General features: G+C 35.5%; 2 protein-coding genes across 2 annotated transcripts; one reads left to right on the top strand and one right to left on the bottom strand.

Annotated features, from left to right (window-relative positions):
• Positions 1-17,212: 17,212 nt before the first annotated feature.
• On the bottom strand, positions 17,213-31,213 carry LOC145676498 (protein lethal(2)essential for life-like). The gene is made up of 3 exons (XM_081747309.1): positions 30,963-31,213; positions 21,700-22,125; positions 17,213-17,564 (listed from the first exon to the last, which is right to left on the bottom strand). The coding sequence occupies exons 2-3, from the start codon at positions 22,123-22,125 to the stop codon at positions 17,427-17,429; spliced, it is 564 nt and encodes a 187-aa protein (XP_081603435.1). The 5' UTR covers positions 30,963-31,213; the 3' UTR covers positions 17,213-17,426.
• Positions 31,214-42,541: 11,328 nt separating this feature from the next.
• Positions 42,542-50,975, top strand: LOC145676492 (protein lethal(2)essential for life-like). Its single transcript, XM_081747299.1, has 3 exons — positions 42,542-42,784; positions 46,935-47,366; positions 50,712-50,975. Exons 2-3 carry the CDS (start codon positions 46,935-46,937, stop codon positions 50,811-50,813), a joined length of 534 nt encoding a protein of 177 aa, XP_081603425.1. The 5' UTR covers positions 42,542-42,784; the 3' UTR covers positions 50,814-50,975.
• Positions 50,976-55,847: the final 4,872 nt, after the last annotated feature.

Genomic DNA, 55,847 nt, shown 5'->3' with positions numbered 1-55,847 from the left:
ACCAGTTCTTGTAACTTATTTTCGTTGTGGATTTTCTTTTTGAAAGTTGTTTATCTTATGACGTCTAACGTTATTTTCTTCCGTATAACACTGATGAAATGTTTTTTAATTGTACACTCATATACAGAAGTTTCGTTTTTAATATTTCAATAAATTAATTAAACATGACATAGCCTCTTCTGCTATGATTGTTCTCTTATTTGTATGCAGAGGCATCAAATTTAAAAAGAGAGCAATAAATTTTTAATATTTCAGTAAATAGTACGAAATAGCGAGTGTTCACTGTATATAGTTAATGTAACTTAAAACAGAGACACTGAAATTGGTTGGATCTAGTATCACTTTCACTTTTGTGAATCACTACACAAGTGTTTGTAAACATAGTAGCGTGGTGGTTTACTGTGTCATGAAACCAAGTTCATTGTCATAGAGAAAGTTAACCTTGACAGTGTAGATACAGCAAGTGGGTCAGAGGAGAAGGAAAGTCTTCCTTGGATGATGAACTGCGATGAGCGATGACTTGAGAAGATGGATCATCTAATGAGTCGAAACCATGGGCAGGAGTGTACTGATTCATATGGGTGCGCATTCCACAGAATCACACTGAGTAGGATCAGGCAGGGGCGACGTAACATGGTACATCCTTGAAGCTGGTCTTCTGGGGTGATCAGTCCCAAAAGCTCGGCGAGGGATGACATGGCGTTGACTGAAGACGACTGGTGACTAGTGCTCTCAACGGGTCGGGTCGGGTCGGGTTGAAGACTGGCCCGACCCGACCCGTGACCCGAATTGACTGACCCGACCCGATGACCCGACCCGACCCGACTGACCCGAACCGTGATCCGATCTGATTGACCTGACCCGATAACCCGACCCGAGCTGACCCGGTTGACCCGACCCGACAACCCGACCCGAATAACCCGACCCGACAACCCGACCCGAGCTGACCCGATTGACCCGACCCGACAACCCGACCCGAATAACCCGACCCGACAACCCGACCCGAGCTGACCCGACTGACCCGACCCGACAACCCGACCCGAGTAGCCTGACCCGACAACCCGACCCGAACTGACCCGACTGACCCGACCCGACAACCCGACCCGAGTTGACCCGACCCGTTTGAGAGCACTATGGTCACGACACTGGGTGAACGCCAAAATGCACTCACATTGGGAAACTAGTTTTAAAAGCATAATTTTAGAAAATAAAGCATAATTTAAAATATATAGCACAATTCTAATAAAATTCTCTTTAACTGAAAGTTTAACATACTGTGTTAATATTTTTTAAAGCCAATATTTACAATGCAAAATCATTGAGAACATAACAATGCAACAATGAAAAGCTTATTTTCATTTCTGTAAACTTTTCGGTGTAATCCTTTGATGTGGAGAAAAGAAAGTAAAAGAAGAAATTTTTCCGCCAACAATGAATAGTATGCAAGAACTCCATACTATATTGTTACAGTGACAACGCCAGCTTTAAGTTGTTAGGGGGACAAAGGGGGGGGCAGATACATTTTCGGGGGCGGCTATTTGCCATACCAAAAATAACATATTTATTACGTTTGACTTATTTTACATTACATTGTGTATTTCGTTGCTGTTTTATGTTAGATCTATATGATTATAAATTAAACTTATTTCAAATAAAATTTGTAACTAACAAATAAGTAACGTCTGCACATGAAATATTTTTCAATGAAACTTTTGAAGCCTAAACATAAATTGAATTACTTTCGCGTATGCTACAAGTAACACATTCGTCTATATGCTACGTATCACTCGCTCTCTCCCTCTCTCTCTCTCTCTCTCTCTCTCTCTCTCTATATATATATATATATATATATATATATATATATATATATATATATATATATATATATATATATAGAGAGAGAGAGAGAGAGAGAGAGAGAGAGAGAGAGAGAGAGAGAGAGAGAGACAGAGAGACAGAGAGAAAATTTACGAGGAGCTGCTGAAAATGTCGTAGTCCAATCCAGAAGGAGTGTAGGTACTAGGTAGAAAAATGAAATCGTAGTTTAGAAAAACATATCTCTGTATGTACAAATATAAAGTTTCATATTAATAATGAAATTCTTATTGTTTCTCAGGCCTCTGAAGTGATTATGTGTGCCCAAACAGATAATTTCACGAACATCCAGATCCTTACTGTTATAACATTTTTGTTCCACCAAGGAAAGTCACCGAAGTAAATTAATTAGGAAATCAGTGAAACACCACGGGACTCTCCTCCGTTATATATAGTGGTGAAGAAGTAAGTGGCTTAGTATAAACGTAGCAATTTCTCAACAAAGTATGCTTTACATCCAGGATGATTAAAAGCAATGACTCTTCCTGGAATCATGGATGCAATTTGTGACATTATTCTTGAAAATTGCAGCATTTCAGCCAGTGGTGGATATAGCCCGGGGCCGGAGGGCCTAGGCCACCCCAGTTTTTGTGTGACAAAAATAATTTAAGCTATTTATATTTATTATAGTCTGTCTGCACCCCGCTTTCTCAGTTTTTATCTTCTCAGCAAAACTTGTGTCAGGGATTCTGGGCATTTCTTTGGAACTCGTCGGTAGCATAATTCAGAATGGCTTGGGTATGCGCAAGTTCTCGGCATAATGGGTTCCCAAAATATATGTCAGGAGAATAAAAGGGTAACGGCATTAAGAGAAGTATTCTTCCAATTTGACCGTAATGCTGATCAATTTCGCTGACGAATAGTAACCATAGATGAAATATGGTTGTACCACTATGATCCTGAATCGGAACAACAGTCAATGGAGTAGTAGCACTCATTTCTCCATCGCCCCAAGAAGTTCAAGACACAGAAGTAGGTTGAGAAACTGTTTGGAACATTCTTCTGGTATAAGTATGGAGTGGTAGACTACCTCCTCAATGGTCAGATATTTAATCCAGAATCTCTACATTACTTACAAAACTGAAAGAAAAATTCAAAGTTCAACGCTGCAGAAAATGAAAAGAAAGGAATTATGTTCCTTCAGGAGAATACACCTGTCCATCAAGCTCCTGCGAACATAACTGACATTGCATAATCTAGGATTGCAATGTCTAGATCATCATTCATATTCCGCAGATTTAGCTCCGTCTAACTATTACGTGTACTTATTTCCCAAACTTAAATAACACTTGAAAGACGCCATTTTAGATCAGATAGGGGTAGTGCTACGAACAGTGGTGCGAGGAAATCTAGATTTTTTTTTAACTTTTCTGCAAAAGCTGGAGCACTGTACAAGGTAGTATATTGACTCTCGGGAGAAGAGAAGAAGAAGTAAAACTTCACCAATCCACGTGCACTCCTTCTGGGTTGGGCTACGAATTTTTCAGCAGTTCCTAGTCAATATGGTAGACGTCACGTCAGTACTTTGAAACAAAATAAGTAAAGGAGCACTAGTATAAACCAATTACTAACTAAAGATCAGCACTCTGACAATACATTTTATTGGGAATCAATTCCATTCCATAATTTTATTATTATCATTTGCAGGAAGGGAAAACACAACTCTTTTTATCTCCTTCAAAAAATTAAGCCCTGGTAGTTGCAAACTAAGCTGTTATAAGCACATCCTCTGAATATTGGAAGCCGAGAATAATGTTTCAGAAAAAAGAAGTTTTAAATAAAACAAAATATGAAACTGAAAACTTCAAACCTGGACAAATACAAACAAGTTACGTAACTGGTTTTACCTTTCTTTTGTTTCCAATCGAAGTTGATCCAATGAGAAGAAAACAAGTCGACCAAATCTACTATTGTTCGCTAGGCACAATTATTAAAAATCATAAGAAAGAAGTATAACTAAAATTTACCTCAAAAGGGGCTAAATTAGAAAACAGAAATATGCGTGCATACCCAGACGCTCAAAGAAGAAAGCTTGAGGATTAATCTGCCACATAGTAAATTCATGGAAAGTAGACTACAATTTGTCAATGAGATTGGTTATGATACTGATATATAATACTACATGAAGAATGTTTAAAGATTGTACGAGTCGGGGGGGGCAGTCTAGGTGGCAGTCAGGGGGGCAGAAGTAGCTACTAGGGGGGGGGCGCTCGCCCCCTTGCCCCCCTCTGGCGTCATCACTGTATTGTTATGTTTTCTTTTTGAACTTAAGCACTTTCTGTACTTTTTGGTGGCATCTTTTACTTTCCCTTTCTGTATATATGTACCTGTAAGGCGCACACAAATGATAGAAAAAATTTATTCGAGCAAAGCACATCTCTTTACAATGAATTAAGTAGAAAGTTCATTAAATATGAGAGAAACTAGTTGCAAAAAAATATCAATAAATAGATCAAGATATTTAGAATATTTGATGTATGATAAATATACATTATACACGATTAATGTAAAATAATCATTGAAATTAATAATAAAGCATAATTTTAAAAAAAAGCATAATTAAACAAGAAATAAAGCATAATGTGGGTTGCTCTAACAATTAAGTTGTATGAAGACATTCATTGTGTAGTTCATTGTGCCGACAGCTCTTCAGTCTGTACTTTAGAGTTTTTACATTGCGTATAGTTGCTTTTGTTCATTATGCAATACGTGGTAATGGCATTTCTTGTGCAATTTGTATCAGTTTACGTAGAGATGTGGTCCCTGTAGGAAAAGGTTTCTTAGATGTTACTTCGGGATGTTACTTTACTCCTTTTTTTTTTCCTTTCCGTATTAATCCTTTTTACCTTGCCACTGAGGAAGGAACCAGCTGAGAGTTCCGAAACGTCAAAACCTTTAAATTTTTCAAGGGAGGATTCATTGGTAAGTAGCCAATTTTTTGTTAATGTTTAAAATATAGTTCATTCTTAGGACTAACAATTAACTGTCATAAAAACATATAAATAACCGTTTTTCTAAATTAAATCGACTCTGCTATGCAATAAGAACTATCAGGGAAAGAATAAATCTACCAACAGCAAAAACCTTATTACACTGTCTATCGTGCGGTATTAAAATAGGGTACCATATTTAGGGGTAATAGTGGTAATAGTGATGTTGTTTCTAAATTTAAAAAAAAAAAAAAAGTTTCAGAATTTCGCGAAGAAAAAATAAAAGAACTTCCTGCCGGCAGAGACAAGCTTGATCATTTTATTACAAGATGCAAATAATTTACAATGTCTAGAAGAAAGATCATTGAAATTGTTGTATTTTCACGAATATTCACTTTTTTATCCGTTATCAGCACAGAAACTGAAAATATGTCAGAAAAAACTATCATGATACGGATATCCGCATTCGCGCAAACCTCTAAAGATAGGAAACTTGATCATATCTAATCGGCTTTAAATTCTGATTTTTATTCATTTATTTCTATTTTATTTTATTTTATTTATTTTTTGTGGTGGTGGTGGGGTAAAAAGTCAGGATGGATAGGAATTGAAAAATATGCAAAATAAAAGCGGTTATACATTCGGTGGAGCTACCATATTGAATGTAATAGGCAGTGGCGGATGTATAAGGTAAAAACTTGGGGAGGGGAGGGAGGCAGCCAGAACCCAAACTGTGATAGGTATATCATAAGTTTACTATAAACTTTCAAAAATATATAAATAATAGCTTCAATTATTTTTGACACACAAAAAACTGGGAGGGCCTAGGCCGCTCCCGGCCTCGGGCTAAATTCGCCGCTGGCAATGGGTCTTCTTCGGCTTACAAGTTTGTGGATTTAGATAAAAGGTAAAATTGAAAGAGTTTTGGGTGTTTTACGAGTAAGCTGTAGGAAAGTGGTTGGACATAGACCCTTAAGTGTGTAATGGACCCGTCTGGTCTCCATTACAGTATAAGATTATTTTTCTTTATATGCGCCCTTATTGTTTACCTTTACCATTTACAAGGGCATATTAGTTATGGTAATAGTATACATAAGAACGTCGTGATCTGCGTTTCTTCTGTGTTCTATTACCACTTCTACATGAAATGCCATAATTTTTCTACGTAGTGCAATAGTAAGAAGTATCCATGTTCACAAGACATGCGATATGCGTTAAATTCCCCCCCCCTTACACACACATAGTCATAGATAAAGTACAAGGGCACTACTCATGCAGATATGAAGTACAGGTACGTTCTGTTTTATTTTCGTATCAGTCGATAAGTAAATCAAAGTCGCTTTGTTACCCCCTTGGTAAGTTCGTAGATACTCAATGAATAATCCCTGAAAGTATGAGCGTCCAGCTCCTTCGGGAACTGACGCGGCTTTACGTATACTATATCCTTAGTTATTGTTAATATTGCATTCATGACATTATTTCTGTTATTTTGTTATATAAGTTAATGTTGGGTTATATTTAATCTGCGCCACCGGTGTATTGGCGTTAATGGCCGAGAAATTATAGCCAATTATCTTCTTTTTCCTCTGTTAAATTGATATTTTCTGCTGTTTATATATTATTAGTGATTGAAATAGAAATAACTGTGTGTTTATAATGATGTCGTTCAGAAGGAAAGAACACATAAATATGCTGTACTAGATCTAACAGACTGGAATCCATGAGGATTCCGTAACTGGATTATCTTCTCTCTCCTGTCTATAAATAACGTCTTTTTTGCATCAGGAAAAATAAGGTATACGTATTGTTAAGTTCATTACAAAGGAGCCAACAGATGCCTATACACATTCATACTTGTTTAATCGGTTATTATATATGTATGCTTTATCCATCTCAAATGATTCAGTTTGCTGCCTGTAATTAAATGATCTTCCTTTTGCTGTTAGTATAAATATAATATAAATGTTTATTGATATATACAGTATATATGATGAAAACGCGATAATTTGAAGAATTAATTGATGATGTAAATATTAATTATGTGCATTGGGATGAGTCAGATCTAGAACAGGAATGCTATTAAGTAACCTAGATGTTAATGGGGATAAATTTGGAGACATATGAATGTTTATATATAATTGTATTGGCGTAACGTCTTGACTATACCGAGGTGATGACTATGTGCTGTAACGGTGATTAAATCAGGGGATATAGTATACGTAAGACCGTCTGAGTTCCAGAAGAAGCTGGACGCTCATACTTTTAGGGATTATTCATTGAGTATCTACGAACTTAGAAAAGGGTAACAAACCCACTTTCATTTACTTATCCACTGATACGAAAATAAGAAAGAACGTACCTATTTGCCCTTGTACTTTATATGCTATAGCGCATTACATTATATGCAACAAGGATTTTGGTCTGCATCATGATATAAATTTAAAAATATTTAACATTTTTCGAATCGAAATCAACAAAATTTATTCTAGAAAGTAAAAATAGAATGTTAAGCACATATAATGAAGACAACGCAGTGATTTAATTTGGTAACGTATAAATATATAATATGAAGTATCCTCGCGCACGGAAGACGGGGGGTTCTCATGTATACTATTACCAAATCAGGTCAACATTCTACAGTTGTATTTAATTCCATTGTTATATTATGAAATGTATTATGTAGCCTATTTGTTCCTGATGTGCCTATGTCCTGTTTCCTTCCTTGTTAGCCTGTCCTACGTTGGCAACGAACCAGCTCTCGGAAGTCCGATGCTCTAATGGTAACCGAGCGATATTTCTAGCTGATCGTACAATAAGCAAAACATATTGTGGGATTGCCTGCGCCGCACCAGAACGGCGGAAGAAAGGGCATTACAAGTGGACCGTGATTGGCTGGTAGTAAGGAAATCACAGTTGAGAGCCCTTTTCAGAGGTATCGTTGATCTAGGGTTTTGGAGGGACTCAAACCGTACAACTGATCTTAACTGTTTCTAATATCCCACTTTGCTACATCTATTGTTTCTCATCCATCTATTCTACTATCCATCCATCTATTAATTTTTCTACATACTTTTCATTTTGCATTATTTTTCATTACTGTCATTAGTATAAAATGTTTGTTTCTCAATTTCTGTTTTAGCTTTTCCTTTCTTCTTCTTGTTCTTTTTGTTGATTCTGATTTCATACTTTTCAATTTTTGTTGTTTTATTTTTTTTTTTCTATTATTTTACATATTATTAGAGACCGGATGTTAGGCGAAATGCCTATTCTTTAATATTAAAGATATGATGAAAAATAACGTTTTAAAGTTTATATGGGGGATTATAATTTCAATTTAAACCAATTTTATTCTTCCTATTTTGCCTATTTCGCCCCTTCCTGCCTAAATAATTATTTTAGTGCTTAATGTTGCCTATTCTATGCATTTTCTTCAAAATAAGACTTTATTGGGAAAAATATATAATTTAGTATTTCAAGAAAGGATTCTGCCTCTTTCTAGAAATGTAAGTGCTGTTCATAGTGATAAGATGCCGTAAAACTTTGGATTGCTATGTGCACTGATAAAGTGCTGTAAAACTTTAAACTGTTGTGTGTACTGATAAAGTGTATAAAATTTGGACTATTATGTGTAGTGATAAAGTGCTGTATAGAATGTATTTACGAAATATATATGGAATAAATGTCAAGCTTCGTTTTTATATATACAGTAAAAGAAGATATTATCAAACAGATATGTTTCTATATTCTTTGAACATTATCTATGACTTGAATTTATTTTTTAATAGACTGAAATAGTGATGTCGCCATTTTCTCTTTGTTACTATGGTGATCGCCATGTTGTTTTCTAAACAAATGCATGAAGCGAAAGGAATACTGTTAAGTCAGCTGTTAATAAGCTAATTGTAGAATATTTTGAATTCAAAGTTAGTGGGAAAAGGTACAGATTAAGAATATGGAGCCAATATTTAGAAACTTTACGAGCGAAATATAATAATTCCCGAAGTAACATCTAAGAAACCTTTTCCTACAGGGACCACATCTCTACGTAAACTGATACAAATTGCACAAGAAATGCCATTACCACGTATTGCATAATGAACAAAAGCAACTATACGCAATGTAAAAACTCTAAAGTACAGACTGAAGAGCTGTCGGCACAATGAAAATAGAAAGAAATACGATTTGTCAACAAGGAAAAATCACTGTCTACTTTGAGAATCATGTTAATGATATTGACGCATTCAGATTTCTTACACTTACCCTTTAAAATATGAGTGCATGGTTAAAGTGGCTATAAAATAAAGAAACAAACAATCAAAACAAAAAGAACACTAAGCTTGTAGCCATACGCGTGCTGAGAATTTTCAATCTGGACCAATTTCTGATCGGTTAACATGCATCGTATTTTCCGTATATTTCCTATGTACTTTAAAAATATACACTGACAGTACAACAAGAAAACATCCAACAAGTGTTCAGCATAAGTTTTAAACTAATTCTGTAGGCCTACACATTTGCAATATAATGTATAATACTGATGTACTAATGTATGGTACTAAGTAATAATAGTAATAAAAAACATCCAGAGTTATTTAAATTCAATATCCGATAATAAACAAGCTAAGTATATTTTTACACTTAATGCAATTCCAAATGTATAAAATACACAAAATCTGCGTTATTAGGAAAAACATTTCACTTACAACGCTTGTCATATTTTAACATATTATTTACCTAATTGCTTGTTTTTTCTATCTTTTCGTAGTTTCATTCATTGGATTTTTTTTTTTTTTTTTTACGTATACGCGTTTTTCTTTTTCTTTTACTCTAATGTTAGCAATCAAGAAGAATCAAGAATTTAGCTTTGTGTCTAGATTCTTAGACCATGCTGTTTAGAAAATAAAATTGCGATCACCATGGCAACGAGAAGGTTGTGACGTCACACTATTTTAGTCTATTGTATTGAGTATTTATCTTCATTACTTTGAGTTACATTTTAGTGCCTATTTTACCTCCTATATTTAAATTTTGAGTGCGTGTTTGCCTGCCTATTTTCAAGATTTTTAATGCCTAAACATTTATTTCTAATGATTATTCTCATAAAAATATCTCTCTTTATTAAATAGTTCTTTTTACTCTTGTATATTTACCGTCCATTCCCGTACAATAGTTTTATCTTCCTCAATTAACCTTTATCAACTCTTAATCTGGTACCAGTCGCAACTGGTGGTATAGTCTTATAATCCAACTCTTTAGGAGGCGAGATAGCGTGGTGGGAAATGGCATATACTATGGGAGTTGATCTTGTATAAGGGTTTGTCCTCTCGCTAGCTACTCCGGATTCAAGCTCCGTCATCGTTTGGAACCCACGTTAATAGTAGGTTCTGTTCTTCATAACCTTGGGGTTACATAAGGACATAAAATGTCAAGACTCAAAGCTCAATCTGGAAGCGCTATCACATGAATTTGTATTCTAATATAGTGCCCAACATACGTTTCATAATTTCAATTCGGTCTCTTAGGGATTATTATTATTATTATTATTATTATTTCTTCCTCTCATTATCTGATGAAGTATTTAGCGAAAGTACTCAAAAATTGACAGAATGCCTTTATTATGTTGTGATAATATTTTCATTATATATATAGTATTTTATTTCTGGCGGTACGGAACGGTACAGAGTACCGATACCTTTTTAATGAGAACGGAATATTTACTCTTCTGTCCTGAAAAAAGGGTTGACGAGAAACTTCGAAAATATCAAATAGTAGTTTTATTGAAAATCAGTTTTTATTGTTTCCCTTTTCCTTGTAGAGAAAGAGTTGTGAATCTTTGTTGTTTCTAGAAATATTTGAACCCTTCTATCTCTTTCTCGCTGGCATGTCCTCTGTCTGTCGCTGTAGTTCGACTAAACTGAAAGCCAGTACAAAAATTTTGTTGGAACATACGTTCGCAGAGGAGCCTTTTCTCCGCAGAGGAGCCTTTGCTCAGTTCCTGTTTTAATGTATCCAATTAATTGTTTTTATTCATTATTAGGAAGGAGATTAACTGAAAACGTTCCCTAGGTTTTTAAGCAAAGTTTATCAATTAATTCAGTAGAGGTTTGTAGAACATTTTGATAGCATGATTAGTATTCTGAAGAACATTATGTGAACAATGTATTGTATGTGTTTTGTTATTGAAATTTGTCTTTTGGAAATTTGGCCTCTTGAAATTTGGCTTTTTCATGATTTCGGACAGCCCTAGTTCTGAAATTATGCACTTTTCGCCATAGGTCTATATGAACTTTTTTTCTTATTTTGATGTGAGGAATCACGTCTTGCAGTTTGTCGGTATAGTTCATTAACACCCTGTATATATATATATATAGATAGATAGATAGATAGATATAGATATAGATATATAGTCACAATATAAGAACTTGTTCTTTGATGGAGATTGTAAACTTGTAGGAGAAGTTTCTTCTGAACATCCATTAAATTGTTCAACCATTTCCCTCAAACTCTTGAACTGATTAAAGATCTCAGTAACTTCAAGGCAGCAGTAAGAAAATTTCTATTAAATGGTGAGTTTTATTCTACCAATGAGTTCCTAAATAACATAAATAATAATTCTAGAATACTATAACAATTATCAGTATTTTACTTAATGTCATTCATATAAATGGTACTTTCGTATGTTTTGATCAATTAATTATAGACATAATATGTATTAATCATGTTAATGTTTTCTGACATGTTCTACGTACGATGTGATTTGCACATGTATTTGGTACACGGAAGCATAAATACAATATAATACGATCATGAATATGATTGATTTTGGATATTGTATTATATAATATGCCTTAATTTACCTGGAAATTGTGTTCGATAGACACTTACTAAAAAGAGCTCCATCGTGGCTATATGGTTAACGTACGCGCCTTTGATAGGGAAAAATCTTATTCGATTACGGTTAAATCTTATGTGGTGCAAATCACACGTTAAACTGTATATCTACGTTTCTTACAGCGTCGGTGCTGAAAGGAATGCTCAAGTCAACTAACTAACATTTATTTAAGCATTTACGCGCTATATAAATGTTTAAGAACGACTATTCGTATTTCATCTAACCGTAACTATTATTATTACTAGGACTTCATTTGCAGAGATTGATCGAAGTATATTTTACTGTTCTCATTTTATTGCCTGACTAGTTAAAATGCCCATTCTTTGCAGGGGAAAAAAGGCTTATTGAAAATATTTAAACCGCTTTCTTCCCTTCGGATACACATTTCAATGAAAGTTTAACTATAAAACCTATAGAGTATTATATTTTATGGATAAATTTTGAACCTCTATTCCGTCAGAGGTTCAAATATAAAAAACAGATTAAATGTTTCAAAAATTCATTTCGAACGGTTCAGCCATTTTCCTGTGATCACAAAAACAGATGTCGCGAAATAAAAACAGATGACCCCAATGAAACGGAAATTTTCGAAACTAAACAAACAAAAAAAAAAAAAAAAAAAACTAATTTTGAATGTAAATATCAAAATAACATAAGAAACCAGTTTAATGCAGTTGATAACTATTAGTAGTTCCAAAAGTTCATTTCAAACTGTTTAGTAGTTTTCCCGTGATTCGAACAAGATCTTTAAATAGATTTCTTCAAATGAATAAGTTTTCTGCAATTTCTGTAAGAACTGCGAAAAAGTTGGCATTTTTTTTTTTAGATTTCTTTTCAATCCATTTAATTCAATATTTTCGATTTCATTACAGAAATGTTACTGAATCCGTTTCACTATTGTGAGCATTTTCTCAATTTATGCGGGTTGCGCAACTCCCACATTGAGAACTTTTTTTTTTCTTTAAGTAATCTACGATTGGCGTTACTTACCCTTTTATTTGCCCAATTTAGATACCTCGCCTTTTACCAGTAAGAATATATATATGACATATTAGTTGATTTTTTTAAGACTTGGAATAAATTCGTATATTTTGAAAAAGTTTTCAAGCCTCGTTAACTTACTGCCGGCATAAAAGTTTTTGATTCTCCGAGGCTATGGGCAATATAGTATGTATAAGTTGATGCTCAATATGTATTACGCTTGTGACCAAAATATTGTGTATACTTTCCTCATAAATACATTTATTATACCAGCAGGCCGGGCTTGTGACCAAAATATTGTATATACTTTCCTGATAAATACATACCAGCAGGCTGGCTGAACGAAGCTACTGTAAGAAACCAGTGCCAGTTGTGCACATAGTGTGGGCAGCTCAGCCTGTGCAGCAAGATCTGTAGTGCGAACACGATGGGCTATACGGCGCCCTGGTATAACAAATGAGTAGTCCACGATGTGCGCAACACGGCAGTCTGTGTAAACTGATAATCATAAAATACCAGTCCTTCTGAACTTCATCACTTAATTAGTAAGACTATTCATGGCTTTGGATTGATTGTTTTAACAAAAGAGACACTAACCAAAGCTTAAAACCCACCTTATTTTAAATTATAAATTTGTAACTGTTTCGGATATCTAGCGTATTCTTCTTCAGACACTATCGAAAATAAATGATAATACAGACATATATATAAATATTGTTATGATAAAGTTTAAATTCTTTTAACAGACATATATATATATATATATATATATATATATATATATAGTCATTATAGAAAGAGTGGAGAAACTTTATTAAGATCAATAAAGAAGAAGAATAGAAAAGGAACTAAAAAGATTAATGAAGAGGAAGAAGGAGTCATCTACAGGGTGTGGTGTGAGGACTGCGATATGTCATATATAGGAGAAACAGGAAAGAGAATGAAAGAAAGGATAAAACAACATGAAGATGATGTTAGGAGGAAGAAAGATACCAATGCCATATACAAACATGTTAAGGAGACGAATCACGGAATTAATTGGGATAAGACGGAAGTATTGGAGATGGAGAAAAGAATAATAAGGAAGTGGAAAGAAGCGGATTGGATAAAGAAGGTAGGAAGAGAGAAACTGATGAACTGGGCAGGGAGCTTACCAATTAATGAATTATGGCAAGGAAGTTTGAATAGCATAGAGAAAAAGAAAATTAAAAAAAAGGCCCTTATAAGAACCAAAAATGAAGGAACGTGATTAATTGGAAAGTGAACACGAAGACTTATGGGATTGGCTGAAGGCCTCAGTAGAGAAGAAAAAATAAATAAATAAATAAAATAAATAAATTTTAAAAAAATAAAAAAAAGTACAACAATGACTATATATATGTCTGTTAAAAGAATTTAAACTTTTTCATAACAATGACTATATATATGACGGTTAAAGAATTTAAACTTTGTCATAATATTTATATATATGTCTGTATTTTCATTTATTTTCGATAGTGTCTGAAGAAGGATATGCTAGATATCCGAAACAGTTACAAATTATAATTTAAAATAAAGTGGGTTTTAAGCTTTGGTTAGTCTCTCTTTTGTTAAAAAAAAATCATCACTTAATAAAATACTTAATCTTCTGATATCAAGGTTCATAAATTTCTTTTAAAAAATGTATAACTTTTTTCTTTGTACGAAAGTAAAACTTTTACCCTTAAGCAATGGTGACGACTTCGTGTGGATTATACCAAATAAGTAGTATTTTCGTCTTTCCTATATGCTTTGCGTTATGATATTAGCAAATGCCCTACGTGTTATTGTGGACAATATTTTTCGTTTCTCTTCCTGCGTTATCTATATATAATTCGTTTGAACGGGCATCTTAGTGAATTATTTCTCTTCTGATTTTTTTTTTTTTTTTATGTAAAGTTAATTAAATTTCAATAAACAAAATTTATTCCGAGATCTTAGTGAACTCTCCCTCCCCCTTTTTCTTCCCTTCTAGGTCAGAAATAAACTTCACGGGATTATTTTCAATGAAAAGACTACATTTGATGTTTCTAACGATAAGGGGTTCAGAGTAATGGATATCTTATAATAATTCCAACCTCCCTTCCACGAATAACTTTTAAAATCCTTTAGTGGTATCTTTCGACACAAGTATGCTATCCAAATTTCAAGTTTGTAGTTCAAGCAGTTTGGTCTAGGCGCTGGTACATCTAGACGGTGTGTGCTGTTGAATTTCCAGTTCCTCTATAATTTTGTTCTTTTATATACCTGTATACCTGATAATCCACCTATCTTGTAGGCGAGATAATGTGGAAAACGGATCTGAGTTTATCTTACATGATTGCCTATGCATCCACCAACTCCATTTTAATTCGTTGTTCGGAATCTACGTTAATAATAGGTCCCGTTCTTCATAGTGTCGACGTTACGTTAAGAACGCACACACATAAACTCAAACCCTTAATTACCTGGATTTGGGACTATATAACTCGCAGTTTTGTTCAATTTTGGAGCAGTCACATAATCAAATCAGCTTCAGGCAGTTTGCAACCAAACTATCGTTCAGATTGTGGATAGTGATACACTAGTCTGTGTGTGCAACTTAGTAATGTTGGACTGTCATTTTAAACATGTGGCATTTCTATGAGTCCATAGCACAAAGAAAATTGATGCAATATTAAGACAGAACTACAAGTACACATTTGTGGAAAATTTGTTAATTCTAGAAGTTACAGCCGCGTTCAGATCTGTTCCTTAGAGTAGTGTTCTTTGAGAATTCCGGATGAATGGACAGACACTAAAATTACGAGAAAGTTAACGAAAATTTCACTTTTAAGACTGCAAAAGCTGTACTTTCTTAGGCTAATTAATTTTGTAATGGAAGAAATTTTATTACAAACACAGCACTGTTGAACGTGATTGGATATATCATTTCCCACTAGTCTTAATTTAGAAATATGTTAATATTTAACATTATTATTATTATTATTATTATTATTATTATTATTATTATTATTATTATTATTAAGTATTCTGCCTTTCGGCAAGTCCTGAGACTAATGAGGATTTTTTTTTTTTTTTTCCAATTTTAGATTTTGACCTGGAAATGTTTCCTCCACTTTTGTTGATCTTCAGCTTCCTCTTTTCACTCCCAATATTTTCTCCTATCTTTCAAATCATCGATCAGCTGTGTTCTTCTTCCTATTCCTCGCTTCCCTTCCATCTTTCCTTCTATGGCGGTGTGAAGAAGACAATTTCTTCGCAAGATGTGTCCAATCCAATTGGCCTTTCTACGAAGGATGGTGGCTAGAAGTGTCCTCTTCTCTCCTCCGTTTTAAAACATCTCCGTTTGTTGCTCTCTCTGTTCATTTTATCTTCACCATCTTCCTCCAACACCACATTTCGAAGCTCTCCAAATATTTCCTCTCTAACTTCCGTAATGTCCAAGTCTCTGAACCATACAGTCCAATGCTTCATATATAGCACTTGACCAACTTCTTTGAGCCTGCTAGTTAAGAGTGATCTTTTCTCGTTGAATGCTTCTTTAGCTATGGCAATTCTTGACCTGATCTCTTTGCTGCAGTAAGTCTCTCGTCAAAATACTTCTCAGATATTTGGAATTATCGACCTCTTTAAGTTCTCTTTGTTCTACTCTGATCCGTAAGGGCATGTTTCCACGGAATATTCTCATGACTTTCGACTTTTCGATGTTAATTTCCATTAAGATCAATTAAATATACATTGAATTGTATCTACCCCCTATTAAAAAAATAAATAAATAAAAAATTCCGAGACAATCCTAATAAACTTCTTAAAGTTCCTTGGATGCAACTGCGCTCGCAAGAGAAGCATGAATTTTCGAAAGGAACCAACACTTATTTTTCCAAATATACTTCAAGCAAAGCAAGGCTGTTTTTCTAATTACAAACATTAAAAACCTGAACAGTGCTAATAAAGTTCAGAAAGTCTTTCATTAAATACGCTGTTATTAGTTTCACAAGACGAACATTTAATACTTTAAAGCAGCAACCGAAGACAGACAAGAGCCCACTTTAAAATTACAATGTTCTGGCATACCATGAACACAACATAATTGAAACTCTTTAGTCAAGCAAAATTATACTATTTTATGGACTTTCATTTTCTCTCCCACTTTTTTTTAAATTTAATTAACAGTTTATGCAGCCTTAAGAAAAAACTACCCACCCACCTCTTCATGAAAGTTATACATTTACAAATAATTAAAATAAATGTAAATAATACTTGAGTAATTGAAATTATTATAAGCTGAACCATGAAAAAATCTAAGGTATGTATGACAGTAAGAGGAGGACAAAATATTATTAGTAGTAGTAAGTAGATTATATATATATATATATATATATATATATATATATATATATTTCGGATTGAATAAGTAACAAGGACTGTTTTGATTTTTCACGTATGTATGTATGTATGTAATAGGAGTTCTAGTAAGGAATGTATACCAAATATATGTATAGTACACCTGTAAACTAGAAAGTAAACAAAAATGTAATGAACACGAACATTTTATTTAAATACATCAAGGAACATAATTGGGTCAAGCCCAAACATTTTAAACAATGTAAGAAATGTGTTATGATAATTATATTGAAAATATGTAAAATTATGTGATATCAGTTTTCTACAAAATAAACAATACTTTGGGAATATATCAGTCTTATTAAATAATGCCTGAGAACGAAAAATACACGGAATGCACCAAGTTATTGCTCAGGTGACTGTGCTTTTTCACTCTGTGGCTGCTGGGCCTCTTTCTGTACTTGCTGTGTCTGTTGAACTGCTGGAGTTCCAGTACGTGTAATAGGAATGATCCTCTCTTTCGCGGTGGATTCTGGTAAAACCTGTAAAGAAATAAAAATATACTTTAGATTCTTCATTTACAAACAAACTAACATTTACATGTACTTACTAAATCAACTTGACTACACCCAGATTGAACCGTTCACGATAAGCGAAGTTTGTGTACTTCGTTAAAATCAAGTTAATGTCAGTATTATCAATTTCCAATGGATTACACATGTCAATCTGTCTATAGTTTTATTTTGAAGTAACAATTTATAAAATGCTTTCGACGAACGTAGCTACAACGTTAAGACTGCTTCCCCAGATAGAAATTTGATTTTAGGTCTTTGTTCTCAATTTCGTTCCGATGCCTGCCTACTAGTTATCACAGATCGAAATATCAACTATGAATTATAAATACTTTACATACTTCCATTGAGCAATTGCGAATACTGAATAATTAACAAGGTATATATATATATATATAAACTTTGAAAAAAAAAAAAGTGAAATGAAATTCATTTAACATCACTAATATTACCCTTAGACTGAAGGAGATCAGATGAATAATGAAAGTAAATGTTGATTAAAGATACATTAATTGAAAGGGTGTGGCTGGGCGCGTCGAAAGCCATTTTTTGTACCCTTCTGTGACACATTAAAAAACAAAGAAAAAGAATAAAAGCACAATATCTCAGAACAATAAATTCGGAACGCGGTCTGTCATTCCATTTAGGGGATAAAATATAGCTTTCAAGAAATGTGCAAATTCTCACAAACAAGCAGTGGATAAGATGAGAAAATGGTAAAAAGCTCCCACAAGGCAGTCAAGGCTTGAGAATATTGAAGGAAAGAACTTCTAGAATCAACTGAGCACCATCAAGCAAAGTAGGCAGATCTGTAGGCAGTGCACGGCGGGCCGGCGCGCTTAGGAGCAAGATGCATATATTCCACAGGAAGATTGCTACTAGTTAGCAATTCACCAGAAAGGGCACAGGAAAACAGATTCTGGCCACGCAACAGATAGCCATGGGCGAGGTGATTACTTCTGTACGCCCAATACGCAAGCGTGCTAATCTCCTCTCTTCTATTTGTGAAGTACGGGAACTCGTGGTCCAAACATCAAGCTGAAGCTTAATAGTATACAGTTTGGTATGCAGGTGCTGGTCCCGGCCGGTCTACCAGCATTGAAAAAATGGTCGACAACAGGACGAAGATCAAAGCTGAGGAGTGGTGACTGGTAGGCAGGTTCTGTAGGAGCAGCTTCTTGACAGCACGGTCAACAGTCTCATTGCCCGGGACATCATTGATAGGCACTCAACAGAAATGTACATCAGCCCACAGCACGTAAGGAATGGCAACACGGACATGAATGTAATAGCGCAGGAGCAGGCAATTCCTATGATGTGATAGAGATGGTTCATGAGCCTCAACATAAAGACTAGGAATAGAGCTGTTGCTGTAGGCCCCAAGGGCCAAACAAGTTTAAAATGAACAGTATCCAGGTGACATAAGATGGAAGGTCGAGCAGAACCATATGCAACACAGCCATAATCCACTTTCGATCAAGTGAGTCTATGAACCAGATCAGTTACTGAACGAAAGCGACATCAGAGATTGGAAGCAAGTCCGACGTATTTAAGAAACCAGACTAAGCAAGTATTGTGCACCTTCTCCAGGGCGATCGAGCGGTAGCTTCCACTGGACGTGGCAGGTTTGACAAGTCTTCAAGCCAAATACGATCAAACGGTTCCAAGCTGTTGCTTGTTATCTTAGGAAAATGCTGAAGCATGGCATAACAAATGCGGTAGGCACAAGCACCGTGTCCTTCACAAAGCGCAAAACAGTATCAACTTCAGCAGCGATAAAAGGCAGATTGTAAGGTTCAGTATTCCAAGAGCGAATTGATGTGCACGCTCGAAACGTTGTTTCTTAGTAGGAAACTCCACCGAGTAGTGAGTAGAACTTGAAACATCGGCAAAATTACGTTCTGATTCAGCGACAATCCTGTCCTGATCACTAAATACCTAATATTCACACCGTTGATGACAAGGACAGGAACTGCAAAGTAATAGGCCCCTGGAAACGCCGAAGCTGCAATCAAAACGCGGACATGGAACTCCGAGCAGTTAGAGATGAAACGTAAGTGCGCCAGCTTGTTTAGTCAGATAGCGAGCGCGAACACGAAGGAGACAACAGCCAAATTGTCATCTATAGGAGCACGAAGAAAAATACAGAGACTCGACGTCTGGCCATTATAGCGTGGCGAATCTCAGACCACCAGGGAACTTTGTTTATGTCCAGAACCATCATGCGCTGCTGCCAGTATACTCTGCAGGAATGCCGGATAATGCTCTTATCAACAGAAGAACGGGGTTCTAGAGTAAATTTTAAAAAATCGCAGAAAATTTACCCCAATCAGTTTGACGGAAATAAGTGGTGAAAGGAGTTGAAGGGATGAGCGGAAGTCAGTGACAGACAGGAAAATGGTCACAGAGATTGCCATGTACTCGCAGCGTAACGTGGGTTCCAAGTTATGGACTACGAAATGAGTGGTTCAAATGAGTTAGGTACCCGTAGCGGTAGTAAAGAGTAGGACTGCCATCGTTTAGGAGCAATAAATTAGTGTTGCTAAAGAAAGTGGTAATCTCGTGACCTTTAGGCTCTGTACAAGACGAGCTCCACAATGTATAAGAACTGAAATCAGCCACAATTAGAGATGGGGGGGGGGGAGTTTACGCGCAGGCGGTTCAAGATCTGCAGCAGTAAAGACATGACTAGCAATGTAGACGCAACAGATAGTAAAAGGTTACCTCGAAAAGACATTGACAGATAAAAGCTGCAAAGCTCTGTTCATATGTAAGAGCAGAATAATAGGCGTCAGATACATCAACAGCCACACCACCTGCTGCACGACCAGCAGTGAACTGATCATGACGATAAGAAGTGTAGTCAGAGAGCTGAATTGCTAGTAGCAGTAAAGTGCATTTCCTGAAGACAGAAGATTACACGTTGAAACCATGTCAGATTTATTTCACAAGACATCTACAAGAATGTCTCGAGAAAAACGGACACGTAACTGATGTGATTTTTCGCAGCTTTTTTTTTTCTTCCTTATGTTTATATAGCCTATGTAACAAACGGCAATGTAACATTAATGGATAGTAGTAATACATTTTGAAATTTGTTCAAAAATAGCCGGACCCATTAAAACTATCACTACTTTATTTTCTAACTTAAAATTATTTTCTGAAAAACTAAGATGGTAATCCCAGATAAGCAAATAAGTAGACACTATATCTAATAAAAGACTTAAGTAAACTATCCTTTTCCTATCATCACACAGGAGGGGTTAGGAGAAACTACGCGCAACACTGTACCAACTTTAAAAGCTTAATATGAAAAGCAGTCCCCGCTAGTCTAGTGAAAAGGTGTATGCGGTCCCGGGTTCGATTCCCCATGATAACATTAAAATGTAAACTGACTACAGTGGATCAGATTCCACCTTAAACTGCAGGTCCAAATTTCAAATAACCTAGGCGCTGAAAAGACTAACCTTGAAGTCAACAATATGAAAAATTTTAAAGGAAAACCGGAATCCTATCAACCTATTAGTCCTGCAGCAGTGATACTTTGAAAAATTGGATTTCCTTTCGAAATTCGAATTTAATCTATGCATCAAACGGCTCGAAAGTTGAACGATTTCCCACTCCTAGAATACACTAGGGGACGACTGAGGATTCAGATATTAAACCAATAAGTCTGGACGCTATTCAAGCCTATGCGTAACGCTTAGATTACATACAACAAACGCGGTTACGTTCTCTCAGATAAACCCTGAAATCGTAACGATTAAAAACGTTACCGGTATAAAAATTATGACTTTTGGGGGAGGGGAGGGGGGTTAAATATGAAACTATAAAATTGACAGGATCTTTAATAATTAGCGTAAAACAGGAATTAGAAAATTTGTAACTGTAACTCGAGAAACCCTCAAATCCTACCATAACAAAAGACAGAATGTAATGAAATGTAATCGTAATTTTTACGAACGTTTTAGTCATTTCGAGTCAGCATGATCGAACAATCAGAGACAAAAGAAAAATCTACCTACAATCTGCATGTTGAATATATTATTTTCTTTAGTTGTTTACTGTACATGAGAATGACAATGAACTTCTAGATTGTACTCACCCTTGGAGCATGAACTGTAAGAACACCATCTGATGAGAGGCTGGATGTGACTGTTTCTGGTTTCACGTCTTCTGGAAGTCTGTAGCGGCGAACGAAGTGTCGAGAAACAAACCCATGCTCATCCTGCCTTTCTTCATGTTTTCCTTCTACAACAAGGAAGTTGTCCACTGTCTTCACGGAGATTTCATTGGGCTTGAATTGCTGCACATCAATGTTTACCTGGAAATTATTTTTCTTGTCATCACCACCAGCGCTGGGTACAGATTGGCGTGACCGCTGCCGGGGTAGTGTGTGCAAGTGCAGGAGAGTCAATGGCTCGGGTCGAAACAAATCATCCGAATACAACCCCAACCCGAAGTTCTGGTCAAATAAGTCAAGAGGGCTGTCAAGAAGGCTCCTGCGAAGCAAATAGGGTCCAAGTGCCATCTGCAACGAAACATATTACATTAATACATATATATACCATATTATATATTAATGTATGTACTATATATATCACACATTTTAAGGAAATATATTTAGATAAATTTAAAAAGCCAACAAACACCAAATATTAGCTCCTCAATCATTACAGAAAATTATGTGTAACTCAATAGACATCACTTGAATATTGCAACCCATGGTTTTTCATTGATGTGTGGGCAGCACATTAAGTGAAGGATCAAATGCCACTATCGGAAATCACAGGTGAGAAAGTTAATTTCTTATACAAAGAAGTTTGTTACAAAGTATCAACATATTCAGCTCCTACTGATACAAAGAAACATTATGAAGTAGTACTTAGTTGACGAGATTGAAAGCAATGAAAGGTCAACTAGATAACTTTCATTACAGTTATTTCCTGTTTCCTAGACCAGAGTGTCTTCAACTAGTTATCCAACTGTCTTACGATCCTGGGGCAACATTGGGAATGCTGAACCCGTACCGAGAATCTACCCCAGACAACAGGTATTGATCAGGGAAGGCTAGAGTTTTAATCTATTAGAATTCACGTTCCAAAAACTTTCCGCGAGTATAATTTTGCAAGGAATTACATATACTATTGTGGATCATATACCCTTTCTCCTACATAAAAAACTTGAAATACTTCTAACCATTCAACAGCGAGCAAACTGTGTACCATTTACATGCGACGACATTGTAAATTTGAAGGTGACCCGCGACTGTGTGCTAAATAGCTTCGGCACACAATAGGTAATAACTCATTCGTCAGACAAAGTTTCAAGCGTACAGACTTATTTGGGTCACCGTCTATGACTTCTCAGTGATATCCATTATTTGAACCTTGAAACTGTCCATAGGGTTCCCTCTTTAAATCGAATTCACGGCTTCTTTACGGTCCAAAATTTCAGTTTCACGGTCAGAAAGTTGTACAAAAATAACAACCTTTATTGCCCACATAACGACAATAAGAAAACCCCTCGCTGCGGCGATTGGTGCGTTGCAGTGGAAAAATATACAAACTCGTTGAGCTGAGGAACTTTTGTAAGACTTCCTTCATGTAGTAAAATATCATCGATGAATTATGTACGTGAAGTTGTCTTTGTAGGATAACGTTCATAGCGTTTTGAAGTTTGTTAGGATTTTTAATTGTCAAGAGTATACTATGTACAAAATTTAGAAAAACTATTTACAAATTCTCAATAGAAATTATTCTTAAAGGCTCTATTTCATCGAAGCAACCTTTTGGCAACAAAGTATGCGATAGTGATGCATGCGGCATTGTATATTCAACAGAAGAAACCCTTATGTAGAATGTGACGGTATGCCATAGTATATGTGGTAACATAGAGCGCTCACCAACTTGCAGCATGACCAATAAAAAAAATAAATTAAAAAAAAAAAAAACTGCTTGTTCAACAGTATGGGCCCCGATCCAGCAAGGCTGGATCGGTGCGGCAATCTTTGTTTGACAAAATAAGAGTGACCCTCTGAAAAACAGTATAGTTTGAAGATAACCACAAAGCTCCAGAATTGTGTTACTGTGATTGATTGTAAAAATAGAGTGAAGGCATATACATACAAACGGCTCATCAGTAAATGACTGTAATGTTGCGAATCTGAAGAAAAAAATGTTCAGCTTTCCACTGAGAAAAAAAAATATCAGATAATTAGTGGTGCTTCTTCAACGAAAGGAAAAGTGAGGTTTGGTTTGATCTATTGACCTACCGACGTTCGAAGGAAAACAACTTCGATAACAGATAACAGTTAAGAACTAGAAGTTGTTAAATTAAGTATTAAATTAAATATTTAGTATCATTTTTATTTAATACCTTTACTGTACCTTTGTCAAGGTAACTTTTTAACTTGCAATGTTTTCGTACTAGTACTAAAAGAGCACAAACTCGAAAGCATATAAATACGTGGATTTTAAATGGAGAATCTCTATAAATTAGTTACCTTCTTTACTTTCCCATCATTGGAAGATTAACTTAATGATGCACATCTGATTAAGGTATTTATAATTCTTTGGACTCTCCCCTCTTTTTTCTCACAACAGAAAGGTTAAAAAAAAACTCAAAGTGGCAGCCCTGATCAAAGTTTAGCAGAACAAGGACTTAGAAACTATATTATAAAACTGAAAGTGACTATGTTTGTCTCAATCTCTTGAACCGCCCGACCGATCTCGATCAAATTTTCAACGTAGATGCGGTTCTAGTCTGGGAGCTATCTACTTCGACGGTACAACTTAGGGAAGGGGGACAGAAAAACAAACTAAAACTTAATAACTCTTGAACCACCCGACCGATCTTGATCAAATTTTCAATATAGATAAGGTTTGGGACTCGGATGATTTCCTGTCATTTCACTTTAACGGAGCAACGTAGGGGAGGGGTAGATAAACAAAAATCAATCAATATAAAAATAAAAGTGACTATGTTCGTGAACTAATTACTTTTGAACCACCCGACCGATCTTGATCAAATTTTCAACATAGATGAGGTTCAGATATGAGTTGGTTTTTATCATATCACCTTAACTGTAGAACTTAGGGGAGGGGGATGGGAAGGGAGAAATCTATAAAAATAAATAAAACTCTTAACTACCCGACCGATCTCGATTAAACTCTCAACACACATAAGGTTTGGGCCTGAGATGTTTTCTTCATTTCACTTTTGCAGTGCAACGAAGGGGAGGGAGAGAGATGTAAAAAAAAAAAAAAAAAAAAAAAAAAGTAAAAATAAAAGTAACTGTCTTTGTGACCATCACGCTTAAACCACCCGACCGATCTTTTAAAAAAAATTCAACATACATGAGGTTCGGACCTGAGGTGGTTTTTATCATATCACTTTAACGGTAGAACTTAGAAGAGGGGAAGGGGTAGGGAGAAATCCATAAAAATAAATGAAACTTAATAACTCTTGAGCCACCAGACCTATCTTGACCAAACTTTCAACGTAGATAAGGTTCGGGCCTGGGATGTTTACGTTATTCTACTATACGGTAGAACCTAGGGGAGAGGGAGGGGTGATAAATGTAAAAAGAATAAGAACAAAAAGTGACCGTCTTTCTGACTTCATCACGCTTTAACCATAGGACCGATCTTAATTAAATTTTCAATATGGATGAAGTTCGGACCTGGGGTGGTTTTTATCATATCTCTTTGACGATAACTTCAGGGGAAGAGGAGGGAACAAATATATATAAATAAATAAAACTTTACTCTTGAACCACCGGACCGATCTCGATCAAATTTTCAACGTAAAGTTCGAACATGACGTGATTTTTGTCATATCACTTTGACGAAAAGGAAGGGGAAGGAATTTACAAATGATCGAAAATGACCGATATTAGTATCGAATCTATAGTTTTTGAGGTCGCCGAGATGAAAAGTGACACTTCTGATGCCATTTAAATCCGAATTGAGCCCCGCAAAAATTGTGGGAGGGGATATATATATATATATATATATATATATATATATATATATATATATATATATATATATATATATATATATATATATATATATATATATATATATATATATATATATATATAGATAGATAGATAGATAGATATATCAAAATGGCCAATATCAAGGAGCGCTTTAGTAATAGTAAAAAGTGACTGACTAACTAAATATATTACTATTTTTTTTCCTTAATTTAACCCAGCGAAGAGGGTAATTGATGCTAGTACCTTATAAAGTAATAGGCCTATTTTAGTTACATAAGAATATAAGGAACGCTTATTTAATAAAATTATTTTACCATAGGTTAAGTGTTCTGTTCCTCTTTGGAATCAATCATCCCTTTCTTCTGTTCAAAAAGAAACCATTTAGTGTTTGAAAGTAAGTACTACGAACAGGTTTGACAATTGCCAGAGATTTTTAGAAAGATCGGAAAACATTAGATTTTAAAAGTTGTTAACGGGAAGTACATTCAGGAATTTACTAGGGATGTACTGATATATCGGTATCGGCGATATCTGCCACGTTTTGGGAGTATCGGTATCGGCAAATGGACACCGATACATTTTCTGAACTTTTTCAATTTGTTTATTATTAACAGTGACACATATTTCATTGATTTCTTTTAGGCTTAAAGTTGATCTAAATTTTAGCTCGTGGGTTAAAAAAGCTACATGAATTGTGCTTTAATTGCCACGGAGAATGACCCAGAAATTAACCTTTTGGATCGCAATAATTCCAGCGTACCTTCATTTCTTCTTACAAGGGCTCCACATGTTAGTCAGCCGCTCTGAAACTAATTGAAAGAACATTTCTTAAAATAAGGAAAGTCTTTCACAAGATATTCTTTAATTGCACAAATATCGACAGTTCCTAAAATGTCTGTTCTTTCTAATAGTAAGGAATATTCATTAAAAAGAGTAATAAGAATCAACTTTTACCTTTTTCATTGTTTTGCCTACAGCATTTATGATATTCCGCAGTTACAGATTGGTGGTGAAAGATTTTATTTTTTCTTTGAACAGAAAACAAGAAAGGAACAATTGAGAATGCTCGAAGAGCATTGCCACAACGAACTTAAAAAGAAATTATTTTTTTCGAAATTTATATGAAATTGTATATTAAACGCATTTTATTAAATTCAGTAGATAATACATTTACATATTTGGAACCTGCATATTACGGAATCTGTTGAATTAGCTATATTAAGCTGTCGCTTTTTATCACCGTATTTATATTGAAAATTAAGATATAACCAACGGTCACCGGTTACTATTTAACAAAATGTTCAGCATCCTCTTAGGTATTAATCAACACCAATATCATATATCTATGACTTACTGTTCCCGAGATATGGCTTCTTAAATCTCCCGAAATCGGAACTTTTTGGGCCAATATCTTGAGAACAGTAAATCATAGAAAGAGGATATTGATGTTGATCAATGCCTAAGAGGATGGTGAACATTTTGGCACCAAATAGTGACCGGTGGCAACTGAATAACTGGCCACTCGCCAAATCACACAATTTTCCAGACAGAATTTTAAGATGTTCATGAGCAAGGAATCAAATCTCTTCTTAGATTTTCGTTGTTTAAGAGTACAAATGGCTAGTATCTACTTACGTTGCTCTTGTCAATTTACTTAAAACATGAAATACTATATACATTATTTTAACTAAAAAAATAGTATTCTATTAACTATACAACCTCTCGGCAAACAAAGTGTTAGAAACAATAAGGAAAATAAACACTGATATACAAATATTCAGATCATATCTTGCTCCCCCACTTTTAATTTCCGATCGCCGCCACTATGTATGTAATAGAGACTAGTAAATGCAGTATAGCTATCAAAGTACATTATCACTCTAAATATCAATCACTGAGTCTTAGAATTAAGTTTACACTATGTAAGTATTTGCTGCTTTTTGGTTTATGTAAGCTGGATTAAATTTAGAGGAAATATATTTTTTTGTGCGGAATCTAATATGAAATTCTGATTTTTGTATGTCAAATTTTGGCCTTATATCTAACATACCCTATTACAATGTTGATCATTTCTTATTCTTAAAAATCCTGACAATTCTATAAGAAATGTCCCAAAAGTATTGGTATCGGCCTCTTCAGTATCGGTATCGGGTATCTGTGAAAAAGTGGTATCGGTACATCCCTAGAATTTACTAAGTAACATGTGAATGCCTCCAGTCATGAAGTATGACAAAATGGAATACTGACAAGAATTAGGGAATATATGAGGAAAGAAGACCGCAGTTCTTGGTTAATCCAAGCAATTCATGTTTCCAAACACTATTATGAAAGTAAACAAGTAAACATAAAAAGCATTCACAGACAAGCTTTCAGTCTTTTTTCAAAGAGCTAAAGAGCTTAAATTCGGATTAGTACAGTCTTGCTCAAGAATAGGTATGGGAATTTTTTTTTTTTAAAAAGTCAACCAACAAATTTTGGACGATGTTTTAACAATCGAATTTTCTTTACAGATTAATTGGAAATTAATTCAAAGAAAGAAACAGTCACTTTGAAGATATTTGGTACAACACCAAGATTTCAAAGCATCAGCGATAAAAAGGTAATCTGGCAACAGTAAAATACATTACTGATAATTACTAACATTTTGGTATTGCAGTACAAACAAATCTTTGCTGCCACTATGTGGGTTTGAAGGTTTTTAATAAGAGGAGTCATCAAGTCAAAAATTTCAAGCACGTCTACTATTTGAAAGCGCCATTCTGTCTACCAAGAGAACAGAACATGCAACCTAAACTAAAATAGTTTCATTTAAGATAAACTTAAATCCTAAACGATTATTTAAATTTATCACACTCACTTCCGCGTTCCCTGAAGTCGATGTGCATAAACATCTGCGATATTTAGAAAAATCAGTTTTTCCTCTTCCAGCAGTTTATAAGTTCTTTGTGCAATATAATATGTTTAAGGTTAGCGTACGTAACTTGCGTAATAGTCACTTCAAAAATATATCATGAAGTTCGATCGTTCGATGTCAAGTCTAATTTCACATAAGGAAAATTATGTATGATATGTAAAACAGTACATTACAAATAGGAACATAAAAATCCAGTATGTGAGATATGGTCCATTTCTAGAGGGACCTGATTGTTTACAACTCACGAACTGTAAATCCGAGAATCATTTAGGTAATTAGCGTTGAAAAGGGAGAACAAACGACTGAACCTGTTATATGCAAGCAATTTTTCGTAAAACGAACGATATCAAATCTATTACAACAATCACATCAGTAAAGAAAAAATACTGCTACGACATGCTTTCAGTACTATCTTACAATAAGCTTTTTTTAACACTTTCGCTCCTGGACTTACACAGCATATTCCAACCACCTGTTCGAGCTTACGATCGAAAGTGTTAACACGTACTTGAATCGATAAATAGAAGAAGGGATTAAATGCCGGAAAATGAAATGAAACGCCAGAAAGTACGGCCACATATGAAAAATATGTGAAATATACAGAAAAGAAATGGTGAATTGACTGAGTGCAGGCACGATGTCGTCAGGCATTTAATTGAGTTGATTTTAGTTTAGCATCCCTTTCAGCAGCGAGGCTATATGAGAAGTGGACCTACTGATTAACGTGGAGTCCGAACCACATGAGCTCCCGCCGGGAATCGAACCCGGGTCTCTTACGCCAAAGGCGCGTACGCTAACCGCTTAGCCACGGAGGAGCTCCGTCAGGCATTAAGGTATGAGGAAATTTTAGTAGTTCACAGTATTCAAAGACAGAAGTTCAATGTGACTGATATGACATTACGATTTTAAGTCTAAGAAAGGTATGTTGGCGAAGAAGAGTTACCCCTATTTTGTTTTGAGGAGCGGCACGGATTATTGAAACTGAGCAGAAAATGTGGCAAATGTAAAAAGGCATTGGAATTAAAGAAAAAGGCATACTGTAGTTACATACTCAACTGCGAACAGTGTTCATGGTGTGAAAGAAAAGAGAACATGGAACGTTATTTATCACAGCACTTATTCGTTACAACAAACAAGTCAGTTGTTCATAGTTTGAAGACGGTGTCAAAATTTCAACAACTGTAAAGATAAGTAAACGTACTTAACATTTTAAGGACTAACTTAACGTAACGTTTTGTTTTAGCGACATCCTCGTTTACACGCATACCCACCGTCGCTGACCAGCCTTCCCTACGGACGCGCCCCCTCGCTAATCGCTCGCCCCTGCCCAGACTGTTAGATATTCTTGCTTTTCAGTGGCCACTTAACACAGGTCGGTTTGTGGTTTTTACTTACACTCGTTTTTATGAAATAAGCAAGATTGTCATCGTTGACTCCAAAAAGCAATCCCCTTCATGCTAAGAATAGCTGGTAAAATCTATGGTGACGATTACAATAGAATGTTGTTAAAGGGAAAGTTTTGGAACTGGGGGACCAATACAAAGTTAATCTAACTTGAACTAACTAAAAAAAATACAGAAAATATACTGAGAAAGTAAGAAATAATAACAAAAAAAAAAAAATCCAAACCCCACCAAAATCCAAAAGTATCTGGATTTAAAGCCATCCAAAGTTACGATTTTGCCCTTGAGTCTATATACCTGGATGATTGGCTTATTTGGAGCCAAGATTCAATACTACTACTTTTTCGCGAATAAATATTTTAAATATAAATATCCTTCCGCGTATCCTGAAATTTTGTTGCAATCCGAGCAACTGCTGTAGGGTAGACCCAGAAGCCAAATTGTAGAATTTTGCAGATATTACAATAATAGTTATATATACCGATGCATTGTCATGTGCACAGTTAATGGCTGTAACAATATTAAAAAATGTAATAAAATAGCCTACGATGTTTCAAGACCCCCCCTCCCCGTGTTTCAAGTATAATCAACTGGGTATTCTGACCAAAAAAAAATTATAGCAAAACCACCTTGCAATACAAAAGCAGTTCTCACGTGCGTTGCAAAATCATGTACGTGCGTTTTTTTGTTTTTTTTTTTTTGTTTTTTTTTTTTAATTTTAATTTTAATCTAGACCGACGACATATGCACAGTCATTTTACCAAAAACAAGGAAATTCCAATTTGGAATTAAACTCCTGGCGCAGATTCAAAAATAGTCCAAAATGAAAATTATAATTGGGAACGTAAATTTTTAACGCCTAAATTCTACTACGCTGTTTCCAATAATTCTATCGAAAGCAGATCATAAACTCAAGTTGGATTGCCACCCACTTCAAAATCGGCTACAAAATTCACAAAAATAAACAATTCCCAAAATATGAATTTTGACAAGTAAAATGTAAAGTAATATCATACACAAACTGTGCTAAAATTGTTATACTGTACCTTGATTTCGTGTGACTTTCAAATACGAAACCGCTCAAGAAACACTCAAAACTCTTTTAATTCACAACTGTCAGCTAGTAACACTAGGCCAGTCGTACTACAACTATTGTTTTCTCGTACTTTAACAGCCTTTTAATATTATCCCTAGTTTATCTAGAGGCTTCCAGTGCAATCTTTTCCGGTAAATTCCACTTCTAGCGCTCTCTTTCGTTCTATGCGTCTGCTCAGTTGAACTAACGAATAACATGATGAATGAAGTAGCCAATCGCGTGTAGCGAAATATCTAGAACACAGTGGAATGACAACGTCACTTCCCTAGTGTTGCCACCCATAGAAGTGACAAGTATCTGAATGCAGTAAAACGTAAGATTAGTGTAGTATAGGCATAGAGGAATAGCACATCAGCAAAGGAAATGTGTTACATAACTAGATGAGTTGATAAGTAGAACATTAAACACGCAAACCGAGGAAACACAACGTTGGTATTTAGATAAATGTGTATAGTTGCTGTGACCATATGTAAACAGCGTAGAAAAACGTTTTCGTATTTTTGCTTTCTTTACTTCCTCTCATAGCCCTATTCAATTCCACATCCTTAGTTCAAATTATTTTAAAGCAATACATCACCCATACAGCAATACAATAATAAAGCAATAAATTAAGGTTTGGATTTAAGGTAAGAAATTATATTTCTGGACATTCGGCATCTATGGCCTTTTGAGCCCGTCACATGAAGACAATAATACCTGGAGCAGCAAGGAAGGAAAAAGAAATAATCGGAAACGAAGGAAGCGACCTAAGACTTTTATGTTATGTACCATAACCGTATTTGCCTGATGTAAATGACGAGAACCCAGGAAAAACATCGCGTGCTCAGGATGGCTAGTTTGAAAAGGTTCTTTCCGACCAAGTATCCCTATCAAGAATTGAATCGGGACGCTCGCACCGAAGGTAAGTGTTAGCGACTACGCTACGCGTGGTCATGAATTGTTTGGAACAATTGAAGGTAAATATACCTTAGTCACGATGTAAATGCAATGATCTAAATGATTGATGATAAATGCAAATGAATGATGATTTTTGAAAGAAAAATTTATTATGAAGTAGGAGGAAACAGAAGAACCCAGGAATGATGTCTACCATAACTTTACCACGTTCGTGGCCTGGATCTTTTTAAACACATGTCCCATGCCAGGGGCGAATCCACTGGGGAGATCGCCCCCCCCCAAAGGGAAAACTTTCTTATTTTTTATATATAAATAAAACCCATCCAAGAATTTGGAGCTCTTAAAATTAGCTCAAAGTAACAGTATTACAACCCATCGCACCCCCCAGAAGTTCGTCCTGGATCCACCCCTGTCCCATGCTTATACTCTTTAAGCTAAATGAGACAGACGATTAGTGAAAGTGGATAATCACGAAAGAGTTGGTGGAATGAACATGTAGCAAGAAATAGGAGAACATCGAGAAAACCCATGGATATGATGCTGACCACCACAAACTGACATGGTCTGGGATCGAACTGTTGGCCGTTCGTTGGTAGGTTTTAGTGGCGGCTCTTGAGGAAAGTCAAATCGATACAAATTGAACTTCATCGTTTCATACTAAACAGGAAAACTTACCCAATGTTCAGTGCTGGTACCTAATTCAAATGAATGTATTTCAGATACCTATTTAAAATACAAAATACAATATTGTATTTCATATTTTAAATACCTTTTCAGAAACTATTTTGTATTTTATATTTGAAATAGGTTTTGTAGTGTATTTTGGTATTTTGCATAAGATGCAAAATGCAAAATAGATCTGATCTTGGCAACAAAATATTGTGCAGTTTACGAGCCTGGACACAGTTTACTATCTAAAGTGGCAGAAAATGTTATTGATGAATCTGATGATTATGAGGTGGAATCTTCGGACTCTGATGTTGTGGATGTAGGAAAAACTTTTGGACGTAGTACTTCATTTACATTGCCAGTCATCAGCGTTGTTGTGCTCATAGTGTTAACCTTGTTGCATCCGTTGATAGTAAAGTTGCTTCCAAGAAAGTAGGAAGTAGGGAACTAGAACAGACATCAACACTGTCTTCGCCAAGTGTAGTCCTCTCTGGAATTTGCTGGCGAAATCTCCGAAATCATGCGGTTTTCAAAAGATATTTTGATGTGTCTCCCACAATACCTTGTCGTACAAGGTGGAATTCTTATTTTGATAGTTTAGTGAACCTTCAAAACGTAAAAAGTAAATTAAATGAAACATGCCTTGTACGGGGGATTCCCACTTTTAAAGATAACGAGTTAGAATTTCTTGAGGAGTACTTGAATTGTATAAAGTCAATCGCACAGGGACTTGATTGACACCAATCATCTCCTTCTGTTTATAGCGAGCTCCTCCCAGAACTTATTCGCATGAAGAAAGCTCTGGAAAAACTGGAACTCCGTTCATTAAAGTACTGTAATCCGTTAGTAAAGGCATTGTTAAAGGACATGGACAAAATATTTCATGAAAGATTTAACCTTGGATTCATCAGTAAATGATGCTATCCTTACTTCTGTCACTCATCCGTTTTTAAAACTTAGATGGGTTCCAGTGGTCGAAGTGAGACGGTATGCGGTGGTATGCCATACCGCCTCTGGGTTTCAGTGATCAAGACATACCGTCACTGGAGAGTAGATGCTAAGTAACTTTAATAAATCCATATTTATACACAGTAATTGACGAATAGCTTTAAAAATAAAAATATAGTAAAAAATATTTAATTTTTTATGTAGAAATAATTTATAAGTTGACAACACAGACATTTGTATCTTTTCCTACTTTTTTTTTTTGTTGTTTGTTTGTAAAATGAGGTCTCTTCAAAGAATTCATGTAGTTTATATTTTGATGTGCCATATTGAATTTTCTTTCTTATGTATGTGTGTCCTCTCGCTTTAATGCATATAAATGTGTTTTGAGCATGGGGAATTTAGGGGTTATCTGCTGTGCAGGTCGGCTCTTCGGGGGTTTGGATTACCCCTCAGTCGAGTGAGGGGTCCAGGAGTTTTCCCTCAAGAAATTGTTATATAAAAACTCCGTTTTTGAGCATTTTCGAAGGGGACATTTTTTGCAGAAAGTTGGTGGGAGATCAAAGTCTCCATGCCCCCCCCCCAGTCGTAACTACAGAGAAGCTCTCCAATAATTTCCTGTCATTATGCAAATAGAAGTGCAATCTTTTAGGCAACATACCCTAATTGCATTTCAACATTAGATAGCCGGTACGTCGAGTCAAAACAAAATGAAACATACCACCTCTGCTTTTTTTCCACTTCGAACACTGATGGGTTTCCAAGGAAAACAGAACATCTGTGAAAGATGCATTTATGGAAGAGATTCTCCATGAACACTCAACTGACAAGACTATACCATCAAATGAGAGAGCAGATGATCTTAATGATGAAAAATATTATCTGTTCGAATCGGACACCAGTGATCACGAGGAGAATATCTGTGCGTCCTCCAATCCTTCTCAGTTGCAATGTTTCCAGTACCTTGAGGATTCAGATACTTCACTGTGTGTACTGGAGAAGTACCCTCTTGTTCTTAAATTATTTAAAAAGTTCAGTACACGTGTGTCAAGTTCAGCAGCTGTTGAGCGACTTTGTTCATTTGAGGGCATCATTATGATACCTCAGAGAATGAGTATGAGTGACAAAATGTTCGAGAAACATTTGTTGCTGAAAGCGAACAAGCATGCCCTTAAATGAAAGAATCGTGTTGATGTAGGCCTAATGAAGGTGTTTGATGTTGGTTTCTGTAAAGAAAATGGATGTATTTGATGTCTAAACATTTATATGAACCATAGTCAATACAAATATTTTGTAGACTATGTATAAATTAGTGATACATATTTTGTATTTTGCAAATATAGGCTATTTGAAATACGTATTTTGTATTTTATAATTTAAATGCATTTCTGAAAATTTTGTATTTTGTATTTTAAATACATTTTGTGATTCTATTTTGTATTTGTATTTGAAATAGGTTTGTTTACCTATTTTGCCCAGCACTGCTAATGTTATAGTCTTATATACATGAAATAGTATATCAGACAAGTTTTATCCTTAGTTTAACTTAGGTTACTTCCCTCTAAAGTCGCCACTGGTTGCTTGGAACTTCAACATCTGTTTTCAGCATCGAGGTTACTTAAGTCATATAAACCTACAGCTTATTGTAGAATCTTAACCACACGAGTTCCTGCGGAGAATTGAACCTTGAACTTCGGCACCGAAGATGATGGCGCTAATCATTTAACAATTATGGGATAAAATAAAACCCATATATAAAACCCATAACCCCCTACGTACTACTCTCCTTGAGCAAAATATGGCATAATAAACATTTACATAAACACCTGAAATGATATGCAGTTGGACTTGCCGTATTGTATGGATGTGACGTGACAGCTTGTGGACGAGCAGAGAGCAGAATTTGAGGACATGGGCGCATTGAGCGGGGAGGAAGAACAATTGCTCTCGCGTGGATTTTCAAATGAAGTTCTTTGAAAACATGTCAAACCATATTAGATTTGTTTACTTACCCACTATAGTGTTTAAGATATTTATTGTAGTTAATAAAGTTATCCAATGTGCGTCAATAATAACATGGTGGGGAATTGTTTAACGTAAGATATTACAGTACATGTTTGTATTAATTGTTCAACATGAAGGCATGAAGACATGTTTGTATATTCGTGTGACTTTGCTTCCGTGTTGGTCTCTTGACCTGCCCTCGAAAAAAATCCTTTGGGCGTTTCTGCCTGAGGATTTTCGAAATCAAAGTTTTGGGAGAAATATTTATATTTGGCGCGAAAAAGGATGAGCAAACGGGTTAATTTAGAAAAGCATACAACCGTAAACTCGCAAAAGTTGCAGGTGCCCAATATCCTAAGGACAAAATCTAGTTGTATAATGGTTCGGGACACATCACTCGCATGGGTAATATGCATGGAGTTTTTTAATGCATGGAGTTCTAGCCATGAAGTTTAGGTTTAAGGAGACTTTGGCTAGACCAAGAAGAAGTTGGAAAGAAACATGTTCATTCCTCCTCAATTTTAAGAATTTCGGACCCAACGTACAAAGTCTGAAATAGCCGTTTCAGTCTGAAAATCCTGATTTTAAACCAGGCTGCAACTACGGGGAAGCAAATGAGTGAAGTGCCCCGGGCGCCTGGTTGGTGCTGCGCCTAAAAGAGTATACATTTAGGAGTCACCGAATTTCATGTTTACCCCAAATGACACAAATTTTAGCCCTGTTTTAAAGTAAAATTGTTGTATTTACTGTATTAAGTGTCTATTTACAGTGTACCAGGTATTTTACATATTCAAATTGGATAGTGTTGTTAATCAAAGGCCAGTATTATTTTCTTTTTTTTATATATAATATAATTGTGATATTAGCCATTGCAGACATAGAGGGTGTACCAGGAGTAGTGCTTCACCTTTTAAGTGATCAGTACATTTTTATTATAAAGAAGTATGGCATGAAACAAAATTGTAGGTACAGAGGAATGATGTAAAAATCAAATGCTTTACAGTATCCGTATTCTCCATTTGGAGGTCCACCTGGTGACCATTAACATCGATGCATGCCTGCATCCGGAGACGCATGTTTCTGCACGCATCTCGGCACATCTGAACGGGAATGTTGTTGAATTCCTCGGTGATTCGCGCCATCAATTCCGCAACACTGTTTATCGGTCTTGCATTTACCTTGTCCTTCAAATGTTCTCATAGGAAGAAATTGGGAGGGGTGAGGTTTGGTGACCGTGTAGGCTACTCCACTGTTCCCCGACTACCAATCCATTACCAGAGGTGTTGTTCAAAAAGTCACGGACAGTACGGGCAAAGTGTGGTGGAACACCGTCTTACTGCCACCACAATGTGTCAAAATCATCCCTCTCCTGCCATAGAGGTATCATAGACTCCTTCATTAAGTTCAAGTAACAACAAGTGAGTCACTACTTCTGGGGCACCTGGTAGTATCGGAAGTTACGGATAAAGGCGGATTTTCATGTCTCCTTTACCTCCGTGAGTTGCGAGCGATTGTGCTAAACAGCCAATGAAATCACGCATCGGAGATGGCGCGCTACACTCGCGTCAGAGTAGAAATTTGTTCAATTCTGACGGAAGTAGCGCGCGTACACTATTGTATTCACTGACTAACATGGCGGAGGTAAGAGCAACTTTTGAAGAACTGCTCGTAGAACAAGTAAGAGAAAACGAAATTTTGTACAACCTTAAGCATCCGAAATACAAGGATTCAGTATTAAGGACAAAAACATGGCATCAAATTGCTGAGAATATTGCTATCGATGGTTAGTACTTTTATATTTATAGTGTAGTTAATTAGTTGTATTACCGGGAACAATAGATAGTTCATACAATAACTGGTATGTACAAATTATCAATCCCTATACAAAATAAAAGCAATGTAATTTGAAACATGCTTTAGTATGATTTATAAATATTTTTATTTGTTTTATAAAATTTATCCGGATCGGATTTTAATTCAAAGAAAAGGTTCCTGTATATTCCGTATTCTCGTCGAAGCTGGAAAATGGGATGAACCCACCACATTTTCCTAACATACTTCCGACGGCGGCGTTTTGAAATATAATATATTCCAGCTAAAACGATAGCTCTCCTTCGGGAATTTATTATCACAAACTAAAGTCGCAAACTTTCTATTTTACGCATGCGCATTAGCTAGCGAGTAGTAATTTGGCGCAATACACGCACGGATGTATGAAAACGAAAATAATTTACGGTGAATACGCTACATGTGATGCTTCCGTTCTAACGCGGGCATGAAAATCCGCCTTAATCGGCATCATCGAACTGCTACTGGCCCTTTGGCTCCATTAAAACGATCAGAAATGAGTGTATTGTGGTCTTCGGTTGGTAATATTAATCCGGAGGAGATTTGCTTGGCACAGGATAGAGTCTTTTTAATTCTGAGATGATAAACCAACGGGTTCCTTAAATCATATAATTAGTTTTTACCTAAAAGACAAAATCAGTCACTTTAGCTTTATATCAATCTCCTATCCAGGGGCTCAATTGCCCCCAAGATTTTGAGGAATACATATACTTTAATAGATTGTCTACTAATATACTAGTACAAAACGTGAAAGTCTTATGTCGGTGGTACTCTTGCCCCCTCAAGCGAAGTTTGAAATGACGCCCCTGCTCCTATCATCTGCTGAGGGCGTGCAGTGGGCCAGTTACAGCCCTACGTTCTTCTTCTTCTTCTTCTTCTTCTTCTTCTTTTTTTTTTTGAGTTATCACCTTTTCTCCTATTCCCTTCATCAACAAAGTTGTCCGTAATTCACTTGAATTAATTAATTATCTATCTCTAACCCACAGGCGGCTCGGATAGGCTCTAGTCTACCCAATCATTTTGAAAAATATAAACGCCAACAGCCAAAAGGTAATAAATATGTTTTTGCTACAAAGTAACAAAGACAATACATTACAATTTTAAAAATCTTGTTAATAAGGCCTATATTAATGGTAGATGATTATTTAATAAATAACATAAACTACTACTGCAAAAATAATCTCCGACGAAATTAAGCAAATAGTAGATGGCGAAAGCTATGTGCTTTTGCGGTGCTGTGATTGGTTAATTCCCAAGCTTCAGAAGATAATGTACTGGTAATGCTGTAGCATACTAAATGATTTATATTATTATTATTATTATTATTATTATTATTATTATTATTATTATTATTATTATTATTATTATTATTATTATTATTATTATTATTATTATTATTATTGTCAAGTCTTTTGGCAGGTCCTGGAACTAATGAGTTATTATTATTATTATTATATTTTAGGTTTGGGCCTGGAAATGTTTCCTCCACGTTTCTAGATCTTTAGCTTCCTCTCTTAACTCCCAATATTTTCTTCTATTTTTTTTTCCATTGAACGATTAGTTGCGTTCTTTCTCTTCCTATTTCTCGCTTTCCTTAAATCTTTCCTTCTATATCGAAAATTATCAACCAATATTTCCTAGTGTCATCATTCAAGAAAATATTGTATGTATGTATACATGAGCGACGAAGTGGGTTAGCCGAAAATTAAAAGCCTAAAGCTGCCCTTGTTTTAACTTACTTAAAATAAACATTTAATTTCTTATCATTTGCTTCTAGATTACTTCAACCCTCTTAGGGATTATAGTGTTTTAAACCGATTCTTATGAATTAATATTTTACTTCTAAACACGAATGACTCACATGTAAAAATTCGGGTGTGGGCAAGAAGATACAATATTTGTAGGCCTAATTAAATTTATGTCAAATCCAGTGGCATTTGGGGAACCATTAAATTAATAAAAACTAACTTGCTCCAGCTTTTATCTTTACTGATACAATTCATTATCGTGATTATCTACTAACACTGATAGATATCTATGGTTACGATCCTTATGAAATCTCTTCGTCCTGACATAGGAGTTATTCATTTTAATACTTGTCATTAATTGTAGTCTCCTTCCCTTTCCTTCTTTTTCTTCTTCCGTACTTTTGTACTACGTTCATCAGATATGGACGTCGATCCAAATGAGGCCCGCACCCCAGGATCAGTGGCGGCTTTAGCGGGTAGGCCCGGTAGGCAGACCCGCAACTAGGGTTTCTGTCACCCGGGGCAAACACACAATTCGGCGCCCCACCCCCACCCCAAGGTTTAGTCGAAAAGTATCACTTATGAATTGCAACTGTAAATAACATTCTTAATGAAACCAGTTATATCGATTTTTAAGTACTTTAACCCTCCAATACGCGCGCGGGCTACCATTGTATCCCAGTGTTTTTATTTTCCTTGTCGCAAAGTAATTCGAGATGATAATTCAAAGGGTTCTGTGTACCTTTCTATCAACTATCATTCTGCGTGTTTAGGGTGTGGTCAAACGTAAAATCGAAAGGATCTCATTGTTATTCTGCTTGAAAGTTTCATGAGCTACATCTGTAGCCCGCGAGACTATTGATGTCACGAGTGTTCCAAAGCGTCAAAGTTTTTTCATTATAGTTTGAGTGTTGATCAGATGGTCAATGAGTTTGCAAAATGCCAATTCTGATGAGAAATGTTTTTAAAACCAATATTTACGATCCAAAATCATTGAGAACATAACAATGCAACAATGAAAAGCTTATTTTTATTTCTGTAAATTTTTCGGCGTAATCCTTTGATGTGGAGAAAAGAAGAAAACTTTCCATCAACAATGAAGCACACAAGAACTTTACACTATATTGTTATGTGTACCTCTCGAACTTGAGCACTTTCTGTACCTTTTGGGCACCTTTCTGTATACTTTCTCTTTCTGTATATACACCTCTAAGGTGCACACAAGTGATAGAAAAACACTGATTCGAGCAAAGCATCTCTCTTTACAGTGCATTAACTAGAAAGTTCATTAAATATGAAAGAAATTGCTTCATAAAATATTAATAAATAGATCAAGATATTTAGATTATTTAATGTATAGTAAATATTATACATTATAAACGATTAATGTAAAAAAAATGATTGAAATTAACAATAAAGCATAATAAAGCATAAGTTGGACTGATAGATAACAATTCAAAATGCCTCGAAGAGCTCTCAAGCAAAACTAATAGATAAAGCTTCATACACCCTTCACTAGCAAAATCTCTTGGTAGGCGTACAAGAAACAATTAAATACACCGAGGCGTGTAAATTATCTTTTCCGCCACAAAACTGCCCTCTAGTTTAAAAACATTACAGCAATTGCGTAACATTACAGGGGGCGCGTCTGAGCTAAACTCTTCAACCACCAGCAAGCAACAAAAATCGGGAACTTTTCGCCCCCGCCCCTATTGATAACAGCGTTTTAAACTTCAGAGCTGTTCTCAATGGAATTATACAAACAAACAGCACCTTGTGGTAGGAAAAGGAAAGGGGGCGGAATCTCTGTGGTCGCCAAAGGGAACAAATGCATGCAATATTAGGTTTTTAATGTATGACATTACACCTATTTAGATGAGACTCTCTCTCTCTCTCTCTCTCTCTCTCTATATATATATATATATATATATATATATATATATATATATATATATATATATATATATATATAACTTTTGATTTCTTTTAACCTCTAGAATAAGTTCCTCAAGGGAAAGGGTGCGATTTTTAAAACAATTGATATATCTTCTTTCCGGCGCCCCCTCCAACCACGCGCCCGGGGCACGTGCCCCCTCTGCCCCCCCCCTAGTTGCGGCCCTGCCGGTAGGCACGGGCTACCCAAAATTTTGAAAAATATATAAACGCTAAAAGAGTCAATAAAGAGTAAATATATTTTCCGTTATTTATATTAATGGCTGTTAATTATTTAACAAATAGCATCAAACACTACTGTAAATGTAATATCCTACTGTCATTAATCAATCAAATGTGTATATGTATCCATAAGCGAGGCAGCGGACCTACCAAAAATTAGAAAGCTAAAGTCACCCCTGCTCAGGATTTGGATATTTTTGATTGAATCATTGCTTGGATACCTAACAACGAAACACGCACACCTGAACAGACCCCCGAAAGTTGCACAAAAATCGGCCCTGCTGCCCTCAGAACACAATCAATTTACTTCTGTAGCAATGGCTCTTTTGGCTTATCGTCAAAAAGTAACAAATAAAACGTCTTATACGCTAGCAAATACGTGTATGGAAGCTCATTCAGCGTTGACTGTCGTCTTCTTTCAGATGATACTTAGGAAAAAGACGGCTGTTCTTTCAAATGTTATCTCATTTTGTTAAAAGTCTCCAAAGATGCTGCGCTCAGTCAGCCAGTATGTGGTATTTCGCACATATATATGAACTAGAAGCACAAACGGATATATTTAAACAAGGAAAATGCGACTTGCCTGTTTCGCTGATGTCATCGTTGTTTTTGTAAACATTATAGAACTGCAAGATATACATTCAATGGAAGTACCGGTACATCTGGTCTATCGCTTTGGATGCTTGTCACAGTGCATAATAATAGGGTATAATAATTCTTGAAATAGAAAAGACTAATGGGGGATGTTTGCTGAATCTAGCACAAAGAATAGCATTTTACGTAGGAATGATTAAATTGCCCTAAAATGAATTTAATTTCGAAACTATAATTGCAAGAATTTCAAATATGACTTTCAGTCAATTAAAAAAATCGACAACGTTCTAAAGGAGGAAAAAAAAAATAATTTAGGGCGGGCACTGTCTGCTCTAGTCCCTCCCTGACTACGGCCTCTCTTCATTTAAACATTTTATGCATTATTAGGATTAGAACTACTTATAGTACCCACAAAATTAGTTCAATACAAGTCACTTCGGTACGTCTGTTTCGTGTTAAATGTATATAGTGTGCAACACTGAAGATGGCTATTTCATCTGACCTTGACAATTTCACTGTCATCTGGTTGATGTTTTTTAAAAAATCTTGGATGTTTCTGGACTTCCGTGTTCTAGAACACGCCTCCAAAATTAGCCAATTACAATTCAAAGATTCCCCGATCATTAACGAAGTTTCTCGATGTCTATCGAATGTTCGCGGCGAGTATTGACGGCGGCAAGAAAGCACTAGAAAGCACTTGCGGTTTGTTTTGAGTTGTTTATAAGCCGGTGGCAACTGTTCTGGCGGAGAGTTTGAGTACTTCACAGCAAGAGTGCAAGTCAATCGTAGATAAAAGATTGTGATAGTGCATTGTATCTTGAATTGGGCTAAAGGTTGCGATAGCGGACTGTACTTTGAATTGGGCAGTAACTTATAAAAGTATTTATAAAAGGTAAGTCACTGTTTTGATATGTAATTCTGCCCCATATGCTTGTATTTTGCATAATTCTGAAACTACAAAATTTCTAAATTTGTCCCCAGCTGCGGACTAGTAGAAGCAAATGTCTTTGTGGTTTCTTCTGTTTTATAACATAGCATACAGCATGCAGTGAAACATATTAGGAGTAACCCAGGACACACATTAGAATAAATAGGCAATATTGTGCAACAAGTACCAAATACATATTTTGATAAGAGTTTCCTATAGGCATTTCATTCAATTGAATCGCTCAATGAACCGATTCATAAAGAACCGGTTCCTGCCCTTGAACTATGAAATGTTGGAAATAATAGTAGAACCATTACAACATTTCATAGCTACAGATTAAGTATACAGGGGCAAACATATTCACATGTGTTCGTGAAAATAGCTCCCTCATTTTTGCTATACTCTTTCGTTGGGCATGCTGATATCCTAAATTGGACCAGTTGAGTGGTGCCACTAAAGAACACAAATTAACTTTCCTACCTATCTCTCAATGCCCTATTTTCGGGTGAATTTCGTTATTGGTGTCCTATTAAATATAATTTCAAATCGTTGTCTGAATAGTGAAACTACTAATAAAATATGGACAAGAGTTTCCTATAGGCATTTAATTCAATTGAATCCTTAAATGAACCGATTCGTAAAGAACCGCTTCCTGCCATTGAGCTATGAAATGGGGAAGGTAGAACACAGGTCCCCCCCCCTATAGGTAACTAGCTGGGTTGGTTCCTTTTTGTACCAAAATTTAATATTTAATTCATATAGTATTGCCGAGCGAGCGTTAACGGGTGAAGGCGGGTTAGAGTCCCGCAGGGCACGTTGTTTTCGGTCTTTATTACAGCTAAATAGGAAGAGTGGGACCTTTGTTCTAGAACCTTGCCCGTTTACGGACATTAGGTATACTAGCGCGAGTAGATTTATTTTGTACGATTGGTAACTGTAAGAACTTAGACAGTGGTATTTCATAATGTTGCTGCACACGCCATGGAGGGCTGCTGACCGGGGAATTGGGGCCCCGGGGGGGAAGAGGTGCTAATCTTTGCATGTGGTTTCGAATAAGTTTGGGAAATGCATAGGTTTTGAAGCTGACGGGTTTAGTTGTGGGGAGAAGAATGATAATGTTGTGCATAGAACAGTAAATTACATGCGATTTTGCAAGAGTTAGCTGATCTGAAGTCGAGGAATTTAGATAGTTATGATAAATAAAATGAAGAATGGATGATTAAATTTTGTAATTCTAGTTTCCGTATAATGTCTGCTAGTGTTGGACTTGGTATGTATTTGTTTCGGTGTTATTCTTTTAGAAATTTTCAAGAAGGTTTAGGTAATCATTTCTGGAATTAAGAGGTTGATCAAGCCACTTGTCATAATCAAGGCAGTTCCCGGAAGGATTGGGATATTTGACGTCAGTCCATGAAAAGTAACCTTCGGATTAAATATAGTCTTATTTCCGAGCCTTCGACTTTTTCTTTCTGGTTGCTGGCATTTTTATTCTTTCTTTCTTTAATACTTGCAATTAAAATATCTAGTGTCCCTCAGTGTGGCAACTTTCACAAATTTTGTATTGCTTATGATGATTGGGCAGTTTATTTTTAAGATCAATTGTGTGTGTAATTTAACACTTAAAAGTAACAGCAGTAATATTTGCATAGGACACGTTTTCTTAACTATATTCTAAGGCTAGTAAGTCCTGGAAGTTCTGTAAAACTTATTCTTGGTCTGTGTATTCGGGACAGGAAGCTGACTTTCCAGATGCGCTACTCACTTCGGTTTGAGTTCAGTTTAAGTACACTAAGACTGACAAGAAAGTTGATCTCTCCTGCCGATGCGGAGCGTTGCTTAAAAGAAAGCATTCCTTCCTTGCTTTGTGTCCTGTACTACTGTTCGGCCTATTTCTCGTAATTCTTTGGCAACCCAAACGTCTGACGTTTCTGCCCAAACCGATCTTGTTCCTGACAAATGTTAAGAAACTGACCCCGGTCGAATCGACTGGCCAACCCCACAAAACCCACCTGTTCGTGTTAATGGTAGTCTTCTGTAAACTCCAGCTTATCGCCACTAACCTTATATGGCTGACTTAAAATTTAGTTTATACGCTAACTCAGTTCTTTCCCCGGAAAGAACAAAATCTGCACCTATTCGTAAGCCACCTTCTGTTTCTTAGAAATCTGATACGGTGGAAGACAAGTTGATGTATACTGAGTGAACGGTGCTTGGCATATGTGGAAAGGTTTACCTCAAACGCTGATTTGTTTTTATTTATTTATTTATTTATTTGCCATTACTCGAGTAGGCAATTCTACCAAGTTTTAGCAGATTTCTTAAATTTTCAGGTTAGGTTAAACCCTTGCATTTCTTTTAGCAGAGGATGCACTAAATGGGGAGCTCCATTACTACTTGCGGTTTGACGTTAGGAGGTCTCCATATAAACACAGTGTAAACGTATAATGTAAAAACTACAGTGCATAATACACGAACCAGCTTGTGCTGAGTGGCCACTAAAAGGCGCGAATGCTATCAGATAGTGCAGGAGCGCAGCAGAAGTGGACCCAAGCGGCAGCGAGGGGGTGCGTCCATAGGGAGCAGGCGTGTTAGTGACTCCGGGTAAATGCTTAAAGGGTATAGTGGAAGAGCACGCTTACACATACAATACTTTCACTATCACTCAAAGTTCATGCCAATATGCTGTGCATTGACAGTAATTACTTACGTTCATACTCTCATTCCTTATCGAAAAATGTTCCACGTCTATTTTACCTATAAATTTTCTGTTTGATAGAACAGCCTGTTCGAGTGAACCTTTTTTTTTGTTTTTGTTCTTTTTTTTTTACTATTTTTCTTACTATTATTTATATTTTGTTACTATTTGTTATGTATTTGTTATATTTATTATTCTCTTAGGTTTTTACTTTTGCAGTAGTATGTTGTTTTTTATAGTTTATTTAAGGCAGTCGTGTTGATCGTGGTGGAGACAAATAGCGTCGATGCTGACGTTCCCATTGAACCTCATTCAATCAATAGGACTTGATCGAGCTACGAATCAATAATTAATGCAGTAGTTCCCAACCAGCGAAACCTTAGACTTTAAAAATCATTTTGTTTAAAAGTTCAAATCTGTTTAGAGTCCGGTCTCCAGCATCAACAATGTCCCGTACTACGTAGTCACTAAGAAATTATCGCAATGTCGTGACGTTCTGTAAAGTGTTATGGACCATAGTGCCTCAGTGGTGGAGCCACCACCTCCAGTGCGAGGGGTATTGCAGTTCGCCCCCCCCCCCCCATCGGTCATGCGAGTTTGTAGTAGACAGCGCCGTGCCTGTAAATTTTCTTAGTGTTCGCACATTCTCATTCTATCATTTCATTTGTTCTTCACTTTGATGAATCCTCAGTGTTCTTTAGCATAAAGAACATAACCAAGTGTTGTAAAACTATTTAGGTACGGAGAAATTAAAATTATCATTGCTTGACTCAGATAAAATCTGAGCCAGTTTAATGTGGCAAATATTTTGGATGAGCTAAAACTTGTAGGAACAGCAATGAAGACTTGTAAGATTTTTTTTTTTCTGCAGATTCTGAATTCTGTGAGGGGGGAGAAGAGGTCCACCACTCGAGGTAGGCTGTGTATATATCCATATGTTATCCAGTTGAATATATGGATGCATTCATTCTAGTAAACGTTGATTTTACGAAAGACTGTTCTTCAAATGCTTTGAAGTGAATTTATAATGTGCCACTATGGTTGAGTCGTGAAACGTTAGATAGTTTGGCTATATTATACAGATTTTCGTGACGGACCAGTTCCACTTGCGTGATATTTATGGTGGTTGTCGTTTCGAATCTCTTGCTTTAGAATTTCGGTAATTTCAGCCATAAAATCAATATGGTGTATTTCATTGTTTCTTCCAGACGTGTTTCCCCCCGGAGCTCGGATGAGTGCCCCCCCCGGAAGAGACCCAAATAATACGTCTATAATAATAAATAGAATACCAGCAGTGTTCCTCCGAATACTAAGTGTTCCTCCCTTAACATTTTTCTGAAAGAAACACTGGGTGTATTCATTGTTATACAGGTTGTTTTCGTGAATGTTGAAGCTTACAAGTTTTTTTTCTTATCTTAGATGTCTCTTCTTCCACTGTTGTACCGTGATTTCTGGTCAGATTTCGATCGTCCAGTGAGCCTGTTCGACCAAAACTTCGGGCATGGTTTGTTCAGAGATGAATTGTTTCAACCTTCATTCCTGAGGGCTGGTTACATTCGGCCGTGGCGCCTTCAGCGTCAAAGAGACAGTGGCGTATCCAGTGTTCAGAACGACAAAGAAAAGTTCCAAGTGATCCTGGATGTTCAACAGTTTGCTCCGAATGAATTGACTGTAAAGACTGTTGATGACTGTATAGTCATTGAGGGCAAGCATGAAGAGAAGGAAGATGAACATGGCTTCATATCTAGGCACTTCGTTCGCCGCTACCAATTACCCAAAGACGTTGAACCAGAATCTGTTGTTTCCAGTCTTTCTTCAGATGGTGTTCTCACAGTTTCAGCACCAAAGAAGGTAAGGTTACTTTAAATTTGGCATGTGGAACTGTTGACCAATATAGTTAAGGCAGGGGTACCAAGTGATCTTGCTTTTAAATATAATTGAGGGAAGATTACATTTGCGTCATGTGCAAACTATTGCATAGTTTGTATGTGTTCGTTGGAAATTTTCCAGCTGTAGTTTCATGTAAAGTTAATACTTTATTACAAGTAGAAGTTGGTACATATCAGGACCTTGAAGGAGAAAGGGCGAACCCAAAACATCTTTTTTTTTTCTCTCGGATCAGACAGGTCTGGATGGACAGATCTGGACACACAGATACCGCGTTTTGCTCTGGTTCGCCCTTAGTTTTCTTACAGGTTCAACATAAACCAAGATTCGTTCTTACTGTCTTAATGTACTTGCAAAACTTTCAGCTTCATTTCCCAACACCCTGATTTCAGGTTTCGACCGACCTTTCTCTTCCAAGGTCCTGATATGTAGTTTTTTTTTTGTTATTCCTTTGAGAGGTCTCGTTTGCTCAGTGGTAGAGCGCTCACTTCTGGTGTGTAGAATCCTTGATTTGATGCCAGTTCGCACAGAGTGGGCTTTATAGTGGACAAACCGTGAGTTTTTATCGGTTCTTCGTTTCTTTATTTCATAGTTTTATTAATTATAGGCCTAGTCATTAGTCCCTTAGCCTCTGTGCTTTAATGTGGAATATAAAAGCAAAAATTGTTGCTTTATTAAGCTGTTTCATGTAATTAAAGTTGTGAAGGAAGTGTATTTATTAACATGTCTAGTCATCACAATGAAACTGATGAGCAGTTTGAAACGTCTTGTGGAGTATCAACAATTCGCTCCAATAGTTTTTACGTTTCGTTTATTAGCATGTGCATCACATAAGAGGAGGAGGGGTTTAAGAGGTATGACAGTATCTCACGAGCACATATTGGAAATGTGAAACTTAGTATATAAATAACTGTTGGGGAAAAGAAATATAATATCCACACACTATCCTGTGGTTTAGCTTGCAAGTTCAGTAATGATTACGATAGGTTAACTAGTATCGAGTGGATAATTGTTCATTAGACTTCGGTCGAAAATCGGCTTACGTCCTTCTGGTTCTTGTGCTGTCAATTGCATGGACTCGCTAGTTTTTCCATTGCGTTTATAACCAGAGCGTTTTTTAATTAAAAAATGCTATTTAGCCTGGTTTTCAATCCTTTATAAATTGTTCCGGATTCATGAAAATTAGGATTTTCGGTGGGTATGATTTTAATTGTTCACAATATCAGTAACAAAATCATGGACCAATATTTCACATATCCTCTTACTTCGTATATGAATCTTCCCATAGATTTCATTATCCTAATCTTTCATAAATTTACTATTTTACGGTTGACTGAATTGTGTCTACTAGCTAACATAGATCTCAGGAACTTTGCTTTAACCCTACCAAAGCATGACTTGTAGGTTTCATTTTTAGGCTTCATTCCTTCTGAGATAATTCTCAAAATTGCAAGTGATCAACACTTAATTTCCCATTATTTCTAATTACCTGAAAAGCACACTTGAATTTGGAGCTAGTCTGCAATATTAGCAATTAGGATGGAGCAGAACAGATTACCTTGATAAAGAAATGATAGTACTGGATTCTAGTAAAATGTTCGTTAGTGCGATTATTTATATATATATATATATATATATATATATATATATATATATATATATATATATATATATATGAGAGAGAGAGAGGAGGGAGGACTGATCTCACCGTTAACATCTCAACCCAGAACGATGTAATTTAATGATCAGATTAAATAATAATAATAACAATAAGGGTTCTCCTAATCTCCTGTCTAACCGGCAACACAACCTTAATGTGCAATTTGATTTTAGTGTCTTTGTCTACCAACACTCGATTGTATCGGTTTCGATCGGTCATGATATACTGATGTCAGGCTATTGTGAACTAATAAAAGCAGAACTCAGTGATGAATTTCGTATGTTCTGGAAGGATTTTTTGAACATACACAAACAAAAGCACGCGAGACTTAAGGGACGCAGTCCTCACTAAAATACAGTTGAAAGTTAGATTTGTGTATAATGGTTGGTTGGTTCGATTTGAATAAAGCATCCCTTTCGGTAGAGAGGCTACTGCTCATTTAGCATTCCTTTCAGGACCTACAGGTTAACGTGATATCCAAACGACATGAGCTCCTTTTGACAATTATAATGTTTTTAATTTTTTTTTTAAAGGAACTGCTGGAGTTCCCAATCAAAATTCTATGTTATATGTAACCTAAATGTCAATTTTTTTTCTTTCTCATTATCCCCTAAAAATAGAAATAATGATTTCTATATAAACTCTAACAATCATACACTTGTCAGTCCTTCCAGTATTCACGGATATTCCTGTCATTGAAATTCTATTGAATTGGGTACAATACCTTTTTAAGTCCAAATATTATAATAAATTCAAATATTTTACAGTGCTGAGTTCTGTTTTTTCTTTGAAATTTAATCATAAAGATGCGAATGTAAATAGTACGACGCACTTTCAGAAAGTTTGCTTATCGGCCTTATTGCTGCAAGGGCTGGATAAAAGTAATGGCAACGTTATTGTAATTCGTTTCTGGTCTTATGCACAACATTTGTTACGTATCTTTAATGTAATCACCACCTATGTTCATCTATTACACGTGTGGACGGTGTCGTATTCTTCGTCAATGTGGCGCAGGGACTCACCATATGGCACTGATGATGTGCCTATGTCGTAGCGCTTCCCGCGAAGTTTTCACTTTTCTAAAGCGTCACAAGGTCCCTGAAAACCTTCTTGTGCACTAGTTCAATTTTAATCCGTGTGCGCGTTGTTAGTTTTTTTCCGAAACATGTTACGGAGCTTCTAGTTTCCTCTTTTATGATACTGTTGCTTTTGACTGAATAATGCTGAACAGTCACCACTCGCTGCACACTTCCCTATCAGCTGCGGAAATCTTGTAGTGCTGAGACATAACCCTGTGACGTGAGAGGTGTTGCCACTACTTAATATCCAACCTATTTTTTTTTTTCAGACATTGGATTAAACTGCCAAGCATATGAGAGATAGTAGAATAAAAAGTAATATAAAAAAAAAAAACTGAAGAAAGGTACACACAATTGAATACGGGAAGTTAATATGACAAATACTAATAAATCTAATAAAGTTGTAGCAATGTACGGTCTGTTATAGATGGTCCTATTTTCCCCTACAATTTGCCATAGTTTTAGTAGGACAATGTTCTCTATCCTAGAGAATCTGTTTTAGGAGTTTTGTATCGACATAATTATAAACTCGTGTGGAGATGATTAACCTATTCTGTTTTATTCTTTCAGGCATTACCCCCACCGGAAGCAAAGGAGAGAGTTGTTAGCATTACACAGACGGGAGAACCAGCGGCTAAGAACGATCCTAAAGCTGTAGATGCTAAAAAGTAATTGTTTTGATATCTTTACAAAGGAGCTTACCTTTGCATATTCATTGTATTCAACACTTCACAATTTATAATGCAAGACTGATGTATCAATATATTTTTGTTTAATGTTCAGTATTATTATGTTTTGTATGGTTTAAAATGTAAATAAATAGCAAAAATTCAACTTTTGCTTGTATACTGTTGATTTGTAATTTCTATATTGCAAAAATACTTACACGTTTGAACGACAAGTTTTACAGTGGATGTAAATTTGACTAAAACTGATAAGCTAATACTAATGTTTAACTTTAAACGAAAGGAATTAACCTCTTTCAGAAGAGTAATATTTCAATTAGGTAAAATCAAGGTGAGAGCTTGTTTCGAAATAATTTTCATCCATTGAAAAGTATAATCTAGTTGTCTTAACCATTTGTTTGCAGAACAGGCTTGCTCAGTATCTAAGATTGAAAGTACTGATCCGGCGGAAATTTGCGGGTAGCGATTAAGTATGCCATCATTAACGCAAGTTGTTTAAACGTAACACAAAAACCTGCAAAATGCCACAATGAGGTGGAAAGTTTCCAAAAGCTGTTACTATTAATTTTTTGTACCATTTATTTTTATTTTATTTATTTATTTTTGATAGAATACTTTGTGTAACAATAGAATGTAACACACAGTAAAAATGGGAGTTCTTTAACATGTGAGTTTTCATCATTTGATTGAAGAAGTGATGATCAGGTATCAAACTTTTCACTTCATGAAATACAGGTTCAAATAAGAAAAAAATTTACACTTCATTTACTAAATTTCACGTTTTTATGGTTTGTATAATTTACATGAATTGCATGCCTGAGGTTTTAAATTCTTCAGCCTGTTACACATTCACCAGGCTACCAGGTTCTCCTTTCCTCTCTTGGATACATTTATCGAATAAGTATAGGCTTAATGTTGTTGTATACTGCCCTGCATAACCTTTATTTATTTGTTCAATATTGTTATAATAAGAATATTTAGGAATCCCGTTTACCAGTTTTCTTTAAATTTATTCTATATTAATGGTTTTATATTGAAATAAGTTTTCCAAGGAATTACAATGAAACTAGTTCTTTCTGTCCCTGTAGTTTAAGACTATTAAAATGTTTTAATAATCACATTATATGGGACTAGGTTTAAATCCTTGATCAGTATAGCGAGTTTGTTCTGAACGTAAGTCCGCTAAAAAGTTTATTTTCCTTCAACTTCCGATGACTTCGGAATGGTGCTGCTATAACTCTGCAACCATTTAAGGCATAAACTAATCGTATATTCCCGTGCTAAGTTAGTCGTACTAAAGGCAATGCATACTTTTATCCCAAATTTTGTTCAAATTATGGCTGTTTTTTCATTTATACAACATTTTTGGCTGGTCATACCTAGAGTTGCCAGATTCTGTAAACTAAAAACCGGGACACCAATGACAGTCTATAAGGTCAGGGTTCCTACTCATATGGTCATAATGAGTTAATTACCTGCCTTTTCCAGGTTAGTACTCACAATTTTCCAGTTCATTCTATACATAGTTAACACGAAACCCCCCAAGGGATGTATATAGAATGTGAAAAGGTATTATAAGAAAAGCTGAATAGCGTCCCTTATTCCGAATTCCGATTTTGTTTTCTGAGAAGGAAAATTATTTTTGAGTAAATCATAAATTGTCAATATACTCTCTGCTGCAGCAAATAAACCATCTAGATTTTGTATGTGACAACATTGTGCGGTATTCTAAATCCACAAACCCGCAAAACTCTTAAAGACGCTACGTGCGTGTAGTAGAGAGAGAGAGAAGTAATTGCAAAGTTTAATTACAACTGTCTCCACATCTGCAGTGAAGACATCAGCTGATGTCTTTGCATTATGAAGTATATGACCTTGGCATCCGACACCCGAAAATTTTGAATTCAATTCACTTTTTAACTTTGCGAACACATCGTTTGTAATCGTACATCGTTTTTTTTTTTTTTTTTTTTTTTTTCCTACTCTTCCATGTAATTTGCTTCTTCGTAAAAAGCAATCTTATCGTTTTGGGATGCACACTTTTATTAAGATATTCTGATACTACTTTGGCCAGTTTAGGAGCACTCATCTTGGTTTTATTATTATTATTATTATTAACCTGTGGTACAATTCATCGCTCGTCTGACTTTGGAAACACTCAAGGTCTTCCACTTTTTGGTTTATTTTCCACTGCTTTTGTTGATTTAAAACGTCTAATAATCTCATGAACTGTGAAGTGCGACCTATTTACTATATCCCCAATTCCACGAACTGATTTTCCCTCTTTATAATATTTTAAAATAAGTTATCTTACTGCTAAAAAAGTTTGACCACGTTGCCTTCCCATTTTAAATACATAATTTCACCCACGTACAAACAGTACGGCTTCAGTTCGTTTCACTTGGACACCCTTAAACTGTCAAATAGACACAATTTTGGAAATTCCCCTATTGAGCCCAAAAAGGGAGTGCTGCCACCTGTCCGAGTTTTTTGACTGTATTTTCAGTTTTTTGTATTTTTTATAGTCACAAAATTGTTTCGTTATTGCTGTTTCTATTTTCCAAAAGTAAATAATATAGAGTAATTAAAATATATATTTTTTTCCTCTGAAGCGTATTCTTGGAACGTTTATTTTCTCTTGGAATGTGTAAGTATATGTCCGACTTCTTTAATGAGCCATTGTATATAACACGAAGGGACAGTAATAATAATAATACTTTATAACATTACGATATAGTACCTAGTGTATGTTAAACAGCATTCGGTACCTTTTACATGACATCAGATAAATTCGAACTAAAACAAAATTGAGATATGGATTCAGTGTCGTAGGAATTAAAAGTCATATAATAAATCTGCACATAATAATGCATAAAGTTTTTTTTTTTTTTTAAATATAAAAACTAAAATTATTGGAAACGTATTTTTAGTGTATATTTTCGTACACGGAAGGTGAAAATAGTAATAAAAAGTAACAACATATGGTCAAGGTTAGTTATGTAAATAGGAAAACAAACTTTCCCATCAAGAGCAACAGCCAGTTAACCTCTTTATAAGCTTCTAGCCCGTTGCTTTTTTCAAAACATAAACACACATAATAATAAACGTATAAACTTCCCAAAAAATAAAGTAGCAGCACACTTTTTGAAAAACAATTTTTTGGATTTTTCTGGGTTGATACGTCACAAATTGAAAAATATAAAAAGCATGGGCAAGAGACATGGGACATAACAATTCACATCAACAAATCATACGCTTTAGATGGAATCACCAGTAACCGCAATAAAGTTTGAAACGCTTGCCGTGTAAGTAACCTCTCTTTTCCTATGGTATCCCTTCTCCCACTCTGGGGAGAAACTTCAATAAACTCTGCCATCTGGCATGCATGAGCAAAAGGAGTCATTCATCATTGTGGGTATAAGTCCCCTGTAACAAGCAACCCACTATACTTTTCAGTTTAAAAAAAAAATTTTTCTTCCATTCAGTTATAATAAATTGTAATTTAAATAAAACTTCATATTTTCATTTCAAGCCCTGATAATCTACATGGGCGGTATTCAGAAAGAATCGTTAATCGCGGCTTAGTCTCAGACTAGTTAGTAAGCATACTAAATCTTTACTAAGGAAAGGGCACAGAATCTACTTTGAGTACAACTAAAATGATGATTTGGGTATGATTAATTTATATAACCACAATGCGTCGGGTGAGAAAAATAAATGTGGCAACTACGGAAAAGTACATGAACGCATGCGTAGTCTGTAAAAAATGAAAATATATGAAATACGAAATGTTGTGTCGCACGCTAAAACCGTGGGTAAAAGATTAGGCCTCTGCTGTAGTATTAATCACATGTGATTAACTTCGTCAAATACTACGTCCTAATCAAAGACTTTGAATACAATTTTGATAATCCGTTAGTCAACCCCTTAGTATGGCGTTAATCAGATGTCAAAACAACTATGCATAGTGCCCCATGAGTTTAAGTTGCAGTGGACAGTCTAACTTTTAAAAAATACAGTTTACTTATTTACAATGTATTGCGTCTGCATATTTTAATATTTTAGAATAGATTTGCCACAATGTAATACATACATAATGGGGATCCCTATTTATTATACTTTCGGCCGTGATTGTACTTTTAGTTTTCAGCTAGACTTCTGTAGTCTTCAAAATGACTTGCAAAGTCTGGAGAAAGGAAACTTTGGATATTTCAAAACTCATTTATGATTAAATTAAGAATTCTTTATCTGTATATAAAAAACTAACAGAAGAAGAAACAGCAGGGTCTAAGTTCAATTTCATTTCAGTTTAGTACCCTTTTCAGCAACGAGGCTACATGAGATTTGGAACCATAGCTTAACGTAGTATCCGAACCACGTGAATCGAATCCGGTTTTCCTGCGCCCAAAGGACCTAAGGCCCCTCTCTCTCTCTCTCTAATATATATATATATAATATATATATATATATATATATATATATATATATATATTATATATATATATATATATTATATATATATATATATATATATATATATATATATATATATATATATATATATATATATATATATTATATATATATATATATATATATATATATATATATATATATATATATATATATATATATATATACAGGGTGGGCCATTTTAATTAATCCACGGAAATATCTGAAAAATGATAAAACATAGAAGAAATGATTCAAGTACGCGTTATATATTGCTAAGGGGGAAACCCAATTCCGCCAAAAGTACCCCTCCAAGCCCCCCCTAAATGGGAGTAACGGGAGGTAACTTTGAAATGTCAAATGGGAACATGGGTCGAGTAATACCTCGTTCGAAAGGTCTTGGAAAACTAAGTAACGCTGTACCAAAAGATGTTCCATATTGTGCACCGGTTTCAAAATGGCCGCCATAATATGGTTCGGAAACTCCAGTACCCGTAGTGTGAAAACCATGGAAGGTAAATGAATGGAACAAAATTGAAATACGTAAATATCATAGGGCATATCGAAC

Source organism: Thermobia domestica, chromosome 2, assembly GCF_964235325.1.
Source record: "Thermobia domestica chromosome 2, izTheDome1.hap1.1, whole genome shotgun sequence".
Lineage (NCBI taxonomy): Eukaryota > Metazoa > Arthropoda > Insecta > Zygentoma > Lepismatidae > Thermobia > Thermobia domestica.
The sequence above is the reverse complement of the archived record's forward strand: the minus strand, read 5'-3'. Positions and strand labels throughout refer to the sequence as shown.

Coding starts and splice junctions, on each gene's coding strand:
- LOC145676498 (XM_081747309.1), bottom strand. CDS start 22,125: ATGGCACTTGGACCCTATTTGCTTCGCAGGAGCCTTCTTGACAGCCCT. Junction 17,565..21,699: donor TTACAGTTCATGCTCCAAGG/GTGAGTACAATC, acceptor ATTTCTTTACAG/GTTTTACCAGAATCCACCGC.
- LOC145676492 (XM_081747299.1), top strand. CDS start 46,935: ATGTCTCTTCTTCCACTGTTGTACCGTGATTTCTGGTCAGATTTCGAT. Junction 47,367..50,711: donor CAGTTTCAGCACCAAAGAAG/GTAAGGTTACTT, acceptor TTATTCTTTCAG/GCATTACCCCCACCGGAAGC.